Below are 62,214 nucleotides of genomic sequence, written 5' to 3' on the forward strand. Positions count from 1 at the left end.
TCTATGTACATACATATTTTATGAGTGGCCTTTTCATTTCGTCACTTACGTGAATACATACGTGAGCGTATGCTCGCCCAACAGAAAATAATAAAAAACGACCCTCATCGCTACCGAATCGTCTGGCTTCATGTGTATGGCCTCCTGTAGAATGTGTATAAGACGCCTGTGTGGGCAGTGAAATAACTGCCGGAATTGATTGAAACCCACGCGCGTTTCCAGAGGAACACATTCGCATTGTTGAATGCGTTTTAAACGGATATCGATATTTTTGTCGGATAAATTTCGTATCCAGAGTATAATTTTCAACGGGCGACTATTGATTTGGCGCATTGGCATTACAATGTCATGATGGAAATTACTGCCATCATTATGAATTTCCATGTTGAGTCTGTGGAAAGTGGAATAATAAAAGTAAAATATTTGCTTATATCCATATATGTATGTATGTATATTTGTAAATATTTACTTATCTATGTCGAAATATTCCCAATAATAGACTTTCAGCAGTGGTGGTGATGTAACGGTCATATTCTCAATTTTAAATAATTGATATTTCCGCTTAGAGCTTTCCTTTTGTAGGCGAGCCCTTTCTAGCACAGCTTCACACATGTTCGGAAAAATTTCAGAGCTCATACAGNTCAGCAGTGGTGGTGATGTAACGGTCATATTCTCAATTTTAAATAATTGATATTTCCGCTTAGAGCTTTCCTTTTGTAGGCGAGCCCTTTCTAGCACAGCTTCACACATGTTCGGAAAAATTTCAGAGCTCATACAGGTGATGAAGTTTTATTTTTACAAAAGCCTTGCGGCAAATGTGAAAAAAGTAATAAAATGAAATGAAGTTTCGGAGCAAGATCACGAAATGTTTTGTTTTCTCTCGTACAGTGCCTTGGTACAGTGTGCTAATAGTTTTTTCATATACGGAATGAACTGGAGGCGTTGAATAGTAAAGAAATAGTAAAAACGGCTATTTTGCACTGATGGCGCATAAAGGAAGGAATGTATGTACATATATTTAAAATTATTTAAGGTATTCCAATGCTAGTTGAGTTTTAATTTCCAACGGTGGGATGTACGGCCAAAAATTCGTGCAAACAAAAACTTTGGGCGCTCAAATTTTTGTTGTGTTTAGCCAAACTTCTTGATTTTATGACTCGTGTCTCAATGTTATTACGCAAATGGAGGGACTCGCAATTTTATGCCAACTCCAATTGGTAAATGGCTTTTATGAGAATACTTTTATTAACAGAAAAACACTCCGCGGCTTTCCATTGCCTGCTGAGGGACGGCCGATATTCCAAAAATATTCTTTTGGGGATGTTGCTCGGACGAGGAAACGAACCTCAGTCCTATCGGGTGTAAGAACGCACTTTTAACCACTCGGATATGGCGGATGCCATGTTTGTATTTAAACGAAATAAATTATAGCATATTCGTAAATGCAGGGTTCATTAAAAACATTTGTTTAGTCCATAATCAGGAATTTATTCTAAACTTCCTATTCTTTTTTATTTTCAACTTAATCGGAAATGAAAATTACGCCATATTAGGCAAGGAAGTTGTGTAGGATATGCGGATAAGCCGTTAATTGGACGCAATTAATCGGCCTACACACAGTGATTTATCGAGTTAAGTTGAGTACAAATAAAAGCGTTGTAAAATAGGAACCTCAGTGTTGACCAGACAGCAATGTGATTACTTTTCTTTATTTTTAACCCGAATAACCAAAAATTCACTTGGTACCACACACCAATATGCATACTTCGCTGTCTCGGTATTACACATTCTACTCTTTCTAATTCGTATACTATTGATCTCTTTTCAGCATAATAGTACGAGCCCGTTCTATTTGCTTCGTAAAAAAACTCAATTCGACTCTTTCTAATCTTTATGCTTGTCATAGAGATGTAAGTTAAAAAAATATATCAATGAATTTCGATATAATATATAAAAACATCGATGATTTCGTTGTTTTATTTACACTCGAGTAAGAAAATATTTTATAGTTTTTTAATAACAGATTCCAAAATACATAGATAACTGCTGCCCAATTCTTATTTAGTGGTGAAGCGAAAACAAGATTCAAGGCTTCAAATAAAATATCGATAATAAAGCACAATTTGTCAAAGAAAACTTCAATTATATTTATATTTCTCTTTATCTTTTTTTATATATTTAGAATTGGCATTCTGAAGCACAGAAATTAATATCAGTGGTACAAATACAAAATGAGATGGAAAAAATACATCAATTCGATATATATCGGAAGCATCCGATGGATCGGTTTTTTTCGTTGATTTTGATGCATTGATGATTTTGTTACATTTCTAGTTTGTTGGTCATTGATTGACAGAATCTGTTGGAAATTAGTGTTGTGTATTTTCTATTCCATCGTTGTGCGGTTAAAGTGTGTGGCAAATTGCAGATAAATAATTAAAAAATCTACCTATTTACCAAAACAGTTTCATTGGCTTTTATATTAAATTGTACACATTTCGCATCTTGCGGCAGAGGAAAAATCGTAAATACAAGAAAAAAGGAGTGTCCCCGTGCTATCAAAAAAAAAGAAAAAAACAAAAAACGCTATGTCGTTAATTTTTAATGTAGTAAAAGTGTAAATAACTAATAACTAAATTTGTGGAAAAGAAAAAAGCAAACGCGCGAACAAGTGCAAAGATAAGCAAGAAATTTGTGCAAACGGAAAAAAAGTAAAGCAAACGCTGCGAAAGCGACAAAAAACAAGTAGCACAAAAAAGTAGAGCGAAAGCAGCAATTCATTAAATATTTGAAGTCTTTTAATTGTGCAAAAAGCAATAAAGTGCTAGGCAATTACTCATTGGGTGCAGTAAAGGATAACTGGAAGGTAATATATATGGATTGAGTTGCTTAAAATGTAAGGGACTTTACAGGCTGATAAGATTGCTGTAGGCATTGGAATTAGTTTTATATTAACATATGTACATGTATTAATTAATTTCAGTCTGCTATTATTTTATGCAAAACACCTTTAGAATTTCATTGTGCGTGCAGTATTTAACTAAATTCGGCTGTACGTATAGCTTAGCTGATAGCGTGCTGATAGCTTGTCAATGGCGATTTGTCTCGTGAGCAACAAACGCCCAACGCCTTTTCTGCCTATACAAATTGGGAGTGCTTATCACGAATAAATGAAAAAATATCTGCATTTAGGTACGAAAATATACTAGTTCTCAGAAAAAAGCGGACGCTTTAAATGAAATTGAGGAGGATAAGTAAGTGTCGAGGCCTCCAAATACCAGCCAACTTGACTGTAACGTGTTGCTACAAAAACAATACCAATTTGAATTAGGAATCACTGCAGGCGACAGGCTATCAATGGTGATGATGACAAAGATTTCATATATACATAAATGCTATTGAAAGTAGGAATTTAAGTACCTACTAAAGGTTTGGGTCATCTCTTATTAACTTAACTCGAAACCGTCTGGTTGTTGTAGAGGCTACAACAACCCCGCCGAGGTGGGCTAGTATTTCAGTCGTTGTCGTCAAGCTCAACTAACGGAAGACCCAAGAAGCGTGCAGCCTCTATAGGGTCTGTCCACAGGGACAAAGGCGTTAACTGTGTGGAGTTCTCCGGGCATGCGAAAAGATGTTTCGAGTCGTGGGGTGCCTCGCCGCATGCCGAACACTCATTTGGAACATTTGCATCTGGTTTGCTCAGGTTTGAGTTCAACCTGCTGCAGTAGCCTACCGTTGTTCTTGTTGTAGCAGCATACAAATTCCCCAAAAACTTTTTGGGGAGTGTTGCTGGAGTGACAGTCCTTGGCCAGATATAAACCTGGGCCGTTTCGGTTACGTAGACCCGACTGTCATGGGAACGAGTAGCCTATCGTCTGTTAGGTGGGTTTTGGCCGTTTCGTTTTCACCTAGTTCCGAGTAGCAGACGCGGGTTAGTTTGATCGTTGTGAATATTTTAGCAAAAAATTCACAAAAGTTGCATTGTGGTTGCAGATATTTAAATAAATAATTAAATTTGGGCATCAGCTGTTTACAAACCTTGGAACTGTTTTTGTTTTTTGAGCGGGCAATTTTTTTCTCTGGCTACATGCCTGTATATAGATATTGTACTGTTTTCACAATACCTTTTAAGAAGAAATCGTAGCAGATTGTCGGCTGTCCAAAAAATCGTTTCCAAAAACCTCGTACCAAATATTTGCAAGGGCGGAACGGGGCACATAAATGACCCGCCGTCTCGGCCTGGAATACCGGGGCATATTCCCAAGAGCAAAGTGAGCTCATCATCGCCATTATCTTCGATATAAACACCAGATTCTGACGCAGCGTCAGTTTTAGATGTATCGGTAAAGATTCCAGATTTAACCAGCATTCAGCCTTAGGGTACTCCATCTGGGGCATTGAAAAGACTCATTCACCAGAAATATCTGCCTCGCCCCACTCATTATCATACCAACACAAATTTCTTTTAAGTCTGCTGGTGGCATTTAAGGCCACCCTACGTATAAAGTTGTAAAAGGTTTGTAAGTTTAGCAGAGCATCAGGAGCAGAGCCAGGGTTGTAGAGAACAACAACAAGGCTCCCTTAAGGCACTCGGCGACTGCCTTTTAAGTTTGGCAAGCAACGCTACTCATTGTAAATCTGCTCCAGCCATTTGCCTTCCCTGTATGTCCCAATTTTGTAAGTCTAAGGGATTAGGTAAATAGTTACAAGAAATAGGTTTCGTGTGCTATCTCAACCTTCTCCAAAATCTTGAAGCCACAATATCTATGTATGCAAAATTTTCATAAGTAACTAAATAAACTTTTCGGCCTAAGAAATATATATGAATCAAGCACTAAATGAAACTAAATAGGAAAATAAAAAATTTACAACAAATTAGGCGAAACAATGAATTGTGCCATCAAAAACAGTAAAGTTTAATCTATGCTTTTGGCCAAGTTGGCTATAAGTACATATTATGTAGTGTTTGCCAACAATTTCTGGTTTCGAGCGACAACTGTTAACGAAAATTCTGCAAAAAAAAAAACATGAAATTCCATATAAACGCGTATTTGTCACGTTTATATTTTGTGTTAGGTGAAGTAACTATGCAGTTCATTTGAAATGGACAAAGCATTTTTAATGTTTTGGGTCTTTTATGCTCCCGAAAGCAGATTGCGTGAGAAAATATGTATAAACAGAAAATAGTTGAATGCCATGTATTAACGCATTAAACATTATGTTAGTAGGTTCTGCCATAGGTTAGCATAATAGACAATGTAGAATACTGCAAATGTGAAATCGAGCGAGTCCAGCTATATATGTACAGATGAATGTATGTATACACTTCCAGAATACCTTCCATGTGGCAGTAGCGCAAAATACCAAAAAGTTGGTGACCTATTTCAGCTGGAATCATGAATCGTATTGAAAAATCGATGAACTTAATTCATCGAAGCGTGTAACAAAAGAAGCGACTAACGCATGAGTATTCTATATTTTGACTGGTTGGGTATATATGTACATATGTACATATGTAGTACTACGTCAGCTGTGTCAAAGCTTAGCAAGGCAACGTTGACATAAATAATGGCTGGGTGAGCACACCAATTGGATCAGTTTTCTGTCTGCATGCCTTTATGCTTGTTGATGTAGATGTTGATTGAAGCGAACTTGAAATAGGCCGTTATGGTGCTGAGACGACTAAAGAGCGAAATACACCACACAAGCGGTTTGACAAACCTTCAAACACCCCCATACACAGCACAAATGGCTTGAAGCAAAGGGAAATTTCGCTTGGTTTGTCAAACCGCTTGTGTGGTGTATTTCGCTCTTAAAGTATTTTTGCAGGGCAATTTAGAAACTGATTGCCTTTTTAATTGTGTATCATATCTTTTGCATTTGCTACATACCCAGCAGATCTCAGTACCAAACTACCCTGACGTAAATACCATTATAACTTTTGCTAAAGTAGTATTTTGATTATTCTAGCAGAACTATTAAAACAAAAAGTTTTTAATGTCGAGTGTATATATATATGTATCTACATATGTACATAGGTGTCCCCGTAAAACGAAATTTCGAAATTTACATACATATACGCGAGGCGTATCTGTACATGAAACTTGTTTCTCAATTTGACAGCCTTTTCGCCTGACTGCACTTTACTGAGCGCTCTGTAAGAATTTCGAAAATGAAACAACATTAATAAGATAAAGAAATAAATTGCTACGTTCTCTATGATAACAGTTTTTAAACTCTAATTACCATTATACAAATGATAACACAATATAGTATGCGAGTACATATGTATGTACATACATTAGACCGTACAAACTTACAAACGAACAAAAAAAGTAATTTTTTTAGGAGAGTGTCTTTGGAAAGTTTTTTTTTTTTAAATTTCTGAAAAGCGAATTGCCGGAAGAATTTTTGCAATAACTCTTGCATTTTTTAAATTGAGGCTCCAAACTTTAAGAAAATTCATCCTTCCAGACCCCAAAGGTATACAACATTTCTTGTGCATATAACTCCGGCTACGACATCCACAGTATCTTGAGGCAGAACCTACATCGAAATTTATCGAATTTATTAATGAAATAGTGCTCGGAAATTTGAAATTTTGGTTTGAAATTAAAGTTAAATCCACGGTATACAGTAAACCAGCCATTGACAATATGCTTATTTGAAAATTAATACATTAAATATTGTGCATGTATAGGAATCTTTTGTCATTAACCCATAGGCAATGACTGGTGCAAAAGTACCCACAAATGTTTGTTGATATATTTGAAATGTAAATTTTAACAGCGAAATTCGCAAAAAAAAATAATAAAACAAAAATTTTGTTGATTACTACATGGGAGGTGGTCGTGGTCAATGACAGATTTCGTCAAAAATTTAATACTAACTTAAATTATACCAAAGGCAACTTCCGCACCGACTTTCGTTACAATATCTAAATCTTGTTCGAGTTAGCGTGTTTACAAACAGACACGACTGAACCAATTCATTTCGTCATTCTGAATATTTTGATAAATATTTATGTAAGAATATGTGTACATATATACATTTTATACGGTTGAAAAACGGCCTCACTTATCTGCATACAACAATTTCGTGCATTTGTTCGAGCGTCGATATATAACTTTGTGTACATATTTCATTAAAACTTTGGAGGAGGTCTCCACTATAAGAGTGGTATATTTGAGTTTAAGTAATACTTGTTTTACCCCCTAATTTATGGGACCATTTTCCAAAGTCAGCCCACTATTATTCACTCAAAGTTGTGTTCGAACACGATATGACTTATGTAGGAACTGCATCCGGTTATAATCGCTTCCGCTGCAAGCCTGATTTGCTTGGAGTTTTGTTTTTCTCGTTGTTATATTTTATGTGACTAGAAAATATTTTTTACTATAAGAAAATATTGAAATTGGATTTCATTTGGGTTAAAGAAAATGACAACTGTGAAAAAATATCAACCAATACACTGTATAATGTGGTTAAATCCTTTGAATACACGTGTATGTTAAAGATTTTAGACTCGGATTACTACGCCCTTTTTATAAAATAAATTTGTTTGTATTTTTAAGATCCCTTTTTTTGACCTATTTTTTTATTGTCTATGTATGGAAAGAGTTTTTGGAACCTTTCATTTATTTTTCGGGAAATTTCAGATCCAAAATAATGAATGCACATTTGTGTTCAGCCAGAACTGAAGAATATCAAAATAAACAGATCCTTGTTGTTTATTACGAAATTGGTTAACATTTGATGGGTTTCTAAGAAATAAATATAAGAGATAGATGTATTTTCTTGAAGAAATATGTAATTATGTGTGCTGTTTTTTCTTGAGAGCCGCAAACTGTTTTTCCATTTCTTTTGCGTCATTTGTATGATTTTTACTTGACTTGCCCTTTACTGGGGATGCTTTTGAAAATGTTCAAGATTTTTTCGTTAGTTTTTAGCGTTATTGTATGACTTTTCGGAAACTTTTGAATATATCTGGGGAAATTTTGATTCTTTTTCGGAAATCTTCCAGATTTTTTCAAAATTCTACAGAATTTTTCATAATTTTATTGGGGACTTTTCGGATTTGCTTGGACTTTTCGGATTTGCTTGGACTTTTCGGCATCTTTTCGAGGCTTTTCGCCATTTTTCGGGTTCCTTTTGGAGGATTTCTGGATTCTTTAGGGCATTCTTTGGAGAGTTTTCGGGATTATCGGGAAATATCAAAAGCACATTTAAATCATAAGCATCATTTATAAATTCCTAAAAATTTACGGCCTATTTTGACCTCAGTACTTTTTCTTTATTAAAAAAAGACAAAAAAAAAAACGAGGGTTAAAATAGTTTGCTTTTTCTAAAAAATCAACGGTAATTTCAAGGCACTAGAAACTAGTACATTGTTACACTAAAATTGAATGTGATATAAAAATGTACAACAACAAAATACTAACACTTCGGAGAACAAAGTTTGAAAGTTGAATTGAAATTCATTTGATACCAAACTTATTTAAAAAATATTATTTAAAAATATTTTGCCAAGTTTAACTGTTAAAAAAATAACTGGTATTTTCGGTCACTGATTTTTACTATATAATTTGATTTCTTATTTAATTTTTTTTTCAGTTATTCTCCACTGTTTCGCGTTTTCATCACCTTCTTTCGCCATCTGAATATGAAATTAAAAGTTACAAATTCATTTGAACCCATTTACTTGCATTTATTATCGAAAAACTTGATTTTTCTTCGCAGTTTCACGTGCCTACATACCAATGTACCTTCTACTGACTAGCATCTCCGCATATTTTATGCATTGTTATTGACATTAATCGAACAAAAGCTTTTAAAAGCAAAATCACTATACCATGAGTCATGATCCACGAAAAATGTTGGTGCTACATGAGCTTTTAAAGTTATAAAAAAAAATTGCCATGCCTTTAATTTTAAAAGGCGATTTCGCATGTTGTGCATCTATAGCAAAATATTTTTGCACATTAAGTACTACGTGAGTTAAAGCCAGCCACGCATACAAATGTTGTAGTAATTCGTATGTACATATGTATGTGCGCATGCGCCTTAATGCGAATGCAAAATACCACCAAATTGCATGACGAGCGTGGTACAAAAAATTAAAAAAGATATAAACAAACTGTAAATTTCCACAATCAGCGCACATTTGTATGTACATATACATACACATGTAAAAATGAAACTTGACCTACGGAAATGTTACAAAAAAAAAAAAAAACAATGCACCTGCTTACTCTTTTTATACAGTTTAAATTAGGCACTTAATCGTTACTCACCATTCGTGAGCGAACAAGTCATATACGCATGGTTGTGCCATGTAGGAAAATTTACAAGTACCAACGTACGCAATTGGAAAATTTTGAAACTGTTTCAAGTATGAACTATTACGCTCTCGTTTACTTTTAAATCAATTTTGAAGTTCCAAAATTTAATGCGGCACAAAACTACTGCTTCTGGGATCGCAATAGGCGGTGCCTTAGAGTGCAGGAGTTACGTACATTTCATACTCAGCGGAACAAAACAGGGCTTAAATGTTTTTCTAATTAATCAGTTTCATAAATTGATTGTTCTGAACAGGAAATTTGTTCACTAGATTTCGATTTCTCTGTGGGGCTTCTGTTGCATTGCATTTTGGAGGGATTTATTACCATAGTGATGATAATTGAGTTTGTTAGTGTGGCGTCAGCCGATAAGTATTTGGCCTTAGACACCAAGTTTTTTTTCGCTCTGCTCTCCTACACACATATGCGGTACGATGTTAATTGATAGCAGCAAATTAACGGTTAATGTTTCAAAGTCAGTGTATAAAAAGGGTTATTTTGCTACCTAGTGTCAATACATATGTATGTCTGCAGTCAAAAGTCAGTCTATGTCAAGGCCACACAAAATGTGGAGTTTAAAATTAAAATTGGATTTGGAAATTTAATTTTACATATTTTGGCTAACATTTAATTACGTACATTTAGTTGTGTGTACTTCGATTTGATTTATTCCTACTAACATTTAAATACATCAAAGTACTTTGCGAATTAAAAAAGGTCTGACTTTTTTCTCAAAGGCGTCGTTGTTGTTGTAGTATTATTATAGAAAAATGCCTAAAGAGTTTTGGGCAATTCCGCTGGGATGACAGTCCTTGGCTAGATGTACATAAATCTGTAACCGGAGCCATGAGAACTTGTGCAACAGCATCCTTGGAAGTTCCCCTGGTTCTTACCCCTCTTCTGAATATATAATGAAACGTGCTCTACATTTGGAACCAATAAGAATTCAATGCTAGAACATGATTAAGTATCTAACATTTTTTTTCGATATCGAGAACTAATTCCCATTTTTGTAGAGAATGCTATAACTCTCGACAGTTTCTCTGATCGTCTTCTAACATTCTACCTTAGAGAAACATATTAGATTTCGAACCATTTTCCAATCGTTCTCTAACCTTAATGTTTGTTGGGAAGAAGAGCTGGGCTGGCATATCCGAGACATATCGGTTAACCCAAAACATTGAAATATCAATAGGCTTTCTCAATAAAATTAAACACCAATGGTTTTAGTCGACTTTCCTCGACGGTGACTTTCTGTATAATCACGCTTGCTTTTATTTCAAAATGGATCCTCATGATACAAAGTTATCGATAAATGCATAATAGCTTAAGGTCTAGTTACACGATGCTTAAGGTCTAGTTACTTGATATGGTATAACGCAGTATATTACAAGGTATTTACAATATAATTACATGTGTGCACGTCCTACAACATGATACACTGGTACACTGATGTTGAGGTATTCGGAACCTGTGGGAAAATATATATAAATTTTCAGGCTGAAACGTACGCTATAGAAAGATACACACGGACTTTAATATCAAGTGAAACTATCGTAGCACCACACAACTCAAAGAAGCGTTGTGTGCCCCTGTTTACCCGGTTACGCTGGATGCTAGCACTAACCCAGCACTAGGCCAGAGTATTATTTTATGTGCTATTTATTCAATATGCGGATATTGGAATATATAAATAAAAATTCCGAATATCCGATTAACAAAATGAACGGATATTAACTGGATATTCGGATAGCAAATGTAACGAATGTTAACCGGATGTTCGGATATTAACAGGATATCAACCGGATATCCGGATAACAAACTCGAATGGATATAACTCGGATATCCGGATTTTATTCATATACACTAATATCTAAACTGATATACGAATACACGGATAGTTCCAGCCCTACTCGTTATACCTCCATATAACCACGCACATTGCAACTAGTATAAATAGAAACAAGTTACATCAAACGTCATTTTATTTTTCCCGCTATACATTTGTACATACATACATACATACGTACATATTTGCACCAATATCAAATGGAAAAACAAAAACTAAAAAATTTAAATAAAATATTTTAACTGACTTCCTATATTTTTTTTTGTTTTTACCGCATTGCCGGAAACAATCACAACACTCTTTACTTGCTTGCAAGGTGAGGATTTTGTTTATGGCCAACCAAATATGTAGACTAATGTAGTTCACAAGCGAAAACAAGAACATAATTAAGTAAATGTTAAATGTTTGCTAGGAAATATTTTAATGAGATGCACAAAGAAGACGAATACAAAAAAATACACCAAATCTGAGCTGTAGAACTACCATCAGTTCTGGCGTTAAGCGCGTGAAATTTAGATCTACACTTTGACGCTTCAAAATTACGCTTTGAAATTACGAGCTTACCCGGCTAGATAAACAATACAAACATACATATGTATGTACTTGCGTACTATATAGTACATAGAAAGATTAAATATTTTGATTTATTTTTTAACGCCTCGCGTCCCCCTTTGCTTGCACACACTTGCGCTATCAGTGTGCTGGTGGAGCCCACAAACTTCCGCAAAGATTAAGTTCACTAAACCGCATACACACAACTCGCAAAAAGACGATTAAAATGACTCGCTGCAGTTGAGCTTCGACGTAATTGAGCTTGCGATGTACTAAGTGCATGTCTGTCCGTATGTGCACTTTACTTTGTGCTACATTATATGCACATACATACATACATACATACGTATTTGTTCTGGCTGTCTGCTGCCGTTGGCGGTTCCACTCCCAGCTCCCATTTATGACTGAGTGCCGCTCTAGAGGATTACTACTGCTGCATCGCATAGTGCTCGCGCAAACGACGATGGCATGCATATACGGATATATACATATACATATAAGTTCATGCACATAGTTTCATTCATTGCAAACGCGGTAATGATGTATTGTTGTTTTGTTCCTTTTCGTGCCTTTGCCACTTCTGGATTTCTTTGACTCATTTGTATGAAGTTTCTTTGCTACTTTGGCTTCACTGCGCCGTTTTTTGCTACATTTATTTATGTTTTCATTTCTTAAAATCACGTGTAAAAAAGCGTTTCTTACTCCCTGGCTATAATGCATGGGGCAAATCGTAAGAAATCGCGGCGAATTCGTAAGGATCTATTGATTTTAGATTGCCTGGTTTTACGTTACGTTTCCGTGCATTATAACCATTTGCGTTCATTGCCCATACAAAGGATAACTAAGTGACAGGTCATTGCGTTCCTTTACTTCCATTATAACCCAGGCAAAACGCAACAAATTTTCATCTAAATTTCAAACTTTTTTCTCAGCAGTGTTAGAATTTTTTTGAGTACGCAGTTTTATAGCCCATTCAATTTTAGTCTAACAATGTGCAAGTTTCAAGTGGCTAAAAATTATCGTTGATTTTTTAGATTTTTTTTTTGTCGCAGTTGCTTCCATATAACGAATAAACACAATTTATTTTTATTGGGAAGAATCCTGCAACACCTTCGGCAAAAAAAAAAAAATTCTAAAAAATTAACGGTGAAAATTTTGCGGGTATGTTTGTTAGGGGCAAATCTTGCAATCAATTTTTAGCCCAACTTTGTTTTTACTATTAACTTATTTGCCTATAACTTTTTGAATTATCAAAACCATCGCATTTCTTAAAATTTTGCCCATTGGCAAATTGTTGCTGACGTCATCGGCTTAAATTTATAACAAACATACNCACAATTTATTTTTATTGGGAAGAATCCTGCAACACCTTCGGCAAAAAAAGAAAATCTAAAAAATCAACGGTGAAAATTTTGCGGGTATGTTTGTTAGGGGCAAATCTTGCAATAAATTTTTGACCAACTTGGTTTTTACTATTAACTTATTTGCCTATAACTTTTTGAATTATCAAAGGCATCGCATTTCTTAAAATTTTGCCCATTGGCAAATTGTTGCTGACGTCATCGGCTTAAATTTATAACGAAACATATGAGTATAACACATTTTATTTATTCACCGCGAATCAAATGTAAACAAACAAAAACCATTAAAACCATTATTGCTTCAGAATCAAAGCAAAAAGTAAACGTCGGAGTCTTTTTTTTTTGCATAGAAAACGCATAAATTTATAGCTTCATAGAATTTCGAATCGTTTACATAATTTTAGAAAGTTCGTTTTTTGCGTCTTTTGTTTGGTGCTAGGCGGCAAAGGAATTCTATTTTTAAGATACGATATTCGGAAGATCACTGTTTCGATCATTTTTAACCGTTATAATGAAGATTGATTATTTTCGACCGTTTTAAATACTTTATGATCAAAAAAATTAAATCGGAAAATAACTGATAAATTTAAAAATAAAAACCNCGTCTTTTGTTTGGTGCTAGGCGGCAAAGGAATTCTATTTTTAAGATACGATATTCGGAAGATCACTGTTTCGATCATTTTTAACCGTGAATGAAGATTGAATATTTTCGACCGTTTTAAATACTTTATGATCAAAAAATTAAATCGGAAAATAACTGTTAAATTTAAAAATAAAAACCATACGGATCTCCTTATTTTCGATATTCTTCAGTTCTGAAGGGTAGCTGAGAAAAAACTTTGGCCCCATCCTAATGTACATGCGAAAACATAATGATAATTACATACATGTTGGCATACATATGTATATATTTACAAACATACTTCACAATTACTGTGGAAACACCTGTAAATTAGTCAAAGACTTTAATTTTTGTTTTATTTAAATTAAATGACNTTGGCCCCATCCTAATGTACATGCGAAAACATAATGATAATTACATACATATAGGCATGTATCTACATATATTTACAAACATACTTCACAATTACTGTGGAAACACCTGTCAATTAGTCAAGGACTTAAATTTTTGTTTTATTTTAAATTAAATGAATCACTCGAGTATTAAGTACTCAGCATTATATGCAATTAACACTTTCAAAATGACTCATGTGCCGAAAGGCGAAGCTCGTAATCTGAATATTTATTCATTATGATAACAATAAAATTATTTAGTTGTGTAGTTTAGTATTTTAAATAAATTACCGATTGTTTACCGATGCTTGAAGTAATGAATGAAATATTCTTTTAAATGCTAAAAAATTGAGCCATAACTGGCAATGTAGTCAAGGCGTCAACGGCGTTGAGTAAGAACTACATATGTACACTGAAAATAATAACTGGCGCTACATATCGTCACCTGAAATGCAAAAAGCCGTAACTAACATCGTTACTGATAAACTAACTAATAAAATAATTCAAATATTCACTTATTGATAGATTCGGATGCATAATAATTTTATGCAAAAAAACAAAAAATAAACTATTAGTCACGACTTTTTGTATTTCAGTGATGGCGTTGCTACTTGCGGTTTTTTGACTTTTAAGTGACGATATGTAAGTTACTCACAGAAGTATTCGTAGTCTAGTTTTTTCACAATATTCAAAATGTTTTCCATTCATGTTTTCGTTAATTTTTATTTAAAATATAACCCATTCTATAGCAAAAAAACATATATGTAAATAAATTTTGCAAACTTTATACAAAATTAAACAAACTTTAAAAAATTTTTATTAAAATTTCAAACATTTGATTGAGAATTTTTCGAAAATTTTCAAGTATGCAGTTTTGTAGCCCACTCAATTTTAGTACAATAAAGTACAAGTTTCAAGTAGCTAAAAATTACCGTTGAATTTTCAGAATTTTGAAAATAGATTTTGTTCATACGTTAACTAATAAAAACTTTTGTGCATTTGGAAGGTCCAGTTTTCAATTACTCTTTTCAGAATTATGCGAATTATGCGAGTAATGTTGGCTTCCAACTTTTAAATCAAAGCTGGCGTATCGACGAAGACTAAGTGTTTTATTAGAAATCAATGTTTGACTTGCCAATCGTTATATCTCATTGAAATTAAAAATTATAATTTGCAATTTGTGAAGCGAAAAATTGCCTACAACCAAATGCTTCCCTGGGTACTAAATGTTGAAATGTAAAAACCAGACACACATGGAAAACGGCCAAATCAATAGTCCAAATCAAAAAGTAACAAAAATTAATAATTTCAACAAAAATTCCTGCTGCGAAAAATCTACATCAAACGTTTTTTCTCCCTTCTGTGTGTGCGGGGCGAGCAGAGACGTCAAGACACGGTTTTCCAATTTCGCTACTCCAAAATATTTATTTTCCAAATGTTCATTGGTACCAAAATAAAAATTAATAGTGCGTTTGAAATCGACACGAAGATGGTTCAACGCTATACATATGTACATATGTGTGCACTAGCATATCTATAGTGCCTTGTATCGAATGCGCCTCCAATGCCGCCCGCCCGCCCATCCATCGGACGTCGGCAGCATTAATTATACAAAGTAGTTGCGTATTTAATTTAAGTAAAATAAGAATTTCACACAAGCTTACTAGCGCCAAGCAGGCAACAATGTATGTATGTACATATGTGTACCAAGACAATTCAACTACACGGCATTATTCCGAATGCTAACAGTAAACCAGAAAAGATGTAATCTTGAGAAGATTGAGCACCTGACGCAACGCAGTGCTCTGATGGTGTGGTGGTGGCAGTGAGGCGCGTTGCCGCAAAAGTGAAGAAATACAGAGCTACGTGTGTATAAATACAAGTGATGCTTAGACACCCTGGGGACGTGAATATTCATATCCAAGACGCTGAAATGTTCGCGCAGCTCTATGTGAAAAAAGCCTATGTAACGCACGAAAAAATGAAACAAATGCCAACTAAACTGCTCGTAGCCAAACCTAAGCGTTGATGCTTTAGTTTTTGTATTTTTTAATTAGGCTCGCATGTGCCAGTGCGCAGATTTCTCACTGGGTCCCATTAAATATTTGTATTTTTGTAACTGCCTTCGCCAACAACCGAAATGATGATGACAACCGTTGCTAGAACTCGAGACTGACAGCTCTTTGTGCCGCCTACCATTCAACCAGCCAGTCAGTCAGTCACTTAGTTAGCCCGACTAGCTGCTTCGCTGTCAACTCAGCATGTTGAACACCATCAAGCGGGGTGGTCAGGTTAATTTGTTCCTGTATACTTGTATTTTATTTTCCCAACTTAAAGTGCTTTGCTTAAACTAAGCGCTATTTCTTTAGCTACGTTTTATGCATATGTGAGTTGGGTATACAGTGGCGGTTGTGGAAATTGGTACAGCTATGTATAGTATTAACTGTTTATTCAGAATTGATTTGAAAAACCTTAGTTTTATTATCGATTCCGTTGAGATTAAAATTTATAAAATTTAGTTGTCTCAGACACAACTCAACTAAGTTGGGTTTTGAACCATAATATGGGCCTACGTATACAGATTTTTTCGCAATACAGATTTTTTTGTTTTCATATTCAACAATTTATTATTTGGCAAAAAAATAGCAGAAACGATTTTTTTTTTTTGTTTTCGCTAACTGCATATTTTACTCCATATTTATGTAACCTTTTTATTTTGCAGCCACTTGAAGTTAGCACTTTATTCTACTAAAATTAAATGGGCTACAAAACTGCGTTCCCGAAATTTTTCTAGAAAATATTATTAACTTATACGCTGCCGCTCATTTGTATGCCTTGAAATTATTTAATTTTGCTTAAATTTGCGCTTTGGGTATTTTTTGTTAAATAAACCAGCGCAAATATTTACTCTAAATTACAGCTAGATGCAATATCCAAGCCCCCTCCATATTTTGTATTAGCCTCAAATTCAAATTTGATTAAAATTTACTAGATTTTCTAATGCAATGTTGAAAAAAAAATCGAGTGTCGATTGTCGATTTTTTTTATCGATTTACGTATGGAATCGGTACTAAAAAATCGACAAAAAATCGAATCGGAAGAGCTCGATTAATCGATCTTCGATTTAATGGATTTAAAAACGGCAAAGTAATTTAAAAATAATAAATCATCTTGCTTCTCAATTATTTGTATATAAGAATTTCTCTACTCGAGCGATACAGTTTTTCAAAGCTTTGACACCTTATAAATTCAATATCGCTTGTCAGCCCTAATTTTAGATTCCACCACTGTAGTACCTACCCAACCGTAAATACTCACATTTGTACATACACATCCAGTAAATGTTAGTAAAGGTATCATTATTATTACTATGCCTGGGAAATTTCTTACGCTTTTCGCGCTTCTATTGTGCGCTTTTTATGTGTATGTATGTATTGTACACTACAACTCCTAGCTTGGAACTTGGCTTTTGCGTTTGAGTAGCAGCAGCAGCAGCGAGCTGTTAAGCTCAAATTAGCGGTAAAATATAATCAACCACTGTTATTATGTTTTCGTTTTGCCGTGGCTTAGTTTAGGTTACCACGTTTTTGCAGCTATTATTTATACTACTTACTCTTGGTTCAATTTGTTTTTGTTATTTTTGTGGTAATTTGTTAAAACTACATAGACCCCAACACTCCGCTGTCGCGCATCGGAGGTGACGCTCTTAATTTAGGTTTCCAAGGAGAAGTAATGGTAGTGGAAAATGTTTATGAAGTGTGCATACCGGCAAGCTTGTGCACCCATATTTGTGCACATGTACATCGGTATGTTTATATGTAAATTGATGTAATGAATGTTTATTGCGTTTTTAAAATCAGTCTGTTGCATTTTGCTGGTTTAACTATTTGGAACATGAATTTAAATTAAAAATCATATTCAAAAGATTTTTGCCATTGTGTTGTTGCAGTAAACTATTAGGAAATCCTTAAANGTAAAATATAATCAACCACTGTTATTATGTTTTCGTTTTGCCGTGGCTTAGTTTAGGTTACCACGTTTTTGCAGCTATTATTTATACTACTTACTCTTGGTTCAATTTGTTTTTGTTATTTTTGTGGTAATTTGTTAAAACTACATAGACCCCAACACTCCGCTGTCGCGCATCGGAGGTGACGCTCTTAATTTAGGTTTCCAAGGGGAAGTAATGTTAGTGGAAAATGTTTATCAAGTGTGCATACCGGCAAGCTTGTCCACTCAAATTTGTGCATATGTATGTAAATCGGTATGTTTATATGTAAATTGATGTAATGAATGTTTATTGCGTTTTTAAAATCAGTCTGTTGCATTTTGCTGGTTTAACTATTTGGAACATGAATTTAAATTAAAAATCATATTCAAAAGATTTTTGCCATTGTGTTGTTGCAGTAAACTATTAGGATTTTAAGGATTAAGTCGCATAAAAGTTCCTTTAGAGGAGGTAATGAGTAAATTCCAAAATAAAAATAATAACAAATATTTAAATCTTCTGAAAATTCAGGTTAAAAAGTTGAAAATTTAGATGAAAATTTATTTACTTATTCTAAGCACCGTATAAAAAGTTAAAGTTTGATTTATTTTTATTTGGTTTTGCTTAAAGCATGAACCATATTTTTTTAGAAAAAAAAACAAAATATCACTTAAAAACCTGCAAGTATTTTACAAATGATTTAATGAAAAAAAACGAAGTAAAACACTAAAAAGTCAAAACAAAAAATTAAAATTAAATTAATATCAAAATAAATAAGTTAAACTAAATAAATTTAATAAAAATAAAAAAGTTATGATATAAAAAATTTATAAAATTTAAAAGTTTATGAAAAATTAATATGTAAAAAAATTTAATAAAAAATTCAAGTGAAATAAAACAAAATGATAGAGAAAAAATGTATAGGAGATTGATAAAAAACATTAAGTAATTAAAAAATGGATCAAAGTAAAAGTTTAAACAAAAAAATATATGAAATAAAAATTTTTATAAAATATAAGAAATAAATAATTAAAAATATAAAAAAATACTAAAAGAATAGAAAAGTACATAAAATATAATAAAAACTAAAAATAATGATGAACAGATGTGATCTCCGAAATAGCTGCTATAACTTCTACCGCTTAGACTTTGTTGCTTTTTAAATTTTTCCTAAGAAACAATCGTGGTAAAAAGCTCAATAAGCCACAATAACATTGACAAATAAAAATAATTAAAATAACAAAATAAAGTAAAATAAGAAAATAAAATAAAATAAGAAAATAAAATAAAATGAGAAAATAAATTAAAACAAGAAAATAAAATAAGAAAATAAAATAAAATGAGAAAATAAATTAAAATAAGAAAATAAAATAAAATGAGAAAATAAAATAAAATAAGAAAATAAAAAAAAATTAAATTAAATAAAATAGACAATAAAAAAAAAAATAAAAATAAATAAAGAAACAAAATTAAACAAAGAAATTAAAAAAGAAAAAAGATTAAAATAATAAAATATGGAGGTAAAATAAAATATAATAACAAATAATAAAATAAAAATGGAATGTTTAAGTAAGAAATATTGAAATAATAATAAATAAAAAAATAAATTAAACAAACCAAGTCCCAATTATCTCTATTGAGAAGTCTGATGAGACGTGGTGATCTCCGAAATAGCAGCTATAACTTCTACCATGTGTAAATTATTGTTGTTCTTCCACAACATTTTTCATTTAAAAACGTCCTCAAGCTCAATAAAATTGTTGAATAAAAAGTAGAACAAATAAAATTTAAGAATAAATAAATTAAAAGATAAAAAAAAAAAAATAAAAAAAATTCGTTTTTCTTCGACCGTGACAGGACTCGAACCTGCAATCTTCGGATCCGAAGTCCGACGCCTTATCCATTAGGCCACACGGTCGTTGTATTCACAATCGCACAATGTTCCATTTGAGCTCAGCGCGAGCGTGCGCATAGCAAGCATTGGCTATTGTAGCAACAAAACAACACACCGCACAGTACCAAGCACACATGGCCGGGCTATTTTTACTTTGTTGCCATTGCCGGCGCTTCGCTAATCAACAATCACATGCTTGGAGTTAACATGTGGCTATTGTTGTTGTTGCTAAATTATAGCATCTTTATACGTAGGTATCATGCGCCAAAAGCAATTTGGAAATGATTTTATTTGGTAGGGCTGAACTGTGGAAAATGGGAATGCATTACCATAAAATAAATCCAAGAAATGATTTAACTTCCTACGAATGATCGAAAAGGTGCATTTGAAATGGAAGCGAGCGGGTAAAGCGGCTAGGAAAACCAAAAGTTTACCAATAAATTTAAGTATGCCTTTTTCCACGCCAACTCTACAGTTGTTGTGGGCTAATGGATGCGTGTTCGACTGCCAACTTATTGGTCACGGGTTCAAATCCTGTTGGTGGAGGGATGGTGAATTTTTAAAAAATTTTTTTTTTAGTTTATTATAGGTTCTTTTTTTATACCGACTTCACAAAAAGAGAGGGTTGTCAGTTCGTCGGAATATTTTTTATTTATTTGTAAATTTTATTTTTTCATGTATGTTGCCGCATAACATTGGACCACGTTAACTGATTTCTATAATTCCTTTTTTAAAGGAAAGGTGTTACCTCACAGGTGGTAATTTGGTTTAAATCCGATCACTCGATCATAAAGAAATTTACAATAATCTTAAATTTTTATATGAGAATTGAAGTCGGTTTTGTTTTTTGCTTAAAAATTACTTGCTAAAATTTTTTAAAACGACGCGCGACACATTACTTGCGTATGGCATCGCTGTAGAGCGATTCGGGCATCTTTTCATGCCTAGTCATAGGGGTCTTCCATTATTTTATGCATTGTCGAACATTACTTTTTTCTACGGGGTATTTTTGTTAAGTATGTATGCATGTGCATGTTGATTGAGTATACAATAAATAAATTTCAGCAATTAAAAGGTAAATTTATTATAATTAGTCAAAGAAATTTACATATAATCGGCTGAAATGGCTATTAATTGTTTTGGTATTTTGTTATGCTTATTTAATTATTTTATACTTGGTTATTGCTGCTTTTGAATTCAGCATAGACATTGTGAAGTGATAAGTTTTATTATATGATCAGTTCGGCATTTTTTTCTCCTGGATTTTTAGTGAAATTTTCCCGATATTTCGAGGCTCTGGTCGTGGTTTCTCGTCATTTTTCGAGAACTTGGAATTTTTCGAGAATTTGTTTTTCTCCTTTTTAGACATTTCCACATTGTTTGCTTATCGTCATAGTCGTAAGTTAAAACTCCTTTTTAAATGAAATACAGTTTTAAGTTTAGAATAGATTTTTAAGTTTTGTCAATCAAGACATCTTAGAAAAAGCTTTTTGTTAGAGCTATTAGTTTACCCTGTGTCCGCGGCAGTATTGTGGGTTCGAATTCCACTGCCAGCAAACATTTTTTTCATATCTTTTGTTCTTTTTAATTATTCCTATTTTGTTTTTATTGCAATTAATTTTTTTAGTTAAAACTAAAATCTAAAAAATTAATTTAACTTGAATAAAAAAAATAACAAAACAAAATAAAATAATTTCTAATTAAACCAAAAATAAAATAAAGAAAAATATTATTAACAATCGTCCGGGTGGGGATCGAACCTGGGTGCTGCTGAGTTTACTACTTTTAACAGCAAATCAAAACTTAGAACCTTATTTCAACATTTTCAAATCCCGTTCTCCTCATTTTAAATTTAAAACTCTGTTTTTGTGATAAAATGTATTTAAAGTTGACTTTGATTGAGTTAAAATGGTGATTATTATGAAATACAATTTTAAACATAAAAACCATTTTCTAACTTCTTTACGACTACGAGCCTTTGCGTTTAAAGTTTTGATTCTTTGGGCGGTTTTCGAAAACTTTTGGGATTTTCGATATCTTTTGGGATTATTAAAATTTTTTGGGATTTTTCTATAAATTTTCGGGTTTTTCGATAAATTTTGGGATTTTTCGATAAATTTTGGAATTTTGCGATAGATTTTGGGATTTTTCAATTAATTTTGGGATATTTCGTTAAATTTTGGGATTTTTCAAAAAATTTTGGGATTTTTCGATCAATTTTTGGGTTTTTGGATAAATTCTGGGATTTTTCGATAATTTTTGGGATTTTTTGATTATTTTTGGGATTTTTCGATAAATTTTGGGATTTTCCGATAAATTTTGTAATTTTTCGAAAACTTTTGGGATTTTACGATTACTTTCGGGATTTTTCGAGACCACCTGTTATTTTAAAGCGTATTTACCCACGGACGTAAAAACGGAGAACGTGTCAGCTGACATGATCTATCTTATGGGATCTGCGTGTTAACAAAAACTCACCAACGCATGGCCGTGACGTAGACGTTGTTTCTCTCTCTTTCTATCAACAGCACACTTGATATCTTTCTACGTGCCTCTACGCGATCTTAGAATTCTTTTGGAACCTTCCTTTCTTTCTTTTCAGGGAAAATATTGAATGCAACAATATCCGGTAAACATTTCGAAACATACAAAGCAGTCAATATACCCACGAAACTATGGACCAGGTATGGTTAATTACAAACTTGACTGTCGCACAGTGTTGTAAAAAGCATACTCGGCAATATTTTTGGAGCGTACGATTCCTGGAGCAATACATATTCTGTCACAAAACATAAATGAGTAATGGCCTATGTAATATTTACATATGTATGTATGTATATCGAAGTGTAACCTACAATTCTATAAATCAACTTTTTATATTTACATGTAAATTCTTTATCGTTTTAAAAGTCAAAAGTACATAAAAAGTTGAGTGTGCCATTCAGCATTTCCAGTGCCGGCATTTGTAATCGCTGCAGCGTCACTTGCAATTATGAGTGACCAACTTTCTAAGTGTTGTTTTATTGCGAACTTTTTTTACATGCTTAGTTTTCTACTTTTCGCATTACGACTGCCACAATAACAACTGGTGCCGATGCTTTACTTTTGCTGTTAACTTTTATTCGTGCCTTAGTTTCATGCATTTTTTTTTTGATAATAAAATTTATTTATATTTTTATTTGTGTTTGCATTTGATTGCTTCAAGTTTTCACATGCCTTTGGAATTACACAGTATTGTGGTTTTTATTTGTGCTTATTTTTCTTTGAAGTGCTTTTTGCGCTTTGTTTCAATACTTTTTTTTTTTCTTAATTTAAATCTTATACACAGCAGCAGCTGGTATTGTTTTAATTTACACGTGAACCCATTTTCGCTTTAAGATTGGCAGCAAATCTCAGAAATGTATTTCGCAGTGACTGTTTGTGGGTGATTTTTTCTCAGACTACTAGTCATTTGTTTGCTTATTTTCTTTACATATTATGCAGTTTTAGTTTGTACGAATGAATAATGTTGGTTTGTTGCTGAGCTGATGAGGCTGTGACTACAGCGAATTTTTTGTTTCTCGCTGTGTTACTAATGGAATTTTGCTAACTAATTGTAATGGACTAATTGTCCTCACTTTTACTGTGCATTTTATTTTGTTTTTATTGTTGTTTTTACACACAAACGTACATACATATGAGGGTGGTCCTTAAAAATATCAACATAATGGGGCACCGATTTATTATGTTAAATGTAAAAAATAGAGACATCCTCGAAAATTTCAAGATTTAAAAAAAAATCGAAAATTTTCACTCTGACCATTTTTAACTCAGCGAGTTTATAAATTGTATATGTCTAAGATTCAAGAATATGTCAAATTTATCAGATACCTAGCCAACAACTTGTCAAAGTTTCGCGGTTTAAGAAATTAAAAGTTTTTTTTTTGGTTACAAATTTTGAAATTTTCGTGGATGTCTTTATTTTGGGCATAGGGCCAGCCCATACAAAATTTTGCTGCTAATATTTTAAGGACCACCCTAATGCATTCATTCATTTGTCGAATGAAACCCTAATGCTTGTTTTACGCTGATTTCTTCTATACCTATGTTGATACATATGTATGCATGTATTTATGTACATTAGGGTGTTCCAAAAATACATGTGAAAAAGTAAAGTCGGAATTTTTATGCTCTCACCCCCTAGCATTGTTCTGTACCGAAAAAATATACCCATGTTTTTTTTTTTATTTTAAAATCTAAAAATATTTAGAGGTCGCTAAAAGCGCTCAAAGTTTCCCATGCATTTTATGTGGGAAAAAACAACTTTTCGTAGAAATGGTATAGAATTCTTGAAAATCAATGTTTTTCGATCTGTATATCATATAAATCAGTATCATATAAAACACATGGAAAACTTTGAGCGCTTTGAGCGACCTCTAAATGGTATATTTTGATTTCAAAATAAAAAAATAGGGGTATATTTTTTCGATATAGAACAATCCTTGGAGGTGAGAGCATTAAAATACCGACTTTGCTTATTTTGTACCACCCTAATGTACATATGTATGTAGTAAGTATACTATGATCGCATCACAGCTTTGAAATGAAACCACCATCACCATCACCACAAAATTAGGCGGCGAACACCATCTGCGCTTACTACAAATTGTCACTAATATTCTTTTGCCGGCCTAATAGTATCTTTATCTCATCTGTCGGTGTACCTCATTTTGCCGTTTGTGCCAGTTCGGCAAAGCCGCGGCCACCCCAACTATGTATGTACTTATACATATATTGGTTAGTCATACATAGCGTACNATTGTATATGTCTAAGATTCAAGAATATGTCAAATTTATCAGATACCTAGCCAACAACTTGTCAAAGTTTCGCGGTTTAAGAAATTAAAAGTTTTTTTTTGGTTACAAATTTTGAAATTTTCGTGGATGTCTTTATTTTGGGCATAGGGCCAGCCCATACAAAATTTTGCTGCTAATATTTTAAGGACCACCCTAATGCATTCATTCATTTGTCGAATGAAACCCTAATGCTTGTTTTACGCTGATTTCTTCTATACCTATGTTGATACATATGTATGCATGTATTTATGTACATTAGGGTGTTCCAAAAATACATGTGAAAAAGTAAAGTCGGAATTTTTATGCTCTCACCCCCTAGCATTGTTCTGTACCGAAAAAATATACCCATGGTTTTTTTTTTATTTTAAAATCTAAAAATATTTAGAGGTCGCTAAAAGCGCTCAAAGTTTCCCATGCATTTTATGTGGGAAAAAACAACTTTTCGTAGAAATGGTATAGAATTCTTGAAAATCAATGTTTTTCGATCTGTATATCATATAAATCAGTATCATATAAAACACATGGAAAACTTTGAGCGCTTTGAGCGACCTCTAAATGGTATATTTTGATTTCAAAATAAAAAAATAGGGGTATATTTTTTCGATATAGAACAATCCTTGGAGGTGAGAGCATTAAAATACCGACTTTGCTTATTTTGTACCACCCTAATGTACATATGTATGTAGTAAGTATACTATGATCGCATCACAGCTTTGAAATGAAACCACCATCACCATCACCACAAAATTAGGCGGCGAACACCATCTGCGCTTACTACAAATTGTCACTAATATTCTTTTGCCGGCCTAATAGTATCTTTATCTCATCTGTCGGTGTACCTCATTTTGCCGTTTGTGCCAGTTCGGCAAAGCCGCGGCCACCCCAACTATGTATGTACTTATACATATATTTGTTACTCATACATGGCGTATNATACCTAGCCAACAACTTGTCAAAGTTTCGCGGTTTAAGAAATTAAAAGTTTTTTTTTTGGTTACAAATTTTGAAATTTTCGTGGATGTCTTTATTTTGGGCATAGGGCCAGCCCATACAAAATTTTGCTGCTAATATTTTAAGGACCACCCTAATGCATTCATTCATTTGTCGAATGAAACCCTAATGCTTGTTTTACGCTGATTTCTTCTATACCTATGTTGATACATATGTATGCATGTATTTATGTACATTAGGGTGTTCCAAAAATACATGTGAAAAAGTAAAGTCGGAATTTTTATGCTCTCACCCCCTAGCATTGTTCTGTACCGAAAAAATATACCCATGTTTTTTTTTTTATTTTAAAATCTAAAAATATTTAGAGGTCGCTAAAAGCGCTCAAAGTTTCCCATGCATTTTATGTGGGAAAAAACAACTTTTCGTAGAAATGGTATAGAATTCTTGAAAATCAATGTTTTTCGATCTGTATATCATATAAATCAGTATCATATAAAACACATGGAAAACTTTGAGCGCTTTGAGCGACCTCTAAATGGTATATTTTGATTTCAAAATAAAAAAATAGGGGTATATTTTTTCGATATAGAACAATCCTTGGAGGTGAGAGCATTAAAATACCGACTTTGCTTATTTTGTACCACCCTAATGTACATATGTATGTAGTAAGTATACTATGATCGCATCACAGCTTTGAAATGAAACCACCATCACCATCACCACAAAATTAGGCGGCGAACACCATCTGCGCTTACTACAAATTGTCACTAATATTCTTTTGCCGGCCTAATAGTATCTTTATCTCATCTGTCGGTGTACCTCATTTTGCCGTTTGTGCCAGTTCGGCAAAGCCGCGGCCACCCCAACTATGTATGTACTTATACATATATTTGTTACTCATACATGGCGTATGTTAATCTTTCCCCTATATTTTAGTCATTGAGGCGACTGGCCTGGCCGTTGGCTACTGATATGCATTGTTGTTGGTGCAAATTGTGTGGAAATGCCTGCTATATTTTGTTTGTTTTGTTTAATTTATTTTTAGTTCTTTGTTTATTTTCATTTTATTTTATTTTTTTCAGCAACATCGCTGTCAACTATTGCTCTATTCGTTTTGCCAAAGCTTTTTGCCCTTTTGTATTTTGCAGTTCTTTGAATTGTGTATCGGTTTATCGTACCACTGCCTCTGATGATATGATCCAGTGACACTAGTAGTTGGATTTTGCGCGGACAAGCGACCGGCGTATTTGTTTTTGAAATTGATGCTTTTTTTGTGGGTGTCTCAATACGTTTACACTTTTTTCATTTTATTTATCCGGTATTTTTTTTTTTTGTGTATTTAACGAAATTAAGTGGCTGTGATGCTTTGATTTATTTATGTATGTATGAATGTACATATTTATTATTACATATTGTTAAGTACTTTGAATTTCTTGTTCTAAATTCCATGCCAGATCTATTTGAAGTTAACATTGGTAAATACAAAAATTCTTGTTTAAGCTATTTCCTGAACTAAGTTCATAATTTTCGGTATGAAAATGTATCTCTTTTTAAGTATTTGCAATTATCCACTAAACAACTATTTCGGGTCCATATAATAGTCCTCCACTTTCTTCAAAAAGTTTATTGGAATACATCTGCTTAAATCAACAGAAGTGTGCACTTCCTGGGTACTGGTGCCTTCAGTCGAAATCGGCTGTCGTGAAATCAACCTTTACATGGTGTTCGAAGTGTGATAAAAGCCCAATTTTCCACATTCGGACAACTTACCAAGTAAGAATACTTCAGTGCTTCGCATTATCGCTCGACATAGCCCCACTACGAACCTTAGACCTTGCGCTGATCTCTTGCGGTAAAATAAGAATATTATAGATTGTTGGAAAATGGGTGTGGCTCCGCCCAATTATGAGTACGTGGGTATATCTCGGTAGGCCCTCTACCAATTACTACCAAATTTGGTACAGTGGTTGACCCTGGCTCCACATAGCCAACATAGAAATCGGACAATAACCACGCCCTCATCCCATATAAGGGGATTTTACAGAAACCCGAAATCTGCGATAAATCAGAGCAACTAATGAAGCTAATTTACTCAAAACTAAGGTTTGGAATAATTTCCTAGCAAGAAATATGATTACAATTTGTTTTTTTTTTTTGAAAATGGGCGTGACCACATACAGTCAGTGTCAGTGTCCGTATGTGTATCGCGATAACCGTCCTATCAATTTGTACCGAAATCAGTATATATATTGTGCTTGACACAAAAAAAAGCAAGATGCTGAAAGATGCTTTTCAAATAACGGTAAATTTCTGAAATATGAAAACATCGATATTTCGAAATTTAAGGGCGCTAATTTACTACCCTTTTCATACACTTTGAAATTTTTCTGCTTCAAAAGTATACGAACTAAAAGTGGGCAGGGTAGTAATTAAAGTTGATACAAAAATTGAAAATAAATAAGATTATTTATGGAATTTTCGAAAATGGGCGTGGAACCACCAATTTATGACTACATAAGTGGATCTCATTAAGTCTAACTAAATATAATAAGAAATAAGGGTAAAACTACTCCTGCATACCATGTAACGGCAGTTTTCAGAAATGTTCGGCTTCGTGCGAAATTAGACTTCTTTACTTGTTATATAAGGTGATTAAAATTACAAAAAAAAAAATATTAATTGTTAAAACTTGTCAATTCGTGGTGCGCTTATAATCTATGTGTTTGCGTAAGTGTTTAATTAAATTTGCATAAATACATATGCATTTAAATACCTACTATTATCTTAATCTATTGTCAGCCTTAGTTATTTCATCATTTCCATTACATAAATACTAGAATTCATTATATATTTAATACAGACATACATATGTACATATGTATTTTCTTGATTTGTGCCGCTGTCTGCTACGCCAAAATCATTGCCAATATTGTATTCTAATGAAAATGCCGATACGTTTTTTTTTTCCTAATCGTTTACCTTTTTTATTCGTCGGTACTTTTAAAGATGAAAGATTTGTGTTGTTTAAGGTGTCTCTCATTTCACAGTTTCGATTTCAACCGCGCTGAAAATTCTACATATTTCTATGTCAATTTTTATGTACCTGGCTACAAATGTTTTGCACACATCAGATTACAAACAACCGCAAAGCCCCTATTTGGTAACAGAGACTTTTATTTTGGTGCGAAGCATTGGCAGCAGGCATTCGATTATGCGAAATAAGTAGGTAAAACATCTTTAAAGTTGAAACTTCTGTTTGGAATTATAAACTTATTTAGTTACAAATGGTGTCATTGTCTTTGAATGACCTTCCTTGCAAATAATTTATTGCGAGTAGCTGAGGTATGTATGCGCTGAGAAGCAGAAAATGTTAACGAACATAACTAGCAGGATCTTGGCGTGGTTCACCTTCCGCCGTCAATTTCTAGCCTAATCATCACCTGGTGAAAAGTATGACAGTGAAAAAAAATGTTTTTACCAAAACGGATACTGCTTATCGATTGTTACTTGCCTCACTGGCATAGTTTCATTTGTTTAAAAAGCTTAGGATCAAAATGTTACTCAAGTAAATTGATCCTCTTGGGTGTAATAACCGAGTGTTCTGGAGATCAATTGTTCACATGAGCATGTGTTGAAGGCCGATCCCCCATTGGAGAGTCGTAGTTTCTTTTGAGTTCAATTTATGACATCATAATGTATTCTCCACCGCTGTACTTGGCATTGAAATTGAACAATAACTACATTTCCTTTTTTTTCGTTGGAATCATTGTTTATTTTTTACTTATTTATTGCTAATGCTCATCCTCCACACGCTCATATTTATGTGTACAATGGAATTTTCGCGGTTGTTTTATTTTTATGTTGATATGTTAATGAAAAGTGTTTACAGGTGTTTTATGTATTTCCACATGCAACATTGAATGTTGAAAATTGTTTATTTACGATGCTTTCACCGAAAACAAAAAAACGAAAAACGTTTTCGAGACTATCGAATAATTTGCTTTTAGATTGCGTTTTTAAAAACCTTTTAAGAAGATTTAAAATGGTTATTAAAATTTTTTTACATATATAACATCTTATTTGAATATTACGCGCACATTCCTAAGTCCATACTGCACCCCAAATTCGATTTGAATTGCAAAGCAATTTGTGCGTTCTTCATGCATATTTAAATTCCTACATCTTTGTACATAATACATAGTACGCAAGTTGCAAATTAATTGGCAAAACAATCAACTATTTTTGGACTTTGCTAATTGAAGCAAATGATGCCAGGCAGCTCTTCTCTTGAGCTCCATAAAACTGAAATCTAAAACATATGTTTGTATACATTGTACAACAACTTTTACTACTACTTCTCTTGTATGTATGTATGTGCACATTTCAATTTCATTTCTATTTGTTGCGCTGCGTCAAATCCGGTCTCTAGTCCATTCGCTAGCCGGGAAGCCGGCTACATGTGGTGTCTGCGCGCACTCGTGCCAAATAAAACAACAAAAGGGGAGCATCGCACAAATCCATATGCACATTTTTATGTGTGGATATCTTGGAATAATTCCTAACATTGTTACGATGTTGCCGACGTTTGTTTACTTAGTACATACTCTCAGACATTGTACGGACATAAAAATGTTGCAGAAGTCTTCTTTCTTGCAGCTGTTTATTTTTTATGGAAAATGAAATGAGTTATAGTTACATAGCTAAAATTGAAATAAATCATTGGAAATCTATTCGTTCATAGTTCACATATAGTCATGTCTCTTCGGCAACAAAGCATCCCTTTTGTATTGATTACGTATCTAAGTATGTATATATGTATGTATGAATGTTGGTCATTCAACCCGATTTTTTTTAAAGTAGAATGAATTTGTTTTGGCTGAATCTAAAACGCTGGTTATTTTCTTTATTCAATTACTTTTTCAAATTACTCCACCAACATCTAGACTTTACACCGATCGGAGTATATTTATTCCTATTCATATAAAAAAATTACCTTTATCCCGTTACCTACAGTCCAATATTGGTGGTTTTCGGACCAGGACAGTATTTTTTCTTCATTGTTATGGTCAAAAGTCCGTGGGAAAATATTCCAGTTGGTTAAGCCGTCGGGTGCTTAGTTGCTCTGGAAATATTTCTGCACCAAGCAGAATATTTTGAAAAAAAAAATCTCCCTTACGTTTTCTTGGGCGGTTAGGGCTCGATATCATTCTTTTGCATGATTCGCAAATATTTTAAGTAATTGTTTATTTCATACAACTCCGTTGAAATTTCAAGAGAGGTTTTTCAAAGCTTTTCCTAGTTAAAGGTATTACACATAGCAAAATTATCAAATCACTTGTTCAAGCAAAACTTTTAAATTTTTGATTCGCACGAAGACGTAAATGAAAAATTAAAATCTACTTCGAAAATTTTTTTTATTCCGATTGTTTTAGGAATTTACTCCTAAATCAGGCTGCAGTAGTCCGAACCCTGCACTCCACACCCCAACCATCTATTGAAATGCCATCACCAATTTCGCATACATGCAGTCAAACATAAATATTTGTGTATATTCAGATATCAATTTAGCTACCGTTGTTAAATAACAACACGTCCAATTTCATTTAAGTTGCATTTGCCCCATATCATGGTAAACATACATACATACATAAATACACCAGTTATTCAAACAAGTTGCGTATTGATTGCTTATGGACTTCCAAAGTTGGTGCTATTGATTTGTTAGCGGTATTCCGGTCAGGCTACTTTTGCTTTTAGTGTGTATTAAGTAATAGGTGGATTGATTAAAATTATGAAAATATCGCTGGTTGGCCTGTAATACTACCCGTTCGAGAGGATCGAGGGCAAGCGATTCCGAGGATGCAATTGTAACAATTGTTTCACTGAGCTTATCAAGCTCAAAAGTTGCTCGTCAACACACTTAAATATATTAAAGTCAACTCTGGAAGTATTTTTCCTATATCAATTTTGAAAGGAATTGATCTTGTTTGGCGCTGTAGCCGCCTACGCGATCTTGGCCGAGCTCAACAAAGCACACCAATCGTTTCTGTTCTGTGCCAACTGACGCCATTTGCAAATGCCACGTAGAGCCAAGTCCTTTTCCACTTGGTTTTTCCCTCTTCCTCTGCGGTTCCTCCAGGGCCTGGAGAGTCTATGTTCATTCGAAAGACATGGTCAAGCCAGCGGAGCCGCTGTATTTTAATTCGCTGCCCTATGTCCATTCGTTGTAAAGCTCATACAGCTCATCGTTCCGTCGTCCGTGTTACTCGCCTTGCCGTCGTTAACGCGTAAAGGCTCTTAAATCTTCCGCAAAATCTTTTTCTCGAATACTCCAAAAGCCGCCTCATCGGATATTGTCATTATCTATGCTTCAATAGGATGGAAAAGTGTTGTCTCCATAATTTAAGTACGTTTTGGACATGGGTTACTAGATCACCCTGGTCTTGAAACCTTCCCTCTAACTCTTTGGCAAAATTTTCGAAAAATTTTTCCTGTCTGCCAGCATTTCAAGTTCCTCACACTCCCGTATATCTTTCATCTTATTACGTCCAAATTTACTTTTTAAATTTTTCGCCACTCGTCCAAACTTTGTTGAATCGGTGTGTTTTTTATTATTTGAAAGTAGCCTTAATGTGGATCTTCCTTTGCTTTTGTGTTCAAAATCGACAGAAAGCCAATCACAAAATTGATCTGACCACGCAGCCTTTAAAAATTTTCAGCTCTGAATGTATGTATGTAAATATTATAAATACGAACTAGTTAAATATTTTACACCATTTAACTGAGAAAGATAAAATATATATGTACACACAAAGGCATTGAACGACCAACTACTTAAAAAATCTTAATAACGAGGATTTACACGTCACATACCGGCACAATTTTCTTTTACGGTTTCCTGCCCAGCTGACTGTCAGATACCAGATTGCTTATACAAATTATCTAAAAAGGTGACAGTGTAGCTGCAGCTGCGCCGCTGCTGATGTGTGCATTTCCTTGTCCAGCAGCCATTTACGTTGATAATCTGCGAAAAACGCGATTTTTTTAATGGCAATAGGCAACATTTTTATACCCGAGCGCACTTGTGCACAAGGGTATATTAATTTTGTTCACATAACGGTTGTTTGTAACAGCCAAAACGAATCGAGATAGATATAGACAAATGTATACATAAATGATCAGGATGAAAAAAGAAATCGATTAAGCCATGTCTGTCTGTCCGTCCGTCTGTCCGTCTGTCCGTCTGTCCGTCTGTCCGTGTACACGATAACTCGAGCAAAAATTGAGATATCTCAACGAAATTTGGTATGTAGGTTTCCCTTAATCCAAGGTAGGTTGGTATTGAAAATGGGCGAAATCGGACTTTAACCACGCCCACTTCCCATATAACGGTAATTTCCAGAAATACGAAAACTGCGATATTTTAGTAACTACTGAAGATAATTCACTCAAAATTGATATTTACAATAATTTTTAGACGAAAAATAAGAATATTATAAATTTTTGGAAAATGGGCGTAGCCACGCCCACTTATGGTTACATGTGTATATCTTGGTAACCGCTGCACCAATTTCTTCCAAACTTGGCACAGTTGTTGGCCTTGGCACAGCATAAAAAATCGCCGAAACTTTTTAAAATCGGACAATAACCACGCCCACATCCCATATAACGGTAATTTAGAGAAATACAAAATCTTCGATAAATCAGTAAATATTGAAGCTAATTTATTCAAAATTGATGCTTGCAACAATTCTTTACCAAGAAATACGTTTATGGTAAAATTTTGGAAAATGGGCGTGGCACCGCCCACTTATGATCACATATATGTATCTCGGTAACCGTTCTACCAATTTGTACCAAACTCGGTATGGTTATTGTACTTGCCACGTGTAAGCAAAACGTTGAAAATTATTGAAATCGGACTAAAATAACGGCCGATTCTCATATAACGGTAAATTTAAGAAATGCTTGAAACTTCAATATTTCGAAATTGAAGGACGCTAATTTACTCAAAATTGATACACCTCGGCTTACCATCTAGCGGAAGGTTTCGGAAGGGTGAAACAACATATATTTAATACTTGCGCCGGGTATTTAATGTTCGGCTCCGCCCGAACTTAGACTTTCTTACTTGTTTTTTTACGATTTTCACTTTTCTCCATGTTTTTCTGCGTGTTTTGAAGAATTCTAAAAAAAGTCATTTTTTTCAACTTATTTTGCAGGTAAAAAGAGGCAGATAGAGCCTACCAATAAAATTTTCCTGGCTACTAAATAAAAAAAGGAGCAAGCAGAAAGGCAAGTAAGGCATAGGAAAACCAAAGGAAGCTCAACTTAAAAAAAAAAAAAACAACTCGTTATAACAACAACAGCAACAGCAATAGCCAACCTTCCAACAAAATGAGTAAAAAACCTACAGTCGGACCCGCGCTCCACAAAGTGATAATGGTGGGCAGTGGCGGTGTTGGCAAATCAGCATTAACACTACAATTCATGTACGACGAATTCGTGGAAGATTACGAACCAACCAAAGCAGATAGTTATAGGAAAAAGGTTTGAAAGAAAAGCTACAAAATTTAATTTGAAATTAAATGCTCAAATTTGCATACCCAATAATTTGTTTCCGCATAAAAAAAAAAACTTTGTACTTTTCAGGTCGTTTTAGATGGCGAAGAAGTACAAATAGATATATTGGATACTGCCGGACAGGAGGATTACGCTGCCATCAGAGATAATTATTTTCGCAGTGGTGAGGGTTTCCTCTGTGTCTTCTCAATCACAGACGACGAAAGCTTCCAAGCAACACAAGAATTCAGGTGAGTACATATTTATGTACATACATATGTAGCTAAATAAATGGACTCCTATATAAATATGTAAGCACATTTGCCGGCATTAACAGTTAGTGTGACCCGGCTATCCTCTTTTAAGTAAGATTTAGCATTTAATTTTATGCCATACTTAGTCCTGGAACTTTAGGTCTAATTTCGTGGTTTTTACTGACCTTTTTTAATTACGATATTCATAACAAAATTCGGGCCGGAACTAATAAAAATAAGTAGTTGTCATACTGAAAATCTTTAATAATTCAAAACCTATCGTCTACCGTTCAAAAATTACAATGGCAGAGCAAAGTGACATTTCTTTGAGAAAATAATTTCTTTACTCTTTGTAGGTCTATAAAAAATAGTACAAAGAAAATTGCTTTAAGCTATCAGTGTAGAAAATAATAATCCGTTTCGCCAAACTTGTCGAGTTGCTAAAGAGTTTTTAAGTTATGATTATATTCACTTATTTTAACTTAATTTTTCATAGGATATAACTTTTTCTTACCTTTTTTCAAAACCAGTTTAGCTTCGGTTTTCGTGAACATCTGGCCACACTGTTAATACTAGTTTTGTATTCTTAAATCCCAATCAACTTTCGGCCACTAGCATCTGTGGATATGTGCATACAATTCGCCATTAGCTATCAGCTATCGGCTTTCATTTAGCATTGTGCTATTATTTGTTGGCCAAATTGCATTCGGCGAATTAGTGAAATGTGTTGGGGAGAATGTCATTTTATTGTTGTTATTATTATTTCAGCTTTAGTGTTTTTTCTGTGACGTTTTTGTTGTTAAAATAGCTGTAATTTTGACTTTATGATTTGCGGTGCATGTCGGCGGTTACTTTCAGAATCATTAAATTTTCTATACATACAATAATTTTTTCTTAACGATTTCTTATTGGTTTTCGTGCGAAATCACCTTTTTTTAACTTTGGTTAAGAATTTACATACATATGTAGGTCAGGAGAAATTAGCTTGGAAATTTATGCAAAGTCTACAATTCGTAAGTGTTATTATATACATACATATAAACGATGAAAATACTATGTTGATTAAGTTAGTGCAAGCGTTGAAACAAGTGGCAACTTTTTGAGGTCAAAATTAATTATCCGAAATTTTTGGTATTAGTTCTTTATGCAATTTAACGGGTTTTACTTAAATGACTTAACAAATGGCGCTAAATTTTTACTGCTCCGAAACATACGAAATAATTATAATTCTACTCAAAGAAAATTTTTGGACTTATTTAGAAACGAAACATCGTACAGAAATTTTCACGTTTCTCTATTTGGGAGAGAATTTTTTTCTTAATGCATAGACAGACGGTAACCGTATATCCGGATTACCGGCACAGTTGATCTGCTCAAAATTGTGGCCGGACATACAGCAGTCATATAAATAATAAAATAAAAAATGACAATAGAATAAAATTAAATAAAGTAAAATAAAAAAAAAAAGGTTTTGGAGATGGCCGTTCCCACATTGAGGGCACATATCCTGGCTGTGCGGATTAGTCTGACTCTGTCAAAGTTCAACTTTCTGCAATAGCAAAGAGCAAAAAAAAAAGAAAAAAAAAATAGCAAAAGCAATAGCCGCTTCCTGGAAACGAGCTGCAATTGAAATCTTATTTTCTGCCAGGCGTTAGCAAACTTTTATACATTTTAAAATCTCTCGAAAAATCGACCATCAATCGCTTGAAGGACGGTCCGTGGGATTGTGCTTATTTTGATATATCTTATCGGAAAGAAGTCTGTATAGTTTAGCCCGTCGGAATGTTATTAAAACGCATCAATTAGTTCTCTAGTAGTCTTGATATGCTAATATCTTATTCAAAATTGCGAATCGGTTATCGAAAAAAATGCGTAAAATTTTTGAACAAATTAAATTTTTTTTTTCTTATATTCATTTTATTACAACCACTATTTTTTCTGATCTTGTTATGGTGGAACACAATACCTTTTCTGTTCAGTTCTTTTAATCGATTGCTGTAAATGGTGAATTGCTGACTTTAGAGTTCAGAATCAAATGTTTGACCAATCCCAGAAATGCAGCAAGATGCTCTAGGAGTTGGGCCTCGATTTTTTCTTCTTTTGCAGTGATTGTTCGACTAGAGTAGGTACATCTTTAACAATGAAATTTGTAGAACGAAATCGGTCGAAAAATCCTGGGTGGGATGAATAATGCTTTACCTAATTGATCATATTTTACTGTATTCTTGAATGATTTTTAAAATATTTGGCCTTAATGACATTTTTTTTTATCCTACGATGTACCACCAATCTGCTATTGGCCTCATTATTTACTCCAGTGAGTCAATTTTTTCTTAACGATACCAAAAAGGCACCACACCTTTAAAGCCATAAAACTGCTATGAAGCATATAAAACGGCAGCACCAGCAAAAGGCCAAAGTCAGTGACAGGACGAAAAGCCTTGTAGGCAGGCAGATTGACGGCTTCGACCTTAATGGCGGCATGTCACGTAAACAACACGTCAAATGTTTGCATAACTTCCGCATATGAAAACGCATACATACATACATACATCTGTTGTACATACGTCTGAAGCGCATTCCTTATTGATCCACAATACTGCGGCGTCAACTTGACGCGCCCTTCAGTCAAAGTTAACAAACTCTGTGAAAAACATACATATATCTAAGCGCTTAGTACTGAGCGGCAGGTGCATCACTTACATATATGCATACGCAATAAAGCACGTTTACATGTTTGTTTGGTCTTTTGTATGTAATTTACTCTTCAATTAGACATGTTTTTCCACCTGTCACAAAGTGTGGGTGGTGGTGTGTAAAGGGACATATGACGTAAGTTTATTCCTTACTACCAGGAAAGGTTGCCACAGAAACGACTTGCTACTTTCGAAAATATGGCAACAGGTACATAACTTCAAGCGACACATATGTAAGTACATGCATACATAAGTGATCGCTACTTATGAGAAAGCATTATATATGTATAAATGTATGTATTTGCTATAAGAGAAGGTGAAAATTCTTGATAGGGTTCAAAAGAGGCCATTAGGCTGAAAGTTATGTACATACTACATTTAAAATGACTCTAGCGAGTCATAAAAGGATACTTTAATTCGCTCCACCCTCTGTTTGAGCCATTCTGTTGTTTGAGGTGGATGATTTATATTCCTAAATATGCAACTATATATGCACATACGTATACATAATGTACGTTTTTTTTTTTTTTTTTTTTGTATAAATTCGTCAGTTACAAATGTAACTGTTTGAGCTAGTAATAGTGTATGTGTGTAACTTTTAGACCGTTGATTAAATAACCCAACAACCGGTCCATAACCTAGAAAAATATGCTTAAAAAATTAATTGACGCTTGACCAATAGCCAGGTTTATCATTATTTTTAAAACTGCATAACTGTAGTAAGTAGCTGCGTGGTTAGAGGAGCGCACTTACACTCGGTATGGTCCAGACCCAGCTAAATACCCATTATAGTAGTGAGAAATTTGAATAACCTCGATGTTATTTTGCTATGGAAAAGCGTTTCATAGACCGCCGTTTGGGAGTGGCGCACAAAGTAAATTCCTCACAAAAATTGCGACCAAACGTGGTAATAACGATATAGAGTGGGGAAATAGTAAATTCTGCAACATTTTATTAAAATTCGGTACCTTAGCTTTAGACATAAAATTTAAAATCTAAAAGATAGTCAAAATCGACAAACTGCCACGCCCACCAGCCATAAAGAAATTTGGTTTTTCAGTTATTCAGTGGTGTAGCGGTCGATGGTAACAGCCCCTAAAACCGCGAGTTCACACATCTGCATATCGTGTGTGTCGATTCGAGCCCAGGATTATCAGAGGAGCTAGTATGGTTGGACTTGGTTCCTCAACTCTCGTTTGGCACTCTTTCCTCGCGTAATCGTTTACATACATAATAAGTAATAATATTATTTTGGCGCTTACATTTTTTGCTAAGTGTGTGGCGGAGCTCTTATTCCAACTTGTGTAGTGCGCCTTAATGTTGTTACACAAATGGATATATATTTTTACTCCGCTTCCGAACGGAAAATGGATTTTAAGAGAAGCTTTCATGGCAGAAATACACTCGGAGGTTTGCCATTGCCTGCCCCAACTTCCCCACTGTAAAGCGATGTAATAATTTTACATTAGCGCGGAGACACTTCCGTGAAATTTATCGATAATACTGATCTAGTTTTTTAAGACCCCACCATTTTAAATACAGGGAGTATTTTGAATGCACATACATACATACATTTAAACTGGCAATATGGCAAGTATTTTTTTCTTTTTTGCGTTCGCCATAATGCCAACACCTAACTGAGCCACACTTAGTTTTCATTGAATATTTTATGTAGTCGTGCGATTTTCCAAATATCTAACACGCTTTTCCACAAATATAGACAAAACAAAACGCGTATAGCAAAAAGGAAAGCGAAAATTCTACAAAAACTAAACAAACAATAAATAAAACTGGCATCCGACGTGCGTGTGCATGCAACTACACACCTATGTAGATAGGTATGTTTGTACAATTGAATCTATCGGCCGGTTTGCTGTCGACTTGTGATTGCTGTCTAAAATATAAACTTGAGATTGGGCGTATATGTACCTCCTGCTGTTGCTGCTACTGCTTCCAGCTGTATAGGCTCTTTTAGATTTTCTTTTATTTTTATTTTTATTATTTTTTACTTCTAATATCCACATTCGCATTGTCGGCCGTTTTTGCCGCTTTGCTGTTGTCTCGAAGTGGTTTTTGCGTTTGCAATCTAACATACATATATGTACGTAAGTCTCTTTACTGACAGTCGGCCGTGTTCACATGGTGGATTTAATTGACTGCGAAAAAAATAAAACGTTTGAAATTTCAAGTACTTATAAAACTACGAGTGTTGTTGGTTTTTTTTTAGAATTTCCATAGCTCATTGGCCACATGAGTCAGTTCTCGATAAATTGCGGTTGATTACAAAAAAAAAGACGTCAAACAAATATTTGTGTTCACACATAAACGCTAGTTGATTTTGGCTGGGGTTCAGTTATGCTTTGGTGTTGCCTGTATCTAGTACTTTATCCATGGTCAATGAATCATTTTCTATTGATACAATACCATAAAATGCATCATAGCTTACATAGAGTGGGAAACGCTATTTATGTTGCATGAAAAAAGTTTAAAATTTTGAGGTTTGCTTAAAGAGCGTACACACTAGGGATGTTAATTTTTTCGATTTTTATNTAGCTTACATAGAGTGGGAAACGCTATTTATGTTGCATGAAAAAAGTTTATCCGGTATGCGTTAAATTTTGAGGTTTGCTTAAAGAGCGTACACACTAGGGATGTTCATTTTTTCGATTTTTACNGTGGGAAACGCTATTTATGTTGCATGAAAAAAGTTTAAAATTTTGAGGTTTGCTTAAAGAGCGTACACACTAGGGATGTTAATTTTTTCGATTTTTATGACCCAGGGATTTTCGAGATCTCGTTTATATAATCCCTGGATTATTACCGGGTTTAGATATTCAATATTTTTCAACAAGTACACAAAGCAAATGAAGATAAAATGCCTTTCGCTTCTTTAGTTCACTATTCAAAAGAGGAAAAAAGGACAAAGAGGAATATTTATGCATGTTAGCTTCTCAATAGTAAACTAGCGAGACATTCCCGCCAATGAGATGGCTAAATCAATGCATTCTAGAAATTAAAGTGAAGCGATTGATATTTTTTCATGATTTCTTGTTAACTTCTGGGGTAAAAATTTTTTTGCTGGGTTGTCCTGGTAGAAGAGCATTGCTTCGCCAAATGCAGTAGTATCGTTCTAATAAATTTCGAATCTGTCCATGTTAAAAAATGCATTAAAATTGCTTTTATTTTAATTTTAATTTTAGTACATTGTTAACATTTTTTACTAAAATTTAACTTATTATTATAACATAATATTATTTAATAAATTGTTTTCATTAAACTTAACTTAATTTTATTTTATTGAATTGAATTGAATTTTATTTTATTTCGTTATATCTTTCCAAGTTATTTTTATTTATTTCATATCATTTCCCTTAATTTATTTTATTTTATTTTATTTTATTTTATTTTATTTTATTTTACTTTATTTTATTTTATTTTGTTTTATCTTATTTTATTTTTAATTTACTAAGCATTAAAATTAATATACTAAATTCAATTTTACTTTTCCAGGGAACAAATATTACGTGTGAAAAATGACGAAAGCATACCGTTCCTGTTGGTGGGTAACAAATGCGATTTGAGCGACAAACGTAAAGTGCCGCTAAACGAATGCCAGGCACGCGCCCAACAATGGCAGGTGCCCTATGTGGAGACCTCCGCTAAAACGCGTGAAAACGTAGACAAGGTAAGCACTTCGTAGTGTGATGTTTGCGAATAGTGTGTATGTGCAAATAAAAAATAGGTTCCTTAGCAATCAATTGACGTTGTCTTGCAACTCTAAAGAAAAAACTACGCAACTACGTCATTTTGCTGTGCTGCGTTTATTTGTAGTAGTTCTTCTTTTAATTTCTTGTCACCTACGTTTTATTTCACTCCATTGATTTACACTTTTCCTTTAATTTTCACATGACTGCAGTTCACAGTTGTTGCCCCACCTCCTTTTTATAGCGTATATACATACGCACATATTTGCGAAATTTCCTTTGACCCCCTTCTTTATGCGCAAAAACAATATTGCAAAATTATTAAATAAAAAAAGTATATACATACATGTAAATCGTTTGCCAATCATTGTGCTTTCTCGCAATTGCCAATTGTATTTATATGCGCCCTTTTGTTGTTGTCCTTTTTATGTTGTACTATTTCATTAATTGTTATTTATTCATTAATTTTTAATTTGCATTTGTTTGTTGTAGTGCAAATTACATTCACACAAAGACACAATACGCGATAGCACATGCGCGCATTTTGTACTAAGCTATGTGTAAACGTAGGCTTAAAATAACACAAAAATAATAAATATGAAAGTTACGTACGTGCATATGTATTTGTAGTCACCGGCATAGCCATAATAAATAACCATTTGTTGCTCTCATTTTCTTTGTCGTTGTCCTACAACTCGATTGCACCGACGATTCAGAACACCATACAGATTAGTTTATGTTTAGTTTTCACTTTTTATACTCAAAAAACATTTCTCATTTACACTTATAACAGCTTTGCCATTTGAGGCTAGAAATTTAAGAATTAGACTAGATTATACATTGCAATTAAACGAAAAATTGGTAGCTTAACAACGCCGCGGCAGTTGTTTCGCGAAATGGGTTATTTTTATATTTATGTTTCCAGGACTCTCGAATAGGCCATGGTAAACTCGTCTTCACACACATATGTGCTTAAGATCCTACATATAAAGTTTGCAGTTTGGGTGATCGAAATCTGAAAAGGAAAATTTTACTAATTTTATATTTCAAAGTTTTAGATTTTCGTCTTGCATAGTATTCTCAAGAGATTATAAACTAGCCGAAATTACTAAATATGTTTGCTGGCGCCCTAGCTATGCCTGTTTGAAATTCGTTAAAGCATCTCAAAAACAAATGAAAATCTTCTTCAAAAGACCCACTATTACCGAGGCATCGGTGGTAGTAATATCGACCTGCGTCAGCATACGTCTTGAAAAACAAAAAAACATTTTAAGGGCCGCTCAAAGAGGATGATCACTTCCAAGGAGTCAAGGAGTATGGTTGCGGATAATATTGTAAACCAGATGATTGTTGAATTGTAGGCAGCACGAAGTCTCGATTGACTTGAGAGCATAATTTCCAACAGTTTCTATGAGAATAGAAATGTTCTGTGGTCTCAGCCGACCTTAAACTCTTAGTTAATTCGTGATTAAACAGAGAATTCAGGTCGTTCGTCCATTTTTCCGGCGAAAAAACACAGGACAGAGTGTAAGACGTTGCAGATCTGAACAGTGTGGTAAATATGCCGCGAATTGATGGACAAAATATATACTATACTCAGTAAGACGCTTGTGCTTGGTGTATTCTGAACGTCTCTTCGCCATATTCATAAACTTGTGCCCGTGTATGCCATAATCGAAGGTCAACCAGCCTTGCACCACCTTAAAATATGCAAACCTTGAGCTGGCTCGTGAGACCTGCGTCACTATATCATACTTACTATTTTTTAGATTTTAAACCAAAAATATATTTTTTAATTTTAAACCAAAAGTTCCCTGTAATTTCAGCAGAAATCAGTAATTTTTGATTTTTTACGACTATACAAAATTTAAATGTTGCGAAACTTTAGAAATTTTATTGAGTCTTTAAAATTATCTCGGCATAGTTCTGAATATTTTGTCGCGAACTTTCCCGAAAGATTTTTGAATTTCTTGAAATTTTTCGCGTTTTTTTTTTTTGTTTTTTTTTAGGTCATTGTATTTTTCAAGGTTTTAGTACCAACGGTGTTTTGAAATGTCGCGATTCTTTCTTCGGATTGTTAAGGAATTTTTGAGATCGTACAAAATTTTTTGTCGGGACAGTTCAGAATTTTTCCGGGATTCTTCGTGTTTTATAAATCGGAAATTTTTCAGGATTTTTGATAACATTTGGGGTTTTTCGAAAACTATCAGGTGCAACAGTACATTAACTTGGCTTTTTATGAACGTCTAGAAAGTATAAAGAAATTCCATCCAAGAAAATTTAAAATTTCACTCACTAAAGTGGACCACTTTTTATAAGAAAAAGGATACCTTCTCTGGTTAAGTAGAGCTATCCATAATAGGCTCAGAACAAAGACTTGTCCAGCTTGTAAGGAAACCACTTACAATACAAACCTTTTCTTCAACTGTCTACGCAAAATTGACTCAGCCAATATAACTTTGGCCTGAACCACATTGAAACCTCGCGCTTCCTAGTCCTACCATTATTCCAGCTAGACAACAACGATAGTAGCTTAATCTAAATCCCTGCAGATATATTGGGCGATATCGCTAAGACACGGACTTCGACAAACTTAAGTATGCGGTTCCAACGTGGAAGACCCATCAGATGCTACATATCGAGGCCTGGGATCAACGGTTCAGCTATGCTCCTGTCGGTAGACCCATTCTTATTCATTGGTATTTTGCGCGGTCATACAAGATTTTCTCAATTTCTTAAGGTGATATGAAGAACGAACATCCAACATTTACCGCTTAGCCTGCATAAGCTTCCCTGTGCCATAAGTGGGTTCGGTTGAAAATGCCACACATACATACATAAGTGGTCGTCAAATAGTATACTGTGTTGAGAGTAAAAGTAGTACACATATATATAGTTTTGGTTCAATGATCAAGGCTATTTAGGGGAGTATCAAGAGAAATTATTACAGATGTGCCTTGCAGGTGAAGAGCAAATGAGTTGGCTAGAACAACAACAAAGTTAAATATAATATGAGCTAATTAAAAAACCATAGAAACAAAGTATTATTTCCAAACACCACAAAAACGGTTGAATTAATTTCTCCCACCATCTTAATTTTCAACAACAGCACAACCAATTGGCAAAATCTTTTTTTGTTTTGGTTTTTTTTTCAAGTATTCTTACATTTATTTTGCAGTAGCCTTGCATAGTTTATATATTTTGTTTAGAAATTTTCAATTTTGTTTGCCGTAATTTATCGCTTACTGTAAGAATAAACGAACAAAAATAAGAAACAAAATAAGTAACAAAAACAATACGCATAACGAATTGTGTGCTTCTCTCTATAAACGTTGTTTTCTTCTCTTTTCCTCTCTGCTCTCTTTTCTTCGTCTCATGCAGGTATTTTTTGATTTGATGCGCGAAATAAGATCCCGCAAAACCGAAGATTCGAAAGCGACTAGTGGGCGTGCTAAAGACAGATGCAAGAAGCGGAGACTTAAGTGTACACTACTTTAGGCGTATTTCTAGGTGCATAAGCCAGACTTTAAGCCAATAATAAAAAAAATTAAACAAACAAAAAAAAAACAGAAAAATGCGAAAACAAAAACAAATACACTCATGAACAAATACAATGGTAAAGAAGCGAACAAAGCAAAATAAAAGCCCCTAACTCGTACTTTCCCCATCCACAAAGACATCACATCGAATTGATAACAATACCTAGCTGATATACATATGAAATGTGTAACTACAGAAATCCTAATCGAAATATGTACTGAGAAAATTGTTTGTAGTATGTACCACCTCTTCTTCCTGTTTTTTTTCTTTTGTAATATCAAATGAAATTCGTTTGAAACCTTTTGAAGTTTATTCTGGTTGCTTGGACATAAACGCTTTTACCTACCTACTAATTTGTAAATTGTAGAAATACCAATTGCGTTTTAGTCGCTTTTTTTAAATTTAGTTGGCCTTTTATTGATCTAAGTTGCTTGAATTGCTTTATTTTTATTTTTGTTTTGTGTGAATTTCGTATTATAAGTTGTAAGAAACATTTAAGTATTTTGCATGCATGACTAACCTACTAATAACTACTAGCTCGTTTTAAATTTCTTTAAGATGCTATTGCTCAATCGCTCAATGCCGATGCAATGTGATCAGTCAGAAGCTGCTAAAATAGTGAATAAAAAAGTGAGCGCTTTTTTTAACGGAAAATAATTATTCAGTTGGACCTGAGGTAGTCAAATAATCGTGATTATGTAGCACATATGTAGATTGTATTAAATAATGTACATAGATTATATGAATCAAATATAAACAAGATTTATTGTTCTGTTCCTCAGCAACTATATAAGGTTGGGATCCGTTGGTTTAAGCTGCTTAGTCTTTGGAACTTTCTCACTTCTTCACTGCGTCAAAAATATGCATACCCACCCGTTTTGTCGATTTTATTTATTTATATTTTCTATACCAAATGTTTCCCTTTTTTATACAAATGTAGGATACTCAACAGGGAAAACCACAATAGTCAATTTCTTTAACTGCATACAAAACTTGGGAGAAAATGCAAGAAATACCAAGGAATTTTAAATTTTCGATTCGATTTCATAGAAAAATGTTGAGTATGCAGTTTTGTAGCCCATTATATTTGTACGTACCTTTGATTGTAGAGATTTTTTTTTTTTCGCTGAGGGCATTGCGTAATAAAAGAAAAATAAAAATAATTGTGTTCAGGCGTTATGTGGAAGAAAATAAGCAACACGCTCGGCAAAGAAATTCAAGGGTAATTTGTCGGAACTTGAAATTTGCACTGTATTAAAATTGAATGGGCTATAAAACTGCATACTCAAAAATTTTCCAAGATATCAAATTGAAAAATTTAAAATTTCACTGAAAATGTCTTAGTATTTCTTGCATTTTTTCGAGTTCTGTATGACATTAAAAAAAAGAATTGATTCCATTGGTTTTTGCTGCTGAATGAACTATATTTTTTATAAAAAAAAAATAAGAAAAATTTGGTATGGAAAATATAAATAAATAAAATCGTGAAAACGTCACGGTATGTATGTATATTTTTGAAGCTGACTGCTTCTAAATACATACATACGTCCAAAGTGACTAACGGGCCTGTTCTAAACTACTGTGCGACAATATTCTCGCAGGGTACTAGTAGGTTAGTAGTGGAACCTGTCAGAACACTACACTACGGACAACCATGCCTCGATGCACATTGCATCATAAACAACCTTCGGACTCGGCAGAGAACATATATGTGAATGTCATAATCGGAATGCAGTGCATTCAATGCAATCACCATCTGTAGCAGAGGAAGAGCTTCAGCTGCCCCGACTGACCTCCCCCTTTGGACTGACCTCAGCGAACTGGGCGTTTTCTCTTTGAAACTATTATACTGGAATCCAAAATTGGTGGATATAGGTATATACATATGTTCTGTTACCCGTTAATACGAGCATCTCCATCAGGAAAGATTCAATAAATTTTGCGATCTTATTCCACTAAGTGGGGAGAAAAAACGCAATTTATTGTGCGAAACCTGATTATCTTAATTCGGAGGAGCATTTCCATTGTTAGTCTCTTGCTCATTGAATGCATACGACCTGCTTTAAATGATATCGAGCGCCTTTGAAAAAAGCAGAATACATTCGTCGTTGTCACTTACTCGGTAGATCGTAGCAGTAACAATGAGAGTTGTCATTAGTGGGGCGTGGATTTTATCCAGTTTTTGCGCCATAGTTTTGGACGCAGTAGTTAAGACAATAGTCATGCAATGAAGTTTGTCACTGGCGTGCGAATCAGACCGAAAGTCGATAATGAAATAAATGGTGCATAGTTCTAGGCTGAATGCACAAGCCATTTTTGCATTTGTGACTACAGGAAGAAGGCTCAGGAAGGCGTTGTAATATTTACTAAAATACGAATTTGTAAAAACTTACCTGTAATATTTCATATTTGCTTACAAATACCAAGTAGCTGTGTATAAGTTATTAACGCTTGCTTAGCAGATTGGATTAAAATCATATTAAATACACTTATTTTCATATTAAAAAGGGGCATCTCCTTCCATCTCTCAATCAATCCTACTATCGTATCCTTTTGTGCTAATCCCACTACTGTTTTCTCTAAGGTTTTTGGTTTTATTTATAGCTGTGTACATTTTTTATTTCCTTTGAATTTTTTGTTTCTTTTCTAAACATCTATTATTTCATCATTTTGTATACATGTTTATTAAGGAGTAGTATGTATTTGATAGTATTGCATTTCAAGTTACTTTATTTTGTTCAACAAAAAAACAAAATACTAAACTCATTTTCATTTTACCTACTGACATGCCACAAGCCACAAAAATTTATTTGAAACACTTTTACTAAAGTCGTATATTTTCTTTTTATTGCGCGCAGGTATTTTATGATCTAATCAGGGATATTTCATCACGAAAGAAGCAACGTCAGTCCGATGTGCGACAGCCGCCAAAAACCAAATCTCACTGCTGCCAACTGCTCTAATAATCATGAGAGAGAAATAAAATCACAATTAAAAATTACAAAAATGTAACGACGCCGCTGAATACAAGCTATAAATGCCGATAATAACTATGATAATGACGACGAATGTATAAAAAAAACAATACTATATTACAAAAAACTACAGTCCTTCAGGAAGAGAAAGAACTTTTGAAAAAAAAGGAAAATAAAAATGCTATGCGAAATATACGCGAGCACATCTCGGACAAGCTGTTGCATAGAAAAGCAAAAACAACTCAATTTATGCATAGATTTGTAAAAAAAGAAACTCTGAAGCACATTAACATATATGTATGTACATGCGACTGTATTTGTAGGAGAAAAAGCAATTACATATAAACCCAATTCACGCATTGTATTGTATGGCATTCAAAACAAGAAAAAAAAAATGAAGAAACAACCAAAATATACTACATACTTACATAAACCTTGCAGACTTTATTAATCATATATCTATATATACAGATATGTATTATTAAAAAAACAAGCGCATACATACATGCATACATACATACATGGTTACTTACTTACATCCGTACATACCAATTTCAAACCAATATACATAAGTTTCAATTTGTATTGTAAATTAAGCTTAAGCCGAACACAATATGTTTTATAGACATAGTACATACATGCCTATGTTTTACGTGCATTGTGTACAGAAATAAACTGCTCTTTTCAATTGTAAAAAAAAACAAAAAAAAAAAACGAAAAAATGTTGTATCATAATAGTTTCGCAAAATGTTTAATTTAATTACACAATAGTTGCAAGCTTTATGTATTTTATAATTACATACTATGTAAGAGGGGTCATCCAAATGTAATGATAAATGGTTACAAATAAAAATCTAAAAAATACTAAATTTCCTACTCTCATACTCGTATCCGTGGGATGACCGTCGGTTTTAGAAGACACAGCCTATCGAGTACGAAAGGTCAATACCAAAAATGCAAAAATATAATAAATGAAAAACGGCATGGTTATCAAGCGCACCATAAAGCAACTCGGAGAAAAATATTGAACTGGCTCCAGAGTTCTCATATTGCATAGTTGCATATTGATATAACGAAATTAGGCTTTGCTCTAAACGTCGGCACACACACCGTCTTATGTCTCATCAACAAATCTAAAGCGCTTTTAGTGGATATCAAATCGATTTCATATGGCAGAGTAAATTGTATCCCCATTTAGGATTTTGGATTAAAAAAAAGTCACCACATCTTGGGTGTTGAAAATCTTTACAAGCAAAAGAATTTCCATTCAGAAAGGAGCGTACCAGTACTGACTACCAGTGATTTCTTCTTTCTTCTTCGGCTTAAGCAACAGCTAATAGACAAGAAGCGATAACAGCTGTGTAACACAGCCCAACAAAATTCTAATAACTACACGAGGTACAGCCAGTGTCCTAATATGGTTTTTTTACCGTAAAATCAGAATCTGGCCGTCAAATTATTTAATTGGCTCTAGCTTTTGAGATATTTGGGATTTAAAGCGTTAATAAACGGATTTTTTTTTTTTGAACTCAAATAAAAAGATATATATAAATGTAGAATATAATGCACTTTTAGCTACTAAGGTAGAAAAAATTGATTGCTTAAACAAAAGAATTAAAACAAAAAAAAAATAACCTTATTTCTTTAAATTTTGTACTAGTTCTCTTTTAGTAGCTCAATTTACCTGTTAAATGTTTTGAAATTTTTTGAATATCTGTGTTCGTATGGAAAAGTAGCTTATGTCGAAAGGCTGACTTTAATATAAATCGGCATTTGCAGTATACGATTCCGAATGACTCGCTGGCGCTGAGCCGTTGAACTACTTTTAGCAAATAAACGCGCAAGAAATAGTTCCGATACTAGCAAGTCAATATTCTTATTAAGTCTCATCAAAAAATTCCTTGTCGTTTAAAGAATAAAAGGAATGCCGCATTATACTAAAGCCAACCTTTCGACATAAGCTACTTTTCCATATGAACACAGATATGTATGTATGTATATATTTTTTACCTTTTGGTTAGCTACTCCAAAATGCTCATTCAATAAGATAACTTAAAAAAATCGGTATGGATATTATAAAATATAGGACTACAATTCTGGTTGAATTCGCCACACTTCTCAATAAAATCTTTTTATAAAACAAAAATAGTTTTTGTGACTAATGTTTGTGTAATCTAATTTCTTATCTTTTGGGCCACATTTAAGTTTTCCTTTTATGCTGTTCGTAAGATTCCACATTGCATCGATATTCTACTAAAAAATTAAAAAAAAAAGATTAAACAATACCATTTTAGACACTTTTACCCCCAAATATTTCGAAAACTAGCACCAATTGAATAACAGAAATGTCAGATTAATCTACGGCAAAATTCTGCAAAACTTTGTTGGCCATTATAATATCTAGACTTTTCGAGGACATTTCTTTCGGTGCACTTTTTTGGCATATCACTACTTTTCAATAACCACTTCTACCGTGTCCTGAAACACGAGCAAGTAAAAATATTGCTCGCTGCTATAATCTACTATTTAATATCGGCCATAAGAGTATTAGTAGCCGGTTCTTCTAATTAATTTGATTTTTTTAATATACAATTAGTAGGAGTCGCTCAATGTAGGGTCGAAGTGTTTGTAGTATTTTAGACGCGCTTATAAAATCATATTCGATCAAAATTTGTTTACCTCAATGTGACATCTTGGACTAAATTTTGAAGTTATCGTTAGTACTTTTTGATTGTATATGAGTTTTGGAGAAATCATTTCATAAGTACATATGTATACAGTGAACCACAAAAGTATGCGTACAGAAAATTTTTCATAATGTATGAATAGTTTTTTTATTTTTATTTCTTTTCCCAAAACTTTTATAAAAATATGATATGATTAGAAACTTTAAAATTTCTATGCAAACATACATTGTCAAAAATTATCCTTACGTTGACTTTTGTGGTTGTGGTGTATGTGTGTATATATTTTTTGTATTTTTCTTGTGCGATATATATACCATAAAAAATTCTGAGGCCTATTTCTTACTAGAAAACAAATGTGAGGCTAAACTTTGTTTTTTACTTCTTAATTTTTGGTATTCTAAAAATAAGAAGGCATTTTTAACGTTAAATTGTGTTTTTATGAAATATTGAAAATACTGCGCAATCTCTTGCACGATTTTGATATCCGAGGTATCATAGAAAACATTTTTTTCTCCTTAGCAAGTTCCTTAATTGGTTTCCGAAAAGTGACAAAAAGTACTTTTTGGGTATTCAGCCGGGAAAGTGGAAATTTCATTTGGCTCATTTCTGACTGCACTCTTATTAATATTGTCATGAAGCTTGCATTACGAATCGGTGTTAAATATGCAGCACCAGAAATATATATATTAATGCAGATCTTTTAAATTGACATTTTGCTATCTCCTTAGGCCATTATCTGGGTGAAAGGTTTATTAGAGATATCTTAAACGACGCTCAGCTGACGAATAATCTTGAATTGAGCCTAATTATTACATTGGAGATCATGAAACAGAAGGAACTCGATAATTCACGAAGCAAGCGACGGTCTAATCTACGTAGGTGTGTGCTTATGTCTGCGCCTTTTTTAAATAAATAAATAAATACATAATCTACTCCTGTATTCGTAGATCGCAGTGTAATACCAGCCGTTCAAAGTAACTCAGCTCCAATTTTTTCTAGCACGCGTGCTTGTGGATCTACGATTATAGAATTTTTTGGACGCGCTTGGTGTTTGTACTCCGTGTGAGCTGTGTGTGTGAGTATGGCACACACGGTTGCATTCTAACAGAAATGGTCGAATCATGGGTCGATCATCGATGGCAACGCAACCTCAGCTGGGTTGCCGATGGGCAACGCCACTGAAATGAAAATTTATATTAGAAATAGCAACTATAGTTTAGTACTATAAAGTTGAAAGTTGAGTCTAAAAGAAATACAATTTCTCAACAAAAATTTCTGCGACAACCACAAAAGTGCAGTTACCAATTGCCATCTGTAATACCATTTTAGTCCCGGGAAAGGCAACTGAAATTGGGCTGCCATCCGTAATCGGCCTATTAGTTTAATGGCAGGCTTTTGAATTGAGAGTAGAAGCGCCTCACTGTAGAAGTGAAACCAGAGGCCATCACGTCGCCCTCTCGAACTACTTACTTTTTTATACTTTCATCTGGGTAGTGTCGGTTACGTAGATCCGAATGTTCATTTTGGTCGACAGCATACATTTTTCTATTGAAATTTGTAGCAGTTTCTTTATTATTTCTATTTTCTCCATGAAGTTTTTTTCTGTAAAAATGTTGCTAAATGAATTTGGCTATTTAAACAGGCCTGTTTTAGGTGGTAGAAGTTAGTAGCGTGGTGGCAGATAAAAAAAAAAAAATTTTAATGCAAAATGATCAGCAGCGTATGAATAATTTGTCCATTTGGCGGCAATCCCATCTTAAACTCTGACTTTCTGAGATTTGATGTTTTAAATAAACAAGTGAAACCATGAAAATCCGCGACACCATAACTGGCTTAAAATAAATAAAAATATACTTTTGTTATTCAATAATTTTTTTTTCGAGTACATAATGTGCAAAGAATTAAGTTAAAAAGTTAATAAAATTGTATTTATAAGCCACAATAATTACTATTACTATGTTTTAAAGTTACGATATAATTTACACCAAAACAAAAAATAAAAGAACTTAAAGTAAAAAAAAAAAATTTAAATTAAGTAAAGCGTAAAATAACCAATTTTTACATAATCATTCAAAGAAGTATTTTGCATCGATTTTTTTTTAATATTCAAAATGTTTTTAATTGTAAATTTTTTATAAAAAATAGCTCATTCCATAACAAAAAGCATATAAATAAAATTTTCAAACTTTATCGTAAATGGAGCAAATTTTCATTAAAATTATTTTTTTTTTTAATTTGAGTATGCAGTTTTATAGCTCATTCATTTTAGTAAACAAAGCGCAAATTTAAGAGTCTAAAATATTTTTTTAATTGATTTTTGATGATTTTTTAAAGTGGAGTATAAAAAAGTGCCAATTTTAAGTTGTTAAAAAATTCTGTTGATTTTTGATACTTTCTTTTGCAGATGGTGCTGATCATTTCCTTCCATATAACAAATTTTTTAGCAACTTCAAACTTGCACTGTACGCAGTATGCTAAAACTTAATGCATTACAAAACCGCATACTCGAATTGTTTGTAAAAATTCTGAAAAAAAGTTTGAAATTTTGATGAAATTTTTCTGAATTTTTGCCAGTATTTGAAATTTTCTTTTACATGGTTTTTGTTGTATAATGAGCTATATTTTATTAAAAAATTAACAAAAAAATTTTAATACCGTAAAAAAATGTATGCAAAATACCTCTGTGTGTGACTGTGTGTATATAGTAATGCTTAAGTGCATCGCTTTAACTTGTTCTTGTAATCATACATATGTACATACAGTTGCAAGTAAAATAATAGCAGTAAAATAAATAAAATAATAATAATTTTCATTTAAAGTATGGGTCGACCTGTATCAGAAACCGCATAAATAATAGTTTTAAAGCTTGCACAAAGTTCACAAAAATTAATTTAACTTAGAAAAACGTTCATAAAAATTTCGATTTTTTAAATTAGATTTCTTAGAAAGATTTTGTGTATGCAGTTTTGTAGCCCTTTCAATTTTAGCATAATAAAGCGCAAGCTTGAAATCGCTAAAAATTACTGTTGATTTTTTAGAATTTTTTTTTTGCCGAGCGTGTGCGCATTTCTTCCATATAAAAATAAATTTCGTGCACGCATTAAACGAAAATTATTAACAATAAATAAATAAACATAAGTTGCCAGCAGCATAATTTTGAATTTTACTGCTATTATTTTACTCGCAGCTATATTTGTATGTATTTGTATTCACATTTCTATAAAGAAAAGTAAAACAAACATTTTTTTATGTATTTGCGTTGATATTATATACATATGTAGTAAGCGTATTATCAATACTTTTGTGAGATTTAGTCGAAATTTCATATTTATGCACTTGGTTGAAGAAAAACACACACACACACACACACACACACACACGTAAAAATGCTATGTCGCAAATATCCTACTATATACTTATATACCGATCTAAATTATTCAAATATACCTAAACACCTACCTATTAGACATATAAATCTTCCTATATGTATAAATATGTATTTATATTATTGTGTGTATTTATTTAGTATTCACATGGCAACAACGGCAAAACACACACCACTCTTAATAAATAAATGTAGAAAACCAATGCTATCTTACTTATGAACCTATCTTACTTATAAACGTATTTTTAGTATTATTATTGCCGGTTTATAAGCATTATAATTACTAAAATGCAATTTTGTATATTTGATAAATTTTTTTGTAGTTATTTGTCAATAAAGAAAGTGAACCAAATCAAAAGAAAACCACAATCGCATACATAAATACATTGTTGTAATCTGCCTGCGACATGCACGCATTGCGCAGGCAACTAAATATTCTGTTTTTAAGTAATTATTTAGCAAAAAACTAAGTTATAACAAATAAATAAAATTAAATTAAAATAAAAAATCAGTTCAGTAGTAATCAGCGCATAATTCAAAGTGATAGAAAGTAAATGCAAAACAAAACAAAAATCTTTAACTTTGCATCGTCAATGCATTACAAATAAAACACTTTCTAATCTAAATTAAAAAAACTAAACTAAGCCTCAAACGACGAAGAATTATTAAGGCGAAAATTTAAAAATAAAGTTAAAGTAACATTCAACAAATCGCTACAAAATATTAAAATGTACGAATAATGCATTTGTTTTTTTTTTTTTTTTGTAAGGAAAAAGTCTTAATGAAACATCCCAAAAATAGCTTCAATAAAAAATCATATAAAAAAATAATATACCAGGCGTTTTATTTAGAGTGGATTGGATTTGCGTTAGGCCGGAACGGACACGTAAAGCGATTTACCTAGGCATAGTGCTGCGGGGACTTAAAATTCCTGATGTGTTATCAACGTTGCCGTCAAAGTAGTAGTATGTCCTGAGACTAACACCCTTATTATGAATTTCCCCATACAACATACCAGGGGTTCCCAAAGAGTGGACCAGAAGGAGAGGAGTGTTAGCTGAGTAAGGCTTCAGTGGACATGTGAAGTGGAGGTTGGTGTCGTAGGGCGAATATCCGCATGTTCGACACTTATTGGGTATGCCGGGGTCGAGGCTGAATATATAGCTGCAGTATCCAGACCGTAATTGGGCAAGGGAAGCGCGGGTCTCGTGGCAGCTGAAGCTCGTTGTTTGCAATAGATGGAGATGCAGCTCCTATCACGGCATTCATGGGGCGAGAGTCGCAGAAGGTGGCGACGGACTCTATGAATGCCGCCACATCTAGTGGTTGTTCTGTGTAGGTCTGGACCGCGTCCTAGTATTCAAAGAGATGTCTTCGGTAATGCCTGGGTGGTAGCTCCTCCTCAAGCAAGGGCCTGTTCTGGTGCTGCCGTCTATAGCACCCTACAAAAAACTACTTGCTGATCATTTTGTCGGAGGCACGTTTTCTGTGTTTTAGATGTACATATGTAGTTACATGCAAGTCGAAGGCCGAACTAGCATCGACTTCGCAGCCTCTCTGCGGCAAAGACCGTACTTGCAGCTTAGCCACTTGGCTTTTATTGCTACTACTATCCCTGCGAGCAAGGGCATCATATTTCTCGTGCTCTACGTACCGCCGCTTAGCAAGTAAAAACATTTCAACGATCCCGCAGAAACAATTGGTAGAAGAAAAACACTGCCCTAATCTGAGATTGGCTGCAACACTAGATCGCCATCGATAATTGTAGAGAGAAAAGAGACGTAGCATAAGAAATAAGAAGCGGTGGTCAAAATACGCGAGCTTGAGATGCTGATCGGCAGGAAAAACTTGCGAAAGTGCAGCGGTTTCAAGGTCGTGGCGAGCTCGTGTGACTAATTTTCAAAGTACCTTTCACATATGAATGACAACGAATGGCGAATGAGCTTCCCATACTCGACTATGAAGCACTTGCTGTTCGATTCCCTCACCTTTCACCCACCTTCACAAATCTATTTGGTATTAAATTTAATTTGGAAATATTTCGCGAGTGGGTTGGCCGAAAATATCGTTTTAAAATCGTAATTAAATTTGTACTAAAAAAAAAAAATATATATATATATATACATATATATATTTTTTTTTTGGGACTCAGTAGGTAATTGAGCAGTCTCTCTTCATGTTTGTCATGATATATGGGGCAGACGATGACATCATCTGACTTTGGAGTGGTTGAGAGAAATACAAGTTCCGGAAAAGTTGGAAGCTCTTTTGGCGTTACAATGAAATGTCGTGGGGCAAACGCTACGAGCCTAACGTATTCGATGCGATGGTTAGGTGGAAAAACTTTTACGCCCAAGCACTTGCCGTTATGATACCATAAACTTGGAACGAATTTGTTAGAGCCAACCACGGTGGTTGATAAAAGTTGAGTATGTTATGGAGGATCGTTACTACCCTCGCAACGTCAGGGGGGGGGGTTTACTAATAAGTTATGTGTTATTTTAGGGTTGGCCACGGCGTACCCACGCGCCTACTTTAGTCCAATTTTTGAAGATTATGGAGAAAGATTTCTCTTTATATATGTAGATGGTTCCAAGTGGCGGTGAATTTCGATCGCCAATCTAGGCCGATGTGTCCCTCTCTCGCCAACGAGTTTGCAGCCTCGTTTTCGGGAATGTTGCGATGTCCAGGGATCCAAAATTTAGCTGACTACTTACTGCGTTTAAAAGAGTCCTACACTCCCTTCGTTGTGATACCCGCTGGTGGTGATGGAGGGAAAGGAAGGCCTCCGTGACGTTGGAAATATCTGTGAACACCTTTTGGTAGAAATATTTTTAAATAGGGTTGCCAAATTACTATTAATTACATATGTATGCGAATAAAAGTCTCTCTTTATTAAATTTTATGGTATTTTTATTTGAAAATTTTTATTTCAATTTTAAATTTTATTTCACTTAAAATTAATTATTATCATTAGCATTACATGTAAATTATTCGCTATTGTATTTATTGTATGCATTTATTTACTTTTGTATGTTTGTTGTAATTAAGTTTACATACCATAAAAACGTATGTGTGTTTACATTTATGCATGTGTGTGTGTATTTTAATTATCATGATCGCCAACTTTCCTTTATAATTATTTATTATTTTTATTTTAGTTTTAAAAGTTATCTAATAAAGAATAAAACATTAATTTACAGAAAAATCACGCTTTCGAAAGTTTGAAGATATTTTTTACACTTTGTGTTAAAAATTATTTCATGTTTAAGTATTTAATTAGAAAGTCAAATTAAAAGAGGTTCTTTTGTTTATTACTTTTGTAATTTCCGTTTTCGTTGATGGTTAGTTAAAAGTTGTTTCATAAATTGAAAGAAAGTTTCCGAATTTTTTTTTTGGTGTATACAATTTTGTTTGTGGATGTGCGGTTTTTAGGGTTTTTGTTTTTGCATTTTGTAAAGTTTTTTTTTTAACTTTTCTTCTTCTTGATAGGCACTGTTTTCTTCCTTCAACAATTTCATTATTCGCTTTTCTTTGGACATTTAAAATTTTACAATTTTCGGGATTTAGGAGCATGAAACTTTTTTTTTTAAATATTGTTATTTCTTCGTTAGTGATAAGGTTATTAAAAATGCGGTATGTAAGAATGAACTTTTTTTCTGTGTAAACATGAGTGCTTGCAAAATTAGTTTGGGTCGAAAGTAAAGACAAAAATATTTGATAATACATTTATTTAATTAATCATAACTTTGAATTTTCAGAGTCCTTTAAAAAACTCTGCTGACGTCAGACAGAAAAACCAAAAAAAGTTTTTAACTATATTTGGCCCCTAATTTCGTGAGTATATTGCTTTTTCATGTTTTACAATTTTTTCGTTTTTTGCCGCACGGTGTAATGAACATGGAGGATCAATTAGACTTGCTCCGCAATTTGTACAAAGTATCAAAAAAAAAAAAAAAATAAAAATATAAACTTAAATTTTTTTCGATTACGTCGACCCAAAATAATTTCGAATGCAAACCCTTGCAATGGCATCAAATTTGCACAGCATTTTTTTTTAATAATAAGTATTTTGTTGATTGTATTTTTTTTTGTTATACACAAACGTACATAACATTAGCTTATTGTTTAATTATTGTGTCATTGTATTGGTTGTTAGTTCTAATTTGTTTATTGTTTGGTTAATTTCAATTTAGACTATGTATTTGATTTACTTTTTTAAAATTGTTGAATTTTACTGTTCTCGTTAGCTTTTTTGTTGTTATTGTTTTATGTTTTTTCGTTTATTATAAACATATTTTGCAATTACATAGATACATATGCTTTTGTATTTTTATTTGCTTGAAAATTTGCATGCTGCTTGCAAAAAAATCAAAATTTTATGAAAGTTAAATATAAAATTTTTGGGATTTTTCGTTTGGATATTTTATAAAAATGCAAAATTTTTTCGGGGCAATTTTTTAAAAAGTTTTATCAGAAATTACCTAAAACTTTGAAATAGCTTAAAGTGTTGTTTAATATTTATTTGTATTTTTTTCTTTTTTTTGTAGGAAATTTTATGTTGGAAATTTTTTTCAGGACAATTTTATAAATTTTTTTCAATCATAAATCGCGTAAAAACTTTGAAACATCGGACAATTTTTTTTTGTTCCTATTTACATTTTATAAGTTTTTGTTTGAAGGAAATTGGCGCAAATGATTTTGGTCTTGAATATCTTAGTTCATGGTTAAAAAATTTTTTCCAACATTGTGGCTTGCTTGTGTAACAGAATATGAAAATTTTGCCGCAACAAAATGTAAACAACATAAAAAAGCTAAAAATGTGCATAGTGTTTATGATCCCGATTTTGTAACAGTCCATCTCGCACAATTTTAGTTTCGTCGATGCCGTTACGGTAATTTCGATGTGAAAGATGCACCACGCTTTGGAAGGCCAATTGTCGAAAATGTTCATAAAATCATGAAAATCTTGAAAAAGGACAGTTTCAGAGCCAAGGAGCTAACAATAATTTCAATTTATCTAAACCAAAAAAGAAAGAAAAAAATTAAAGTCTGAAATATTTATTAAAAAATATTAACCACCGTGGCTGGTCTTTATTTAGTAGTATTTTTTTTTTGTTTCACTGCATTGAAGAGAGGACTGTACGAGCTTTAATTAACTTAACTTTATTTAAAAAGCGAATATGTGGTAAAAATTTGAACATATTTTAGCGATCGAAAGTTTTTCAAATATAATAAAATTATTCTCCTAAAAGAGAAAAAGCCTCGAACGTCAAAAACTCTATGAAAAATACTACTTTTGTATTAAAAGTTTTCCAGTATTTCGAGCTTAAATAAACAACTAGTAAATAATCAAAATTTTTTTAAATTTTCGAATAAACATTTCAAACCAAATTTTCGTGTAAAAAGTTGGAAACAAATTTTTAGTAAAATCAAGCGTTCCTTAATTTTCAGATTTGCAAAATTTTTTCGATTTCATTATTAAATCGGAATTAAATGAGCTCCCTTATTTTTAAATTTTCGAATTAATATTTGGAAAAATAAAATTTCGAATAAAAATTTTGTACAAAATTTTGAACACCGATTTCGAAGTAATTTGTAATAAACATTTTAGGGTAAGTAAATATCATAATCAGCCGTTTTCCATTTTCAGGATCATAAACTTTTTTCGATACAATTTTCAAATTTTCACATTTTCTAAATTTTCGAATAAATAAATATTTGGAAAAAATCGAAAATATATTAAAAGAAAAAAATCGAATAGAAATTTGAGCAAAATCTTAAATTAAAATCAAAATCTTAAATACATAAATAAAGAGCATAATCAGGCGTCCTTCCGTTTTCAGAAACGTAAAATTTTTTCGATTTAATATTCGAATCGGAATTAAACGTGCATCCTTATTTACTATGACAGTAAATTTCCAAAGCGATAATTGTGAAATTGCATACAAACAAGTATGAAAGAAATTTTTCTTCAATTCCAAAAAAATATAATTTTCTTATTTTCTGATAAAAATTTTGTTCCGCAAATTGAGTCCGAAACGCACACATTTCAAAATTTTTATACCATAAAAACCCTGCAATCCAAGCGTTCAGAGAATTCTGAGTAGCAGAAAAATCTTAAAGAACTCGTAAAGAAAGCATTATTTCCTCTTCCGATTTTATGACGAATTTTCTAAGTTATATTTTACTGCGCACAATTCGATTCTTTTAGGAAATTTGGGATGCAAATCGATAAAGCAATAGAAATTGTGCAGCGATGTGAAGAATTAAAACAAAAATAAGTTTTCCGAATGTTCTTATCGAAATCGTAGAGAGGTTTCTTTACGAGTTCGTGTCAACTACTTCATATGATTTTCTTTGAAGTTCGTAAAAAATCGTTACAGAATTCGAAACAAACTTCCGATACTCTTAAAAATTTGATTAAGTATTTCGGGAAATTTGGTTTGTAGGATATTTATTTTTACACTTTCCGAGTAAAAACTGTAGAGTAAAAAGAAATAAATTTGAACCTAAAAATATTTAATTTTTTTTTAATCTATATCTATGAGATGCTTCCATTTTTTCGGAAAAAACTTTGGAAATACAAAAAAAAAACTATTTTGAATTTACTTAGTTTATTACTTAAGCTCGAAAAGTGGGAAAATTTAAAAGTTTTTTATTTTTGCAGTTGCGTTTGACCTTAAACGAGTATTGCTATTTTAAATCTGAAACTCAATATCGATTTGAAAATTTGCACATTTATAACACTAAAATCATAATTTAAACGTTAAAATTGGATTTCAATTTTTCTCATCAAATTTAAGCTTTTTATGATTTATATTTTTCGATCAAGAATAATTAATCTTTATTTTTGGATTTTTTAACCGACTTGAAAAAAAGGAGGAGGCGCAAGATTTATCTACGAATATTTTACCAGACTGCTTCCGATAACGCTTTTTTAGTCGGAAAGATGGTACCTCAAGGGGGGTGTGGGTCCCATACTAATTTGGTTTAGCTGCGATCATTGGATTATGAAGCATTTGTTTTTGTTTTTTTTGCCAAAAATTACTTGTATTTTTTCTATAAATTTTTGATCGTTATTTTTGATTTTTATTTTTGCGGTAATATAACCGTTGTTCTTTCAATTTAACTTTTTAGATAATAAAAGATTGAAATCGGTCATAAAAACGCAATGATATAAAAATAAAAATCTTGACATTTAACGGTAATTTTCGGTCCCTGGTTTTTGTCGCTCAAAAATCAAAAATTCCAAAAAAAATTTCTAACAAAAAAAAAAACCATCGAGTTTAATACAATTTTAAATTTTATTTGCGCACAAAAAAATGAAAAAGTTTTTTTTTTAATCCTAAAGCGGGTAGAATGAGTTGCCTTTAAGTTATTTATTTTCTATACGCTGTTACACAAGCAAGTACTAGTTGTTCAGCATCTTTGTTTTAATGATTTAAAAAAAAACAAATTTCTGCTCTTTTGATAATTAAATAACTTAATTAACTTACACTTAAATTATTTAAAATATTCTCAATAATCTTCGTTATTTCGTTTTGTTTATTTGTTTTTGTTTTTCGTTTGTTAATTTTTCTCAGCTAAAAGTCACTTAATATCAACAAAAATACTTTACAATTATTTGTTAATTCTTTAAAATACAAATTCAACATTTTGTTGATTATTTTTACTTAAGTTTATTTTTGCTTTTACTTAAATTAATTTTTTTCTTTATAATTTTGCTTAATTTTACTAATAAATTTTTTCACATTGTTTTCCTTTTCCACTCACTTACACTTATACAATTAAGTTTTGTTTTATTTTTTCGTATTAAAATTATTAAATTGAATAGAGTTCGCATTTCATAAACGGTGGATGGTTCAATTCACTTAGCATGAATTTATTATTCAATAATAACTTCACAATTTTTTAATTGAAAAATTTTATATTAATTTTTTAATTTGGTTGTATTATTAATATTTTACAGCAATTAGTTATAGTTGGTTTTTTATTTATTTATAAAATGTATGCACTTAACAAGTAGTAATGTATAGCACTTAACAAGTAGTTACAACGTACATACATCAATGTTATGTTGTATTATTAAATTAAATTTTATTTTTAATTAAATTACATATACAAAACGTACAAATATGTACATATTATTTTGAATAAAGATTTGCTGTTGTTTGTTTTGAAATTAAGTCATAGCTATAGAAGAAGCTAATATTTTTGTTTATTAAAACAAAAAAATTTAATTTTTTGTTGATTTTAAATAAAAAATCGCGACAAGTAGCACAAACAATTTCTATAATTAATTATAAAAAGTTAAGAGAAATATATTGCATAGTACTTTAAAATACATAATGTGTTAAATTATTTTTTAAATAGAAAATATACATTCACATTTATGTACATACATACATAAAAACATATTTTAATTAAAAATTATTTAGAGCAAAATTGTAAGTTAATATACATTAAAAAATATGTTTGTTAGATCCATCGTAGTTAATTAACGGGTGATTTTTTTGAGGTTAGGATTTTCATGCATTAGTATTTGACAGATCACGTGGGATTTCAGACATGGTGTCAAAGAGAAAGATGCTCAGTATGCTTTGACATTTCATCATGAATAGACTT

The 62,214-nt window shown here is 32.8% G+C and overlaps 2 protein-coding genes and 1 non-coding gene across 5 annotated transcripts; 1 reads left to right on the forward strand and 2 right to left on the reverse strand.

Moving 5' to 3' along the window:
* Positions 1-49: 49 nt before the first annotated feature.
* Positions 50-669, reverse strand: LOC108369143 (uncharacterized; the record flags this gene model as incomplete). Its single annotated transcript, XM_017624144.1, has 2 exons — positions 470-669; positions 50-391 (listed from the first exon to the last, which is right to left on the reverse strand). Coding segments are annotated over exons 1-2 (542 nt in total), but the record flags the coding sequence as incomplete, so codon positions are not given.
* A 1,667-nt stretch (positions 670-2,336) lies between these two features.
* Rala (Ras-like protein A) lies at positions 2,337-48,215 on the forward strand. 3 transcript variants are annotated; one of them, XM_017624141.1, is made up of 6 exons: positions 2,337-2,866; positions 34,006-34,333; positions 34,436-34,596; positions 40,806-40,980; positions 44,381-44,509; positions 47,398-47,519. In XM_017624141.1, exons 2-5 carry the CDS (start codon positions 34,181-34,183, stop codon positions 44,495-44,497), a joined length of 606 nt encoding a protein of 201 aa, XP_017479630.1. In that variant the 5' UTR covers positions 2,337-2,866; positions 34,006-34,180; the 3' UTR covers positions 44,498-44,509; positions 47,398-47,519. The 3 variants fall into 3 exon arrangements, with proteins under 3 accessions (XP_017479630.1, XP_017479631.1, XP_017479629.1); XM_017624142.1 differs by lacking the exon at positions 44,381-44,509 and having other exon boundaries at positions 47,398-48,215; XM_017624140.1 differs by lacking the exon at positions 47,398-47,519 and having other exon boundaries at positions 44,381-44,598.
* Positions 19,948-20,020, reverse strand: TRNAR-UCG (transfer RNA arginine (anticodon UCG)). Its single transcript has one exon. It is a non-coding gene; the product is annotated as a tRNA-Arg (tRNA).
* Positions 48,216-62,214: the final 13,999 nt, after the last annotated feature.

This window comes from Rhagoletis zephyria, unplaced genomic scaffold (genome assembly GCF_001687245.7).
Source record: "Rhagoletis zephyria isolate East Lansing unplaced genomic scaffold, Rhagoletis_zephyria_1.1 Rzeph_scaffold_03510, whole genome shotgun sequence".
Classification (NCBI taxonomy): Eukaryota; Metazoa; Arthropoda; class Insecta; order Diptera; family Tephritidae; genus Rhagoletis; species Rhagoletis zephyria.

What these genes read in the sequence shown, in the direction of transcription:
- Rala (XM_017624141.1), top strand. Translation starts at nt 34,181, where the DNA reads ATGAGTAAAAAACCTACAGTCGGACCCGCGCTCCACAAAGTGATAATG. An exon ending in CAGATAGTTATAGGAAAAAG is followed by an intron (nt 34,334 to 34,435) that starts GTTTGAAAGAAA and finishes TGTACTTTTCAG; the next exon opens with GTCGTTTTAGATGGCGAAGA. An exon ending in CAAGCAACACAAGAATTCAG is followed by an intron (nt 34,597 to 40,805) that starts GTGAGTACATAT and finishes TTACTTTTCCAG; the next exon opens with GGAACAAATATTACGTGTGA.